At 40.9% G+C, this 72,089-nt stretch overlaps 1 protein-coding gene across 1 annotated transcript; it reads left to right on the plus strand.

Annotated features, from left to right (window-relative positions):
* Nucleotides 1-1,392: 1,392 nt before the first annotated feature.
* Nucleotides 1,393-35,443, plus strand: LOC113887580 (cytochrome b-245 heavy chain). The gene is made up of 13 exons (XM_027534764.1): nucleotides 1,393-1,605; nucleotides 3,765-3,860; nucleotides 5,233-5,343; nucleotides 12,295-12,379; nucleotides 13,169-13,314; nucleotides 15,739-15,929; nucleotides 19,833-19,962; nucleotides 22,345-22,437; nucleotides 25,106-25,359; nucleotides 26,637-26,799; nucleotides 28,735-28,881; nucleotides 31,371-31,495; nucleotides 32,935-35,443. The coding sequence occupies exons 1-13, from the start codon at nucleotides 1,561-1,563 to the stop codon at nucleotides 33,059-33,061; spliced, it is 1,713 nt and encodes a 570-aa protein (XP_027390565.1). The 5' UTR covers nucleotides 1,393-1,560; the 3' UTR covers nucleotides 33,062-35,443.
* The last annotated feature ends 36,646 nt before the right edge of the window (nucleotides 35,444-72,089 follow it).

Genomic DNA, 72,089 nt, shown 5'->3' on the forward strand with positions numbered 1-72,089 from the left:
TCATCCTCCAGTTTAATTGAACATCCCAGAAGCCAGTGGGCCAAGGAGCCTGGCAAATACAACTCTCTCTAAAACAGAACAGAACAAGGAAAGGGTGAGGAATAGATCCCAGAGCAGAGAGGCAAATTACTGACACATAACTTGATTGTCTGTGTTTCTTTGAATTCATCTCTGTGTGTAACTGAACCATGAAGCTGATTGTCCTTGATGTGGGTTACGCATGATTCAAGAGCCATGCAGAAAGTCACGGTTGAGTACCTTTCCTTAAATATTAAAAGGTGAAAAATAATTACTTTACTCATGGTCACAATTCTGCAGGTTGTCTCAAGTGCTTCAGTAGACACCAACCCAAATAGTTCAGGCCTCTCTCTCTCTCTTTTTTCTTCTTTTTCCCTTTTGCTCCTCCAGTTTCTTCTTTTACCTCTCTACTCTAGCTGTTCTACAATTAGTGCAATTAGTCAACTTTGAACTCATAGTGGCGTTACCACCCTACCCTTGTCTCTTTCATGTCCTGAAGACTGGGTGGGAGTCAGGCGGGGGTTGGGGGGATGCTAAATCTGACTTTTGACATCCACCATGTCGAACATACCTTTCTGACCCTGTTTACCTACCCTGCCTAGAAAAATGACCTGTCAACCTGGGACTACTACAGCCATCCAAACATTTTGGCCTATTTGTTGTTTTCTTTACCCATAGTTGTATTGGAAGTGATTTGGGATGAGGTGCCACTGTCAGGCTTTCATGGTCAAAAGATGGCCAAATGACTTGGCTTTCAAGTCCCAACTCCACAGTTTCTTAATTGTATGACCTTGGCCAAGTAACTTAACTGCTCTGGGTCTCAGTTTCCTCATATGTAAATGTAATCATAATAATAGAGACTACTTTATAAGGTTGAATATTAGAATTAATTTATTTACATACTGAATTTATATATGTGTGTATATGGGTGCCTTTGTGTGTAGACACACACATAGATGTGTATCAACTTATATATATATATGTGTGTGTGTGTATGTGTATGTACATACACATACACACACATATGTATCTTAGAAAATTGGCGTAATGTAAGCATGGTATAAATATCAGCCATCACTATTGTTATTATTTTTCTCAGTAAGATTATAAATGCTGCTCCAGCCTATCAAAAAAGATCACATCTATCTAATTTTTTTTTTTAACCTAACACGAAATCATGGCTAGTTGGGTGACTTTTTAAAAATTGCCATTTGCTAACCAGTCAGTCCAAAAATTAATTCACTGTGTAATTCACTATGAATTACACTGTTATTTGTCTTTAAGTTGTAGAAATTAGTTTCATTTCTCACTATGTTTAATTGTGATTGGATCATTGTAGACTTTTTTTCTGTCTTTTTTTTGTGTGGTTTAAAAATTTAAATTTGTTATGGAAACAAGCTTTTCAGTTGACCAATGATTAGCTAATTTCTGATAATAGAAAAGGAAACAGATTGCCCCAAGGCTGCTGTTTTCATTTCCTCATGGGAAGAAGAAGCATAGCAGAGAAGAAAGGCAAACTCAAGGCATTGAACCTCTGCTACCATGGGGAACTGGGTTGTGAATGAGGGCATCTCCATCTTTGTCATTGTAAGTACCAATAAGAAAGAAATTACAAATTCTCTAACTTGTCTATGTTCTCTTGAAAATGAAAATAGAGCAAAGCTTTATTTCATTCATTTGAGAAATTGTGTTGAAACTTATTTATGTGAACATGCATCCATCTGATGGATATAGAATGAGTCCATTCTTCCAGATTTACTCATGGAAGGAATGTATCTAGGGGCTCACTTTGCCTAGTTTATTTCTGGGATTTTTTAGAAGTACTAAATTAGCCAGCATTTCACAGTGGGAGTAGAAGACATTTCATGATGACGATCCCTGAATATGAATTGGTTACAATGTTTACTTAGAAGCAAGTTTTTCTATTTTTTATGTACTTATACCACCTAAAAATGGGCAATTGAAACTTTATACAGTTTTCCAAATAACAAATACAAGATTGGCTGATGTACGGGAAATTGGCCTGTATTTTCAGTAATTACACCAAAAATAATTGAATTTTTCAATTTTCTCTTTTTAAGAAGTATCTTCTTTCTTCTGAGGTAAACTTTAGTTATTTATGAAGTTTTTTTTTTTTCTAAGTCAAGGAAAAGGAATTGAAGTAAACTATCTAGATGTATGTGTATAATGTATGTATGATATATATTACACAGTTATATATAAATTAATATAATCTATCATGAGAAACAACTTTTAAGTAAAGATATGGCGATTTTTCTAATAGACATGTTGATTTCTTTAGTTTTTAACATAACACGTATTAACTATTATTTTAAGGTGGTGGTCTCAGCAAAGCAATCACAGATGGTTGGGAAGATAGAAATATGATTTATAAGTAGCTTTTCCAGTAGCCAATGAAAGTATTATCCAGATTTTTTAAAAGGACACCTATGAATGAAATTTTTGAAAGAATTGTCATTAAGTAAATATGACTTTTTTAGCTGGAGAGGTAGAAACAAGTGGCACAAATAAAATAAAAGCCACAATATTTTTTTCATTAAAAAAATCCAAATTAACACTAACAAAATACAGAATTGTTCTGAGGACTCAAAGCTCTTAAGTTGATTTCTCATTTCTGTTTTAAGAACAGATGACTCCTATAGAAACTAAGTTCAAATTATACTTTTAGCCCTTACCACAGTTTTCCCAGGGAAATGACCTCCATCTAAATTATGCATTCATATACTTGAAAGTGAAGACACAGCTTGGAAATCAAGAGTAAACATGACAAAGTTAGGAAATGGAGAAGTGGCTTTAGCACCTTCTTCTTTGTAAAGAGAGACTATTTTCCAGCATTGAAGGACATTAAATAAACTGAAAGCTCAGTTAAGAAAAGATAGCCACTGGGGACCTGAAGGTGGAGCACCGGGCAGAGTCATTGTTGGATGCAGTCAGTGCTTGAGATGAAATCAACACTCACAGTCTAGAAGAATCTCCTTTTAATAATAATAATAATAAATCCCATGCCTCTCATCCCCTTGGGCTTCCCAAGTGGCTCTATTGGAAAAGAACCTGCCTGCCAATGAAGGAGACACAAGAGATGCAGGTTCATTCCCTGGGCTAGGAAGATCTCCTGGACGAGGACATAGCAACCCACTCCAGTACTCTTGCCTGGAGAATCACATGGACAGAAGAGCCTGGCAGGCTACGGTCCATAGGGTCACAAAAAGTCAGATACGACTGAAGCAACTTAGCATGCAGTCATCCCCTCATTGATGCTCACTTGAAGCAAAATTCATCAAGTAGAATTAAAGACTTGCCACTAACTGGGGCAAGATGCTGTGTGATGGAGGGAGATCTTCCACCTGTGAGAATTGAGAATCAAACACAGAGTCTTCCTGATGTGAGAGACAGCATAGTAACAGATTCCTTTCCCTTCAAGTCACTTGCTATCATCTATCAACCTAAGAGAAGGAGAAACAAGAAGAGATAGACAGATAATAACGGCATAGTGGCCAAGTAATAGAACAATCACAGGGGACAAGACAGAGTGGAAAGGTTACTACCAAAGTGCAGAGACACCTTTGCAGGAAAGAGCTGGTTCGAAGCTGGTTCCACCCAGCTTTGTAACCACCTTTATTGAGAGCTGTCCATGGGGAGGTCTTGACCCTGGTCTGACTCCAACCTGGTGTGAAATCTGCCTGTTGAAACTTGAAAACTTTACGCAACCATTTCTATTTGTGCAGCTGGTATGGCTGGGGATGAACGTCTTCCTTTTTGTCTGGTACTACCGGGTTTATGATATCCCAGATAAGTTCTTTTACACTCGAAAACTTCTTGGGGTAAGTATAAGTTCCATTTCCCATGGTATTGACTGGCTCCCATGTCTAATCAGAGATTCTTGTTCCTATTCCTCTTAACATTTTAAAGAAATATTCTGACCAACCCAACAGCACCATTGGCCTCAGTCCCTCCATTGCAACCCCCTGAGCAAGAGTCTTTAGGTCTTCCAGTGTGGGACAAACAAAAGGGTGGCAGAAGGTCCCAGCAGCAACCTTCCCCTCCCAAGAACTACTGTGCACCTGTTTAGCTTAAAGGAGAAATCTAATACTCACTCTGGAATAGATGGCCAGGTTGAAGAGATCCATCCAGGGTGACACAGGTAGCACAAGTGGGACTTCCTGTATTCTCTAAATCATCTGATTCCTACTACTTTTTTCATGAAAAGCCCTAGTGACATGTTATGAAATAATCTTCAGGAAATAAGCCTCTCCCTACATATGGAGCCTTTGAGGAACTTGCCCAAAGGTCACATCCGTTGACTAGACTGGCGGAGCAAAGGCCCCTGCGTTTCCTTGGGTCCACTAGCATTCTCAGTTTCCTTGAACTGCCAGAGTTCTTCTTCATAAACAAAATAATTACAATTAGGGCTGCCTCAGAGGATGTCATTTGTTACATCATGCTGAAACCACAAATTGATTACTTAATGATACTAATTATAATACGTATTATGCATCATATGCATAAATATTATAGCATATAATTATACTATGTTATTATAATTGTTGTTAATTTATTCAGGTTGATGCTTAAAAGGATGATTTCCTTTTGCATTTTCCTCCCCCCTATTTAATTGCATATATGCAGTTTCTTTAGGCATTACAAGGAACAGTTTTAATGCCAAAGCATTACACCATACCTACTTAGTTACTGTTGAGGTTAGTCTAAGTGCTAAGAAAATCTTCTTTACAAAGCCCCAGTTTCTATATTGAACTCTAATTAATGATATGCATACCAAAGTATTTAGGAGGAAGTGAACTGATGTCTGCAACTTGGAAATGCATCAAAAATAAGATGCACTGATGGATACAGAGGTAGGCAGATGAATGGATAGATTAATGGACATGTGCTAAAGCAAGCTTCATAAAATGTAAAAGGTAGAATCTGGGAAATGAATAAACAGGTATTCATTGTGAAATTATTTCAGATTTTCTTTGTGTTTGAAAATGTTCATAATAAAAATGTTGGGGTGGGGAGCGAGACCTTCAAAATAAATCCTTGGCTTTGAAGAACCTTCGTTCCCAGATAACTTGATGTCTCTGGAGTGTGGTCCTCATGTTTGCTGGGAAGCCTGGGGGTTGGGGGGCCGGAGTGAGATGGGGGGGGTGTTCTGGGCTCACAGGAGTCACCTGCTTTTCATCCTGCCCTTTCCAGTCAGCGCTGGCCCTGGCCAGAGCCCCTGCAGCCTGCCTGAATTTCAACTGCATGCTGATTCTGCTGCCTGTCTGTCGAAATCTGCTCTCCTTCCTCAGGGGTTCCAGTGCGGTAAGAACCAACGTTTACAAAGTTTGAGTTCCTCAAAATTTCGAAGGCCATCAAGCTCAACGCCCTTTTATAGGAAAAGCAAACCAAGGGTTTATGAGAATTCCAACCACTGTATAATATTCATTATACAAGCAAGCCATGCTTGATTCTCTAGTTTATTTTTATATTATCTGTCGATGGAGCTCCCTGAGACAACCTTTTAACCTGGAACAGACATTGAAAACAAAACAAACCCCCCAAAAAAACAAAACAACCAATCTACCTATACCTCCACAATAGCAAAAAAGTACATGTACACACACACACAGATATACATAATATGACATATATATATATGTATACATATAGAAATTAATGAGACTGATGTGAAATTTGGGGATTAATCTCATAGTGTCATGTTTTTAAAAATGTTTAAGTCAGAGAAAATCTCTTTGGTGGATAATATACCAAGAAGATGGGAACAATGAGCCATGAGTCACTGTGCAATGAATGTGACAGGTGTTTGGTCCATGGAATTGAGGAGTTCAGAGCTTTCTAAATGCCCCAGGCTCCTTCACCCTCGCTTCAACAGTCTACTGAACCCCTAATATACTATGCTGGAATAAAAAAAGATTATGTAGGAAGGACTTTTGTAATCTGTAAAATGGTATACAAATTTCTTATTGTTATACAAAGATGAGAAGCAAGGAACTTGGAATCTACATACATACTCAAATATTATACAAAGCAAAATGTGATGGGTCCCACAAAATGTTACAAAGAAGGAGCTACAGGGAATCAAGCAAAGGCAAAGGAAATTGTATCAGGTGGTGCAGGGGATGAAAAAAGAATTCTTAGAGAAGGTGGCATCAGATATGGGCATAAAGGATAAAAATAAGCCTGTAGAAGATATAAAGCACAGGAAATGGTGAAGAAATCATATTGAAAGTCCTGTGTGATCATGACTTATGGCTTCTCTTTGGCAGTGTTGGCCATTCCTGACCACACCACAGAGGGTAGCTCTTCCAAACTTAGGGACTGATGCCTGGGAGGACCCATTCCACTGCTCATTAGTGACTAGTTGCCTCTGTTTGGGGGCTTCCCTGCTGGCTCAGTGGTAAAGAACCCGCCTGCAATGCAGGAGACCCAGGTTCAATCCCTGAGTCAGGAAGATTCTCTGGATTAGGAAATGGCAACCCACTCCAGTATTCTTGCCTGGAAAATCCCACGGACAGAGGAGCCTGGTGAGCTACAGTTCATGGGGTTGCAAAGAGTTGGACATGACTTAGCACGCATGCAGCCTCTGTTTTTCCTTTTAATAAAATGTTCCTTTTATATTAAATAGCTTTTTAAAAAATTACCTATTAAATAGAAGTCATTTATAGTGGAGAGAAGCAAGCAATCTACTTTGATGAGAGTGAAGGATTTTAAATGGTAGATACCTGAGGTCAAGTTGGAGCTTTGCTAGTAAACTTGGATCTGAAATGTATAGCTTAGGTGTTAATCTTAATTGATAATCAGTGACTCTGTGGGGGAAGGAAAGTGATCTAAACTGTCAATAACAATTAGAACTTGCCTTGAACTCTACCTCGCTTTTCCTTAGTCTTACTAAATTCACATTGATCCTAAGGAGATTTTTTTTTTTAAGAACAATACAACACTTGATTTACAAATATAGGGTTAACAAGCCATAACTAACACATTGATCACAAGGATTTCTAAAATAATCTTCTCAACCTAAGAAACCACAGAGGTAGAACTCCATTTGATGGAAAAGTTTTCTTTTTTATTGAACTATAATTGATTTACAGTGTTGTGTTAATCTACACTGTATACCAAAGTGACCAAGTTATACATATATATACATTCTCCTTTATATTCTCTTCCATTCTAGTTTATCACAGGACACTGACTATAGTTCCCTGCTCTCTACAGTAGGACCTTGTTGTTCATCCATTCTAAATGTAATGATTTACGTCTGCTAGTACCGAACTCCATCCCTCCCCAACACTCCTCCCTTTTGGCAACTGCATGTCTGTTCTCTATTTCTGCAATTCCATTTCTGTTTGTAGATAGCTTCATTTGTGTCATATTTTAGATTCCACATATATGGGGTTTTTCTTTCTCTTTCTGACTTCTTTCACTTAGGATGATGATCTCTAGGTGCATCTAGGTGCATCTAGGTGCTGCATTTCGTTCTTTTTATGGCTGAATAATATTTCATTGTATATGTGTACCACATCTTCTTTATGCATTCATCTGCTGATGAACATTTATTTAGGTTGTTTCCATGTCTCAGCTACTGTAAACAAATGCTGCTGTGAACATAGGGGTACATATCTTTTTGAATTATAGTTTTGTCTGGATATATGCCAAGGAGTGGATTTGCTGGATCATATGGCAATTGAAAAGTTTTCTTGAAGGGCGACCTGTAAAGTACAACATCTGGACATTTTCTAAATGAAGTTCAAGGACTGTAGCTGTTTTATTCTCCCCCAATACCTCCTGTTCAAATAGTTTCTATTTAGAGGAAGTAAACCCTGAGAAACAGGCAGTGTTTTCACCAGGACAGCCTGTTAAGAAATCCTTGTTACTCCACAGGCTCAGATTGCACTCCCATTTCGTGGCTATGATCAGCACATGTTGTAATGGCCACTTTTAGGGTTCCTGTGACCTTAAGGGAGTGAAGATTCTAATGAGGGTCTCTAAAGACAAGGGTGAAATGAGGCTGTTCTTCAAGTTGCAGAGAAGTTCAGCTCTCTAACGAGAGAGACCTGTACATCAAAGAACGCATTTTTCAAAAATGAGGAAGTCACATTCTTTTATAGATGGGGTGTGTCTTCCTTCCAGATTTCCCAACCTGAAATGTGAACTTGGCAAAGAACCTTCTTTTTTGATTAGGATTAAAATGAGTGGACATACTGTGACTCATTGGAAATGGTAACAGCTGCCACTTACTGAGTCTTCATAAAATTACCTCCATGAAATCTGCATGTCAGGCCAGTGAGGTGGGGATGAAATTCAGTGAGAGTGTTGAGGTTCCAACCCAGGTGTTTGTGCCCCCAGAGCCTGCTCATTTTCCCACTTAACACCTAAACTCAAAACTCTTGTGGTGCTGTTATAGCCTTAGGAAGTCCATCAAATATATGAATGTTTGGGCAGGCTTAATAACCTAACCTAGAAGTGGCAAGGATGTCATAGATTCAAGGATTTATTAGTTGGCCTTTATGAAAACTAAACAGTCACAGAACTTCAGTGTCCAATGGTCTTACTCCTTTAGAGCTGGTTTTATAATCCTTCTGGTTAGCTGGAGAAAGAAAACCCCAGGGTTGGCCTTTCCCAGGGAAGATAGGGATAAACACTCTGAGCCTGCTCTGTTGAGGGAAATGGGGAACAGTGGGATTCAGCAGACAGACGTCCCTAAAGAAACCTTAACAACCTCAGCTTGGATGGAAGTTCTAGTCTGAAGATCAGAAAGAAATAGAAATGTGAGAGAGTGAGCTCTTTTCTATAACCTTATATAGCCTGAGAGTCAGAAGCTCTCAACGTAGCCCTCTATCCAACATGTGATCCAGGGCAAGGCTCTTAGACTTCCTGTCTCATAGTCATTGTTGTTTTTTTCCTCTTTGTTGTTTTTAGCTAAAAAGCAAATGAAATAATGTGAATGTAAGAACAGATATGAATGATATTCTAAAATTGTATTAATTGACTAAGTCTGTCAACTAGTGAGTTGTCACTGAACAAATATTTGTTGAGTGCTAACTATGTGCTAGGCACGGGGACACACAGTGAGTAGAGGATAAGACATGGATGAGCCATGAGCTCAGAGAGCTTAGAGTTTTATGGAAGGGATAGAAGATAAACATGGATTTTAAAATTATAGACAGTGCTATATGAATCCAGTGGTGATCTTCATATTTATCGCACATTCTAATGCTTCCAGGTTTCTGTCAGCTTCTTTTGCCTGAGTTCTGTAGAGTCAAGGCTGGCTTTGCAATTTCTCTCAAATTGCATATAGATATCTAATTCAGATTCATTTATGGCATCTGTGGTGAGACCAGGTGAACATAAAATAGAACTTTAAAGTTTCCGTAACACTCATGTTACAGAAGCTTATGTTACGCTCCATTAAATATGCACTTCTTTGTAGTTCTGTTTCTCAACTTTTTAAAATTTTTTTATGCTTGCAGTTTGAATCAAGTGTAGAAATCTGCTAAGGTGACTCAGTAATCTCCCTAGCACTTGAATGTTAGCTTACTGAGATTGAGCAAGGCTCTAGCTGACAGTAACAGAGGGCCTCCCCGTTATAAGTCAATGGAGTGGAAGTTCCCTGATGGTCCTGTAGCTAAGGCTCCATGCTCCCAATACAGGGGCCCAGGATTCAATCCCTAGTTAGGCAAGTAGATCCTGCATGCCTCTACTGAGGATCCCTCATGCCACAACTAAGACCCAGCACAGCCAAATAGATAAATATTTTTCTAAAAAAAAGAAGTCACTGGTCATTCAGTGAAGAAGCTATGGTGCATGATGGAAGCTTGGGTCATTAGTAGGTGGCTGGTGGTAATTCACAAGTGACTCAAAAGCATAAAAATGGTATCTGCATGGTAGCGAGGAAGAATAAAGCCCTGGGCAGTCACAGGCATCAAAGCCCTCCCTTCCCAACCAACCATCTCACCACCACCCCTCCTTGTCAGGAAACAATGAGGAAATTGTATCTGGAAGCCTGGTATAATCATGATATATGGCTTCTCTTTGGATGTGTTTGCCATTCCTGACCACATTATAGAGGGTGGCTAGGAAAAAAATGAGGGATTGGTGCCCTAGTAGGACCCCATTTTACTAACTCATTAGTGACTACAACTCTCTGGTTTTCCTTTTAATAAAATGTATATGGTGGTGGTTTAGTCACTAAGTCATGTCTGACTCTTACAACCCCATGGACTATAGCCCACCAGGCTCCTCTGTCCATGGGGATTCTCCAGGCAAGAATACTGGAGTGGGTTCCCATTCCCTTCTCCAGGGGATCTTCCCTACCCTGGGATCAAAGCCAGGTCTCCTGCTTGGCAGGAAGTTTTTTTTTTTTTTTACCACTGAGCCATCTGGGAAGCTTCAGTTTTGTTATCTGTAAAATGAAAATAGTAATATTTATCTGGTTATATTAAATGGTGTAGTGATTATGGATAAGCTGCCTGTCTCATAGAAGGCACTCAACAAAGCCTAATTGTTTTTTTTTCCCTTTTTCTGAAATAGTAATATTTATCTGGTTATATTAAATGGTGTAGTGATTATGGATAAGCTGCCTGTCTCATAGAAGGCACTCAACAAAGCCTAATTGTTTTTTTCCCTTTTTCTGGAATCATGCGTCTTCCTTACTAGTATTTCTGCAGTTTCAGGAATCTGCTTTCATGATCCAAACAGCCTGACCTCCCTAAATGTAACTAACTCCAAGATAGTGGAGTAAGCACAATTTTCCATATAATTCTATTTTTTCTGTAAAACCAGAATATTTTATTAAAAATAAGTAAGTCAAATATTTAATACCCCTGTATTGAAATTAAACATGTTTGCTGCTGCTGCTGCTGCTGCTGCTAAGTCGCATCAGTTATGTCCGACTCTGTGCGACCCCATAGACGGCAGCCCAACAGGTTCCTCTGGCCCTGGGATTCTCCAGGCAAGAATACTGGAGTGGGTTGCCATTTCCTTCTCCAATGCATGAAAGTGAAAATTGAAAGTGAAGTCGCTCAGTCGTGTCCGACTCTTAGCGACCCCATGGACTGTAGCCCACCAGGCTCCTCCATCCATGGGATTTTCCAGGCAAGAGTACTGGAGTGGGATGCCATTGCCTTCTCCGTAAACATGTTTAGAACCAGTTATTTATAATACCTAAGTTTTTTGTTTTGTTTTGGGTTTTTTTTGCTTTGGTCTCCTTAAAAGTTTTCTGAATCTATATGCCAGTACATCTACCCTTGGAAACAAAGCAGCCAGAGCGAGCACTTGACCCCTTTTCAGGAAAACAAGGTTCTGATTCAACCAAAAAGCAGAATTTTTCTCTATTTTGGGCGATGACCTGAATCCAGATTGAAGCATTGAAACCCACAGCCTCTAACATATGTTCATAAGAAAACTACACTAACCAATTGGCCATAATTCCATTGTAATGCCAAGGTAATCATAAAAGGTATGAAATATCAGATTGTTGATATCTCTAGCATCAGGGAACTGGGGTTTAGACACCAGCCAACTCTGTCACTTATTAACTATGAAACCTAGGGGAAGGTAACCTCTCTATGCCTATCATATGGTGATAATAATGGTACCTCCCACATAGAATTAATGTAAGAATGAAATGAGTCAATGCATGTAAAACACTTCCGCACAAGCTCTTTGTAAATACCCTTGGCTATTATTATTTTTGCTGTGATTGCTTTAATGATTTCCCTTGTTTTGTTGTCTCTATCAACATGTGCAGGTGGACACTTTTCTACCTCTCATAGTGTGTATTTCCTGGAAGGGTGCTATTCTAAAACTATTCACTTGTAGAACTGTTCATTTGTCTGTGTCCCCACTGGACCTTCAGATCTTTTGAGGGCATCCCTGTCCTTATAGAATTTCTATATCCTCTCTTTATTGAATAAATTAATCTGAACTAGAAGCTATGTAGTTAGATGCTTTCTGTCCAAATTCATATTTTATACAATTAAGCAATGAATTCCATGCGAGGCTTTTTATGTTAATAGTATGAGAACCTAAAACATTGCTTAAGCCAACCATGCTACTCATTGGCTATTTGACCTATCTGAGCCTCAGTTTTCTTATCTGTCAAATGGGTAGGATGATATAGGTTTGGTTTTGTTTGTTTGTTTGTTTTTTAGAGAATTGGTTGTAATAATTATATGAGAAAATATGTGTCTAATATCTGGCACAGAGAAAATTTTCTTGTTAACAATTACTGTTTTTCCCTTTAATCCAAAGTGCTGCTCAACAAGAATTCGGAGACAACTGGACAGGAACCTCACCTTTCATAAAATGGTGGCATGGATGATTGCACTTCACACTGGTAAGTTCATTCAGATATTTGAGATTGCAAAGAAAACTTGGAACCAGAGTTTTCCCTCTAAGATACTTTTAAAATAAGAGATCAGCCTTTGCAGGTAGGTTGAGGTATTTTTTTGAACGAGTTCTGTTAGAAAAATATTCAACACTCTTTCTGCCATCCCAACATTAGGATTTATTCCTTCAAGTCTTAAAACGTTATTCCCTAAGGCTCTTCTGATAAAATCCCAGTGCACTCTCCCTTTTCCACACTTTTTAATGTGAAAATTGTTTGTTAGTTCACATATAAGAGTTTTGTTCATTCATTTTTAAAAAAAATACTTGGTTGAACATATAGATTCATGGATTTCTTGCAGTAACCCTACAAGGACCATAGCCCATAAATTGAGAATCTAAGATAGAGATTATAAGCTAAATGTTTTATTTTTATTGTTTTTATGTATGTATATATCATAGTATTCATGTATTTATATGTGTTAAATATTTTGTTTTATTATTATAATTATTAAGAAAGTGGTGTTAGTGTAAGAAGGGATCCTTATCAAATCTCCACTACTTTATTATAGAGTCAGGAAATGGCAACCCACTCCAGTATTCTTCCTGGAAAATTCCTTGGACAGAGAAGCCTGGCAGGCTACAGTCCATGGGATCACAATGAGTCAGACATGACTGAGGGACTGAGCACCACACAGACACACACACACACACACAGGGACTGTAGCCAGAAACTCAGCTCCAAATAAAATTATGTACACCACTCACCCTCTTTGTTTCTCTTCTCTGCTCTCTTTAGCAATTCATACCATTGCACATCTATTTAATGTGGAGTGGTGTGTGAATGCCCGAGTCAACAATTCTGATCCTTATTCAATAGCACTCTCTGACATTGGAGATAAGCCTAATGAAACTTACCTCAATTTTGTTCGACAGAGAATCAAGGTAAGCCTCTAATTTCCTAATTCAGATGTTCTCTAGACTATTAAAACTGAGGATTCGATTTCAGTGAGTGAACAGTTTTACTTGATCAGAACAGCAACAATGACAAAAGTAGACCAACTATATCAGAGGGCCGGGTCTGTAGGTTCTAAGAATGTGGGCACAGAAAAAAATGCCTCCCATACTCCTGATGCTAAATGTGGAAGGTCACGAGATGTTTTCCAGTTTCTTAAACTCACCTGTAAGAACAAGTATACACGAAGCCTGGAGCAACTCAGGCTTATCCTTGACAAGGCCCAGCAGTCAAAGAAAGCCAGGAACATCGTCTAGTCAAACAAACTTGGGTTTATTACTTACTGCAGCAAAGAAACCTCACACTCTGAGGAAATCTGGGGTTTCTCAGGAGGATGTTGAGAAAGGCTTGTTGTGGGATTTGTGTCAGATGATTTGGGAGGGGTTTCAGAAAACAAGCATTTGCTCTGGGTCAGATTCAGTCCAGAATTGGGGATAGTTCCAGCATTAGGTATCTTAATAATTTTTTTTTTTAGGAGGCAGAAGAATGGGGCTAAGTCTGTAATAGGCTAAGAAGCAGCAGTCTTGCATGTGTTTGTCTTGACTGGTCTTGAATGACAAGGTCACAGAATGACCTTGTTTGATGTTGGTGTTCTATGAAACTGTTTATGTGAAATAGGGAAGCTTCTGGCTGAGGTGTTAATACCAGGTCAGCCACCAGCTGACACCCATCAGCAATGCTTTTCCTCTTCCTTGCTTACAACATCTGAGAGGTGGCCTCTGTCTGCTAATTGCTCCAGCAGCAGCCATATGGGCAATCCATAGGCAAGGATTTCTTCCTTTCCAGTAGTTGCTAGAGCCTTCTACACTCAGAGGGGAGAAGGTCAAAATCATCTTCATGTGCCCAGTGGTTGGGTAGGATAGCTAAATCAAATCACTCACTGTACACTGAATTCTAAACACATTTTCTTGTCTGTTAGATTACCAAAAAAGTCCTTTAATTTTGCAGAAATCATTATCCTCAGGCTGATATTAAAAAACATGATCTATTTAGGGACAGAATTAAACAGCATCAAATAAAATAGGAATTCTTTTCTCTGATGTCTTGGATGACTTTTCTTTTATGTATACAATGATACATAGAGGTGGCACTGCGAACATATCCAGCGAGCTGGCACTGCAGTGCTGGGCCCAGATCACTCTTCTGATGTCTGTGCTCCCCCGCCCTTCTGTGTGCTTTCATTTTCAATTGTCTGTATTTGTGTTTCTTCCTCAGAGGAAGGGGCTACTGGAGGCCCTTTGCCCACCAGCTCCAAGATCTGAAAGGGCCTAGATAGCTATCTTGCTGAGCTGATCTTAACCAATAACTGATGGGTTCGGGCCACAAAAACCCAGCTTCTTTGCCTCTAGTCAGGCTAAACACTGAGGTGTGTTTGACCCTCTGCAGTTTCCCTGCAGCATCAGGCTTAAGATTTGGCCCAAGATCACCCTCTCGGAAAGGACCCTGATGCAGGGAAAGATTCAACGCAAAGGAAAAGGAGGCAGCAGAGGATGAGATGGTTATATAGCATCACCGACTCAATGGACATGAATTTGAGCAAACTCCGGGAGATAGTGGAAGACAGAGGAGCCTGGTGGTCTGCAGTCCATGGGACATGACTAAGCCACTGAACACCACCACCCTCTTATTTGATTTGACATGTTCCTCTTTCCTGTCCTGTTAACCATTCTCTTACCAGTTTCTTCAGGAGCACATTCTTTCAAAATCACTTACCCATGAATCCGCATCTCAGGATCTGCTTTGGAGGAACATAGCTTAAGATGTGGCATATGCCCAGAATATTTTTACAAGCTAAGCATTATGACACTTTCCAAATCAAAGTGGGAAAAGAGCTCCTGACCCTTTTAAGACATAGAGTTGACAAATGTCCTTTTTTTCTGATACTGAGAACTACTTCTGTATATCAGTTGATATTTCCTATGACACTTCAACCATGTAAGACTTTTAATTTGGAACTATCCATTCTAAGTCTATATGGACTTCCCTGATGGCTCAGCGGTAAAGAATCCTCCTGACAGTGCAGGAGACGTGGGTTCGATCCCTGGGTCAGGAAGATCCCCTGGAGAAGGAAATGGCAACCCACTCCAGTATTCTTGTCTGGAGAATTCCATGGACAGAGGAGCCTAGTGGGCTACAATCAATGGAGTCACAAGAGAGTCAGCCACAGCTGAGAGATTAAACAACAACAATTCAAAGTCTATACCACCCTGTTGAGGGATGGTTAGGATTATCTAAAGAGGGAAAGAACATACCTATTGCCCTATTCATTGGACACTGTATAGATAGGGAGTCCTGCATCTGAGAGCATACAAATAATGTGTGTGTGTTTGTGTCTGTGTCTGTGTATTTTACAGAATCCTGAAGGAGGCCTGTATGTGGCTGTGACTCGGTTGGCAGGCATCACTGGAGTCGTCATTACACTGTGCCTGATATTAATTATCACATCCTCCACCAAAACCATCCGGAGGTCTTATTTTGAAGTGTTTTGGTACACACACCATCTCTTTGTGATCTTCTTCATTGGTCTCGCCATCCATGGAGCTCAGTGAGTATTTAAACTCCAAGGCCAAGTACTTTATGCCCCTCAGTTCCCAGATGTGGTGCTCTGTTAGAGGCACAGTGACCTTGTCTTGGTGTGATCAGCCTGTCTGTTGAGAGAATAAGAGGTGAAAACAGAAGTCACTTTGATAAAAACCACTGAGTACCACTTTAGTTTCTGGTATGCAACTCATAACTATTCATAGTGCAGTTATTTATAGCAAGCTTGAAAAATACACCAAAGTTTTGAATATCTTTGCAAGCATATATAAAGCATGCTGAGAGTGCTGGTAGAGTCTTGGATGTCCGCAATGATGTTTCCCATGGCTTAACCCCTCATAAATTAGACAAACTCCCAAACCAGGGAGGGTAATGATTCATCAGGTGAAAGGGTCTGCTGTAGTTCAATGAGTTTTGATTCAAACCAATCATTCACTGATTACCTACCGTATATGAGGACCCATCTCAGACACAGTGGGGAATACTAGAACGAGAAACACATGGTTATTGCCTTCAAGCATCCTAACATAATAAAGGGAAGACCTAGCTTCTATTGAGCATCTGTGACAGCCATGTTTCTTTTAACCTGTAAAAGGGAGACATGCTCTTACTGTCCTCATTTCCTGGGGAAATGATAGACAAGGAAACAGACTAAAAAAGGGTAAGTACAGGGTTGGCCAGAAAGTTAATTTGGCTTTTTCTGTACCATCCTATGGACAAACCCAAATGAACTTTTTGACCAACCCAGTATGTAGCCAAGCGATCACCAGTTTATCAGTGGTTTAGATGGGATTGGAGCTCAGAGGGGCTAAGGCAGGCAGCGATGAATCTGTCCTAGAGACACTCAGTGCCTGGATGTGCGGTTGAGAGAGTTTGCCTTATTGGGACCCCTGTTTCATACCAGGCTTCCTTTTTCTACTGTTTCACACTAGCCTATTCTCCCACCTGCACGCAAAAGCAGGCCCGGGAAGTTCCCCAGTGGGTACGGGGCTGCAGATAACTAAGAGTAGAGGAAGTAGGTGCTCAAGGCTCAGTGACTCTGCTCTGAGTCAAGTCAGCCTAAAAGTGGCTGAGACTTGGGTATGAAAAGGGGAAGAGTGGGGAGAAGCAGCCTGTGGCAACCCCTCATGTGCATTCTTTTTTAAAAAATGTTTTATTGAAATATAGTTGAGGTACCATGTCATGTTAGTTTCAGGTGTATGGCAAAATAATCACTTATACATTCTTTTTCATCTTCTTTTCCATTATGGTTTATTATCAAATATTGAATATATTTCCCTCTCCTCGTGTGCATTCTTGATCAACTTGCAGACCCTGACCCCTGGTCATCCCTTTCTAAGCACTGAAAAATCTGTATAGACAAAGACTCTTTCAGTTCAGTTCAATCACTCAGTCATGTCCTACTCTTTGTGACCCCATGGACTGCAGCATGCCAGGCTTCTCTATCCATCACCAACTCCCGGAGCTTACTCACACTCATGTCCATAGAGTTGATGATGCCATCCAACCATCTCATCCTCTGTTGTCCCCTTCTCCTCCCGCCTTTCTTTATAGTGCAAGTCTCACATCCATCCATGACTACTGGAAAATCCTCTTAAACCAATGAGTATCTTTAAATGGGACTCGGTCATCATCCAGTTGTTTCAGAGAATCCTAGAGAAAAAAAAAATTAATCTCTTCCCCTCTCTAGCTGAGTAATTCCGCCACTTTACATTTGTATAGATTCATAGATTTGTATCTTTTTTTTTTTTTTTTTTTGTGGCCACGGATCATGTGGTGTCTTAGTTCCCAACCAGGGATTGAAACTGTGCCCCCTACATTTGAAGTGCAGAGACTTAATCACTGGACTGCCAAGGAAGTCCCTCACAGATATGTATCTTACTGTGGAGCAGGCCGAGGACAGATATGTTCCCTGTTCTCCACCTGAGGAAAATCTGCCACTTACACTGGTTGACTGATTACTTATTTTCATAGCTAGGTAGCAGCTGAACTGGGATTAAAATGCAGGTTTTCTGACTTCCAGTCTTGGCACTGAGAAGAGAAGAAAGTCAGATTTTTTTTTTTCTATCACTCCCCATGTGATCTTGAGCATTAAGAACTCTAATAGCTATCATTTGTTGGATCAATACTTTGTGTATGGCGTCTTATATGCATCATGCCAATTGATTCCTAAAATAAACTTTTAATGAGGTACTTATGCCTAATCTTATGGGCTTCCCAGGTGGCATTAGGGGTGAAGAACCCACCTTCCAATGCAGGCGACATAAGAGATGCAGGTTCGATCCCTGGTTGGGAAGATCCCCTGGAGGTGGGCATGGAACCCACTCCAGTATTCTTGCATGGAGAATCCCATGGACAAAGGAGCCTGCTACAGTCCATAGGCTCACAAAGAGTCGGGCATGACTGAAGAGACTTAGCATGCACGCACATGCCTATCTTACAGCTGAAGAAACTGAGGCTCAAAACAAGTAAAATAACTTGCCCAATTTGCCACTAAATTAGCAAGGGTGGATGTGGGATGTGAAACCAAGGCTGTCTGGCTTGTGTCCAGAATTGCTTTCACCAAATCATTCTGCTCCTAGTTACCTGGTCTCTCTAAGCCTCAGGGTCCTCATATGTAAAATGAGGGTGCTTACATTTCAGGCCTGTTATGAGAACCAACTGAAATAATTTGTGTACAGTGCCTTTCCCATACCTGGCACATGACAGATGTTCAACACCTGGTAATTCTCTTCCCTAGGACCTAGGGATAGAAAGCGATGGTTAATGACCTTGAAGTACAACATCCTCTGAATATACCAAGTGGCCCAAACTTTACAAAGGGCCTTCTATGTGTCATCTTATATATTTTGAAGTGTTAGTGTTAGTCACTCAGTCATGCCCGACTCTTTGTGACCCCATGAACTGCAGCCCGCTGGGCTCCTCTGTCTATAGGATTTTCCAGGCAAGGATTCTGAAGACCTTGCCATTCATGTTTCTAGAGACCAGAGACCTGACTCTTTCAACTTTGTGTGTCCCTCCACCTGTTCCTACTCAACCTGCATTGTCTTATGTTATAGCAGTTGCTCAATTAATACTTATTGAAGTGAATGGGCTCTGAGCATTTCAGGGAGCATACTATCAGTGTTGATGTCTGTGAGAATGGCATAATCTCCACAAAGTCATCTCAAGTGAATTTCAGCCTTTTGATTTAATTTAGACAATTTTGAAAAAACAAATAAAGTAGCCTCAGGGCTACTGTAGATGGTTGTATAGGTTGTCAACTACACAAGCGTACCTGGCCAATGGGAATGAAATTAGTCCATGCTCTGCTGGCCAAACTCTTTGCCTCTAGGACTGTCCTCAAAAAGGTGGGACATCTTGTTCTAATTTTCAGAAAGACCCTGTACCTGTCAGCAGTTGCTCTTTTAGATTTGCACTTTTTCTGTTTTTGTTTCTAAATGAGAATAATATTTGAAACAGAAGCACAAATGTTGCACTTCAGAAAACATGTATGGATGATCCAAAACTTACCCTGTAGATGTAATGTTACATATAAATATCCTTTGTGCCACCATACATGTTTTTCCTTTTTATTCTTTTTCTCTTTTTTTGGGCTATGCTGTGGAGCATGTGGGATGTGGGATCTTAGTTCCCAGACCAGGGATCAAACCCACATCCCCTGCAGTGGAAGCTTGGAATCTCAGCCACTGGACTGGCAGGGAAGTCCCCATATAATTTTTTTTTTCTATTGCTAAAGATCATGCATTTTTCCCTTCCTCTAATCTATTTGGAGGGGACAATAAGATATTGCTTGTAAATGAAAAGTATAAGACCCATATTAGAATACTAAAAACATGTCCAGAATCTCAAAAAATTAAGAACTTAATGTCTCATTTCTAAATGGTCAGGTCTTACATTTCCTCCTCAGGCGGATTGTACGTGGGCAGACTGCAGAGAGTTTGTTGAAACACCAACCAAGAAACTGTTATCAAAACATCTCACAGTGGGGAAAAATAGAGAACTGCCCAATCCCAGAGTTCTCTGGGAACCCTCCTATGGTACGTACAACCCATTGTTGCTATTATAGTTTCATTACCAATAATCTTCAAACTGCATCTAAGAAATAATACAAATGTCATAGAGTTGTCCATTATGAATGTCATGGAACTGCTAGGATAAGTATCCAGTGTTTTTCTGCTATGCTAATTGTCTAGAATTAGTTCTTGAAAAGTAACCTTTACATTAGTCTGTTATGAGCATCCTGATATAAAACTTGGAAAAGTATTGTTTTTTTAAAGTGCATTTGGATTCAAGAACTTCTATTTCTTCTGGATATGATGGTGATGATAATATCAGTTAATGATTTTCAGAGGGATTCCATCCTGAGCTGAATTGGAAAGCTCAGATAATGATTTATAATATAAGGAGCCAGGAGCCTCCTCAGATACCAGGAAATAAGATTTTCTATCCCTCTTTCAGAGCTGGGTGGAAATTTGTTAGATGGTACATAGGGCTGCCATTAGGCATCAGGAGGTCCTGTCTGTGAATAAAGGAGACTGGAGAGCTAGGTTCATGCCAACACCCAATGGCACTTCATGGTAGAGCAGGAGTGTGGCAAGGGTGACCAAGGGAAAGGATGCTAAAATATTTCTCTTTTGTTGGGAACTCTCAAGAACTCCATTTCTCTGTTCCATAGAGTGAGAAGTGAACCCTATGATTTTCATACCTTTTCCCCCCATTGGCAAGCAATACACATAGTTGGTTATTATGTTAGCTATTGGTATAAAACTAAGCAAAAATCAACGTTTGTATAGGTCTTCTGAAAAGGATCAGTAATTGTGTCCTTAAACACAGTATAATATAAAGGCAAATTTCCCATCCCATTTCTCCTTCCTTTTTCCCTACTCTCCTAATATGAGTACTCTTCCTCTAGAAACAGCATGCTGTCTGAGGACTTAACATCTTTCAGCATCCTTACTTATTAATGAAAGTAACCAGACACATCACTGAACTACCCCCACTACATAGAGACATCAATTGTTGTTGTTGTCGTTGTTTTAGTCACTCAGTCTCATCTGACTCTTTGCGACCCCTATGGACTATAGCCCGCCAGGCTCCTCTGTCCATGGGATTCTCCAGGCAAGAATACTGGAGTGGGTTGCCATTTCCGTCTCCCGGGGATCTTCCCAACCCAGGGACTGAACCCACATCTCCTGCATGGCAGGTGGATTCTTTACCGCTGAGCCAACAGGAAAGCCCAGAGTCATCAATAGAAAGGATTAAAAGGAAACTGTATTGCAGGTCCTCTTCTGAGTTGGGGAAGGCACATTTCCTTGAAGACAGCTGGAGTCAGAATGCTACTACCTTAACAGACACGTACCTCAGAAATGCTCCTGGGGTTCTGGGAAGATTAGAGGCGATGTCCAACACCTGGCTCCATTCAATGTGGCCCCAGGTCGCCCCCAGGAAATAGATGGATAATGCTAGATGGTTTGAAAAACCTGACCCATGAAATTGAAGGCCAGTAGCAGAGAATTTATGACCTCCAGGCAGATATTTTTCAACTTTGATTGGAGATAGGGCTATTTGGGTGCTCTCAACTTCCAACAATAAGTTTCTTAAAAATTTTCATAGGAAGATCATAAGTGAGAGTATGGAAAGTCCTCTGGGATTTCTTCCCCTCTTGGAATCCCTTCTGGAATGTCATATTTTAGATGATATCACCTTCTAAAATTCTTTGCTACTTCAGATATTCAACTAGGAACCTAACTGACTGAATCCCAGGATGGATCTGTTTGGTCTAAATAATTTTGGACAGCCAACAATGCCACAGAGTAATTCCAGTGGTCTGAAACATTGCAGATTCTGACAAGAGGGGACTCTAGAAAAAGCTAAAACTCTCTGGATCTGTCCCTATTCAGCAAGTACATTGCTCTGAGAACTTGCAAGAATATTGGAGAAACAGCTAAATTCTTACATGAAATTTCTCATCTTGTGATGAGTTAAGCTTTGACTACGTGACTAAGAGAAAGTAATTGCAATGTTACATTAAAAATATGATGTTGTTGAAATGCTATCCTTTAGAGAAACGTTAATTCCGAAACCAACTTTACTCTGCTGTAGGATTATTGCAACTCCTATTGCAACAGTAGGAGGAAATCCCATTCTTGGGGCAGTTCCTCTTGGGAGAGTTTCATACTGTAGATATAGTTCCCCAATGTGACCAAAGAGAATGTTCATTTTTACTGGCTCAGAAATTTATTTTAACTTCAGGTATTTTCATGCATTCTTTTATGGAAGAAATTTACTAATATAATATCAAATATTTAAACAAGCCCACAAATGTTAGTTGCATTTCTAAAATGTTTTGTCCTCGTGAATCTTTTATTAACTACCACCCCTTAACACATGCTTTTTTTCATTGTTTGTTCTGATTACAGACTTGGAAATGGATAGTGGGTCCCATGTTCCTGTATCTCTGTGAGAGGTTGGTACGGTTTTGGAGATCTCAACAGAAGGTGGTCATCACCAAGGTAGGCACTGGCTTAGGAATGACTATCTAACTATATCATGGACAAGTCTACCCAAGTTCTCTACAACACTGTCAGAACTGTCTTTTACTTGGTTTCTTTTGATTAAACTTAGGGCAGAGCGATGACCTATGGTTTGTTTCAATGCCCCTAGCCTGATAGTCAAATGATTGGACCTTTTCATTGGGGAAACTAGAATTTAACATTTTCTGTTGAAAAATGAATGAAAATGTTTTATGTAAATGAATTTGCGTTGTGTGTGTGTGTGTGTTAAGGGGAGAGGCATGAGGGATGATGTGATTAGTTAAGAGTAAAGGAGCAAAAGAGATGAGTTCAAAAGGTCACAAAGGTCATTTATTGAGCCTTAAAATATTCAGATGCCGAAAAAATCAGGGAACCAGGGCAGGTCTTACTGAAACAGAGATCATTCCCCAGGTCCTCTTTGCCTCCTTCTCTGCTTTGTATGTAGTAACAGAATGTCAGAGTTAATGTCCTCAAAGTCTTCAGTAAGCTAACTAAACTTCATTGAAAGTTGAGTCTGGTAACTTCAAATATATATCAGTTTATTCCCCTCATGTCAATGCCACTTCTTATCACTAAATAAATAAATATCTAACTAAATAAATAGAAATAGAATCCCCTTATTATAGTTTCAGGAAACATCAGACAAGACTATTTTATCAAATAAAATTGAATTCAATTCAGTTCAAAAAGTATTTACCAAAGTTTACAATGGGTTGCTTTTGCAAAACACACAAAACCTTCCTGTCCACCTACCTCTTCTTTCTGGACCTCTATGGCAGGTCATAGGAACGTAGTCCAGCTGGCAATGGAGATCTTGAAATATAGGAAGCCACAACAGTTCTCCTTTTATGATATTTATATTGTATGAGGAAAAGCCCACAGATCAGCAAAAAGATCAACCACAAAATTTCCCTTACTAGACTAAAACGAACTAACCAGACAAGTATTTCTGCTAGGCCTATTTCTAAGGCAAACTTGTTTTCCTGTGAATAAAATGAATATCCATTTTCTTCTCATGTCAACACATGTAAGAAACGAAGTACTCTCCAAAAGTATTTTGTGACTGTGTTGTCCACTAGGACATTTTACTCCCTCCTATCCCAGCGTCGCCTGTGGTGGCAACATTGCGTTATGGTAAAAATCATGTTCACCACACAAAATTGCAGTGTGAGCAGCATAATTTTCGAAGTCATTTTCATCAATCTTTATTTTCTGTTTTCAAAATGAAGCTTTACACCTCCTTAATTCAGTGATGAAGGGACATGGGTTGCAGCCTTGTCATTTAAGTTATATTTGAATCACAAATTTTGGAAACATTTGACAATTTTTCTTAAAAGAATTTCGTATTCTCCTACTCCTCACTCATGAAAAGAAAAGCTCAGCAGTATCAGTCAACATTGTGCTCAGTCCCTTCAGTCGTGTCCGACTCTTTGCAGCCCCATGGACTGTAGCCTGTCAGGCTCCTCTGTCCATGGGATTTTCCAGGCAAGAATACTGGAGTAGGTTGCCATGCCTTCTTCCAGGGGATCTTTCCAACCCAGGGATTGAACCAGTGTCTCCTGTGTCTCTTGCGTCACAGGTGGATTCCTTACCACCGAGCTACCAGAGAAGCCCCTCAGTCAACATTAGGAGACTGCTATTTTGTTTCTATTGATTTTCCTTTCCTTTGATGTCCCTTGGTTTGTTTTCTGTTGTACATATAAAGTCCTCCTGAGATCTCAGGAATCATCACGGGAACAGCATATTACAATGAAAGCATTTTGTTGTGTTCTATTTTTATTTTTATTTACCAACTCACCAGTTGATGGGCATTTAGACTGTTTCCAAATTATTTTGCTATTGTAAACAAAGCTATTATGAACATTCAGGTACATGGAGAACGAACAATGGGTGGATGGGGCCTGGCTTTGGGAGAGATGGACAGTGCACTCCCCAAGTAGGAAGAAACAGAAACAATGCATGAAATCAGGCAGGCTCAAGGTGGGACGTGGGACAAAGACAGACCAGCACCTTAGGCTTGGTTTGGGGGACGTTGCTATAGAACTGTGAATGGGGTCACCTTCTGCCTCTGTCTGGCTGCTAAGGCTCTTGATCAATCCCCCTGGGGAAACAGGAAAGCTGAATAGGAAACCATCTCTTCTTCCTGTTTCTAGCTACTGCCTTGATTTCTTAAAGGAAAAAAAATCACAGTAAGTCGGAGTCTTAGGTTGAATTCCCTAGCCAAGACTCAGAGACAGAGAACTGCATGCAGAAGGCTTATCCGGGGCGTGTTCTCAGGAGATGAACTTGTAAAAGGAAAAAAAGGCAGGGCTGGGGGAAGAAAATGGGTGGCTGTCAAAGTGGTTGCAACTGCAGCCTCAGCTGATCCTACAGGAAGTGCTAGAGCTGGGATGGCCCCTGGGAGTTGTCCCAAAGTGAGGAGAAGGGCCAGGCCTTTGGGTCCCTGCATCAGAGCTCATTGTGGGCCACTGGCTACAGTCAAGGGCTATTCCCAGTTAGAGATTCATTTGCTGAAAGAACTACTCTGTTGGCCCTGAAGAAGGAACCTGGGTGGGGCCTCTTAGCTCAGCCTCTTATCCATACAGACACTGACAAGACAAGTACTGGGAGAAAGGGGCATTTCCAGAGACATGTTTTATTTCCATAGGTGGTCACTCACCCTTTCAAAACCATCGAGCTCCAGATGAAGAAGAAAGGATTCAAGATGGAGGTGGGCCAATACATTTTCGTCAAGTGTCCCGTGGTGTCCAAGCTGGAGTGGCACCCTTTCACCCTGACCTCTGCCCCTGAGGAAGACTTCTTTAGCATCCATATCCGCATCGTGGGGGACTGGACAGAGGGACTCTTCAAAGCTTGTGGCTGTGATAAGCAGGAGTTTCAAGATGCCTGGAAACTACCAAAGTGAGTACAGAGTGCCTGTTACAAAGGTGCATGAGTTCAGGAAAATATGTCACTAAATAGTTTTGCTTCTCCCATCTCTTACTCCAGTAGCCCCTGAGTCTTAACAAAACACACAGATTCTGCAAACAGAGGTAACGATCTCTGTGTTCCCCATCTTACATGTGGTGAAGCGTTAGTCTCTCAGTCATGTCCGAGTCTTTGAGACCCCAGGCACTGTAGCCCACCAGGCTCCTCTGTCCATGGAATTCTCCAGGCAAGAATACTGGAGTGGGTTGGCATTCAGTTCTCTAGGGGATCTTCCCGACCCAGGGATTGAACCCTGGTCTCCTGTGTCTTCTGCATTGCAGGTGGATTCTTTACCATCTGAGCCACCAGGGAAGCTGTTTATGCATATCTGTATAAATCTTATGTAAAATATAAAATATTTGAATCATATGTTAATCATGAATATTCCCTAATGCCTTTACATTTGTAAGGGTCAAGGTCAAGGTATATTAACTTTCAATCAAAGCTATACTTAAAATTTAATTGCTATACATTATTTGAAGGGAGATATGTCTCCAATACAGGAGACATAAGACACTCTGGTTCCATCCCTGGGTCGGGAAGATTCCCTGGAGGAGGGCATACCAACCCTCTCCAGTATTCTTGCCTGGAGAATCCCATGGACAGATGAGCCTGGCGGGCCACAGTCCATAGAGCTGCAAAGAGTCAGACGTGACTGAAGTGACTAAGCATGCATGCATGCCAGATATTACTCAGTTGGCCTCCTTCTTCGCACATGCCTAACATGGCGTCAGGCGTTAGTAGATGCTGAAGAAAAGTTGGTCAAATAACTCAATGACTAGACAAATGAAAAGTGGAGATAATAAATTCATAAGATATTATAGCATGGAAAACTTCTCACTTTAATGTGCAAGAATTTCAAGTGTGGGCTGCCCTGGCAAAACACAGACATGTGTGTGTGAGTGTGTATGTGAGTGTGTGTGTGTGTGTTTGATGTGTGAAGGGAGGTACAGGAAAAAATACCCCCGAGAGTTACCGCATATTTTAGCTAAATATTTAGTTAGCTAAAAATTCCTCTTCTTACTTCCAACCCCAATGTTCACACCGAGTTGGTTACTTGAAAGCCGTCTCACAGAAGAAAGTGCCACATCATCAATACATCTTCCCGGTTTGCAGTGACGTATTGCACACCCCCAGTGATAATGTGTGCCCCCTCTGCCTGTGAAGAGCAAGACATCTGTGTAACCATCTCCCCCCATACTTCCCTCCAGGATAGCTGTTGACGGGCCCTTTGGCACTGCCAGTGAGGACGTGTTCAGTTACGAGGTGGTGATGTTAGTGGGAGCAGGGATCGGGGTTACGCCCTTTGCATCCATCCTCAAGTCGGTCTGGTACAAATATTGCAATAAAGCCCCAAATCTGAGGCTCAAAAAGGTAGGTTCTTTCTTTTTTTCAGAGAGCTTGGACTAGTCATCACACTCTGCCAAGTGAAGCCTCAAAGAGCCGTCAGGGCAGTGGCTGGCAGAGATCAGACGAAGTGAAGACAAGTTCTGGGTGGTTTCAGAGAGGCAGGCTTCTCACAAAAGGGCTATTTGATAAATTAAAGGTGTCTCTGGGACTTACCTGGTGTTCCAGTGGTTAGGACTCAGTACTTTCACTGCCAAGGGCTTCAAGTTCGATGCCTGGTCAGGGAACTAAGATCCCGCAAGCCTCGCAGCACCACCAAACAAACAAACAAATAAGTGTGTTTCTATAGAAGCAGGCCTATTATTGAAAGTAATATACCATAGAAGCAGGCCTATTATGGAAAGTAATATACCATATTTGCATGGTATTACTAGAAATTCAGAAGAGAGAGAGCTAAAGTGTTCACAATCCCAATCCAGTAATTCTCCTTTTGGTAAATTCTCTTCCAACACTTTTCCACTTGTTTATATATTTTTAGAAAGCTGCATATATTGAGTATGTACAATTTCATGTCCCACCCTTTTGGAAACATATAGTGTTTTTCAGTGTTGTCACAAGCTTGCTAATAATCATTTTTGATGAGTCCTTCATGTTCCGTTGAGAGGATATAGAATAATTTTTCTATCATCTTATGTTAGATATTGAGGTAGATTCCATTTCCAGTCACCCCTCCCCCACATTTATTTGCAGGAGGAGGGCAGGAGACATGTCCTTTCATGACACTTTTACTTTATATGACTGTCTCCTCAGAGTAAAGTCCCAGGGGAATTTTTGGTCCCATGTAAGTTGGGTTTCATTGCCTGAGAAACAACATCTTTAATAAAGCTTGAGTCACTCTAATGACTGTTGTTGTTTAGTCACTAAGTTGTGTCCAAGTCTTTGTGACCCCATAGACTGTAGCCCAGCAGGCTCCTCTGTCCATGGGATTTCCCAGGCAAGAATACTGGAGTGGGTTGCCATTTCTTTATCCAGGGGATCTTCCTGAGAGATAACCTCTAATAGGCACATGGAGCTGACTTTGACTTTCATTCTCCCTTCCCCTCTTTTCAATATTGAGGAGGTGTGGGTAGAACTACTTTTTCCCCTAGAACTCAGAGGTGTCTGGTGTAGCAGGCAGGGAAGTTGCATGGTGGCAACCATGGCTCATCTACATCCTACTGATCTTTCTGAAAGGAGAGTCCAAGGAAGTGAGGAATTCTGAGAGGGCAAGAGCAGCCCCAGGGGGCAAGTGGTGGGTTCATGTTTTCTTCTTAAGCTACAGATTTCTAAGAACAAGCTGTTTATTTACTATCCTGCTGTGTAAAGGCCAGAACAGGTTCATGCAAGCTAGTTTGTCAAATATCTAGAGTTTTCTAAAAACCTATGTTTCTAGGCATTCTGAGCAACAGGGAAAAGTGGAAGGTGGGAGGGTAGAAATCCATATGTCAATGCTGATAGGTGTCTATTTAAATATAATCTACTTAAGTCACAGATATAGAGAACTAACTGGTGGTTACCAGTGGGGAGAAGGGACAGGGAAGGGCAACATAGGGGGAGAGGATCAAAAGATACAAACTATTAGAAATAAAATAAGCTACAAGGATATACAGCATGGGGAATATAGCCAATGATTTATAATAATTATAAATGGGGTATAACATTTGGAATTGTTGATCACTCTCCTATACACTTGTGATTTGTATAATACTATACATCAACTATACTTCAATTTAAAAATAAAATATATATATATAATGGTTGGATGGCATCATCAACTCAATACACATGAGTTTGAGCAAAATCCAGAAGATGGTAAAGGACTGTGAAGCCTGGCATGCTACAGTCCATGGGGTTGCAAAGAGTTGGACATGACTGAATGACTGAACAGCAAATAATCTGCTTCACGGTCTGTTCCCCTCTCAGATCTACTTCTACTGGCTGTGCCGGGACACACATGCCTTTGAGTGGTTTGCGGACCTGCTGCAGCTGCTGGAAACACAGATGCAGGAGAAGAACAACACGGACTTCCTCAGCTACAACATCTGCCTCACTGGCTGGGATGAGTCTCAGGTAAGGACAAGATCCCCAATCTCAGGTCTGTCCCATAGCACCCAGGGCTTACCGACTTCCCTTTGGCTACTGGAGTGTCTTGTGTACTGGTTTTAAGAATAGTCAGTGGGTTCAGGTGATCCACCGCATTCACTCTGACTCAGTATGCCCATATGTTCAGACTGTTGAGACTAAATTCAAAGCTGGTATCTGTGGGACAGGTCAAAGCTAGGGAGCCTACAAAGAAGTCAGAGCCATGACTGTGACCTTGTTAGAGCAATGCCCCACCCAGGGGTATTGAACCAGTTGGATAAGATGATCCACTGGGTTATGGGAGAAAAGAAAATATTAGCTTTCTCTCACTCTCTTTCTGTGTGTGTGTGTTAGTGTGTATGTATGTGTGTGTGTGTATATATATATATATATATATACATATATATATACACATGCATATGTATGTTGCTGTTGTTTAGTCACGAAGTCATGTCCGACTCTTTTGTGACCCCGTGGACTGTAACCCTCCAGGTTCCTCTGTCCCTTGGATTTCCCAGGCAAGAATACTGGAGTGGGGTTGCTATTTCCTACTCCAGGGGATCTTCCAGACCCAGGGGTCTCCTGCATTGGCAGGCAGATTCTTTACCGCCAAGCCCCCTGGGAAGCCCATAAATACACATGCATATATATGGGTATGTATATGGGTATATATTCCTTTAATTTGTATTATGTATGTTTTATAATATACATAATATATTTAATAAGGAGTCATAATAACTGGTAATAATTCTTAAGCATATGCTTGTGCCAAGTATTCTTCTTAGTGTTTACATAGATTGTCTAATTAAATCCTCACAACCACCTTATAAGTAGCTATTAGCCTTATCCATATTTTACAGATAGGGAAGCCAAGGCCCAGAACAGCTTAGGTCATTTGTCCAAGAGCATCCAAGTAATAAATGCTCCAGGACCTGCACTCTTAGCCACTTCCAGTAGTTCATGATAATCATTTGCAAATAAATCAGTATATATCTAGTGAAGGTGATATATGTATGTATATATGTATACATGGGTGTAGTACACATATGTATATATACTCCCTCCTGAGACATTTAGCAATGAAATTGTGAATTTTCAATGGATAAAACAATTACAGCTACAAGTATTGATAAGATAACAATTCACGAGACAACCCCCCACAACAAAGAACTATCTGGCCTCAAATGTCTAAAGTGGTGAGACTGAGAAACTTAGAAACAAGTTAGTGATTCCTAGCAGGTAACGTGTTTCTAAATAAGCAAACATTAATGACTTGGCCCAGAAGCAGCCTAACTGTCGTCCTGAGTGAGGAGCTAAGGCAAGAGTTTCTGGTCACTGGCTCAACTGGCCACACCCATACACTGGCTCCTCATCAGAGACATTTTTCACATGTGCCTTGTACCTGTGAAAACTGACTTCTTCTCATTCAGGTTTTGGCATATTGCCTATCATAAATTCTCCAAGTCTTCAGAAAGTTTTGTAGGTCCCGTAGGTCCCACAAACATAGGTCCCGGGCCACATGACCATGAAAATTGCTGCTCTAGAAAAAGTGGTTTTAGGATGTCACTTCTCCAATTTAAAGACAAAGCGACAAACAGACTTTGATAAAAATGAAACCCAGGGGGAAAAATGTATAATATATAAATTGCTCTGCAGTTCTGTTTTTTTCAAAAGCCAGTTTTTTGTTTTTTTTTCCCCCCAGTGGGAAATTTTTTGCATTGAAAAATAGTTATCTTGCTTTGCAAAACTTTGTGTGTACAGGATTATTAAACCAGGGAAACCACCCTTCTTAACCTCTTCCATCCCCATTATCCATCCCCTGTCCAGTAAATTTAAAATCTGATTTAATTGTTAAATTTAATTAACCATTTTTACCAAAAAATACCTGTGGTTCAAACTGAGGCTCCCTAGAATGGTAACAGAAAGCAACCCCCCACCCCCCCCAACACACACAATTAATAGCTTTAGGCTTGGTTTGATGTCTCATTACATTAGCAAAATATGAGTGTATTTGAATCTATGATTGTCTTAATTCTTAGTGATTCTCTCAAAACAGTGGGAGTATATTCAGGACAGACTGCTAGATGTACTGCAGAGAGAAAAACAGTGAAACAGAATTTAAATCGTACCCACACTTTAAAGTCTGGCTCAAATGCTGCCACCCTGAGACATATCCTCCACTTGTCCTCCCTTCTTTGTTCTCATGGAGATGTTTGTGCCTCCTCTATGGCATTCATGGTACCTTAGTCTACAAACAGGATTGCCCACCTTTTTACTTCAAGGTCTCCCTTTCTAGACTATAAATGGCTTGAAATCAGTGTGTTCAGTGTTGTTGACCGTCTAGCTTCTGGCATAATGCCTTGCTTCATATATGTACATTTAGAATGGGTAGAGCTTGGTTTGTGGGATATGTTAGTCTATCTGTGTGTGTTTATAGAGCATGACTCTTTTTTCTGAATTCATGTCCTTTCTTGCAGGCCAGTCACTTTGCTATGCATCATGACGAGGAGAAAGATGTAATCACAGGCCTGAAACAAAAGACCTTGTATGGACGACCCAACTGGGATAACGAGTTCAAGACCATTGGAAGTCAACATCCCAAGTAAGGAGTTCCCCCAACAGAGTATTCTTGAGGCTTACGGTCTGTGTAAAGCAGCAGGTCCCAAACACAGCTAAATTTATATATTCTGGAAACTAAAATATCTAGATAACTATATTCACACTCATAAAAGGTTCTAAATATCTCTCACTTTAAGAAGTCTTTAAATCACACCCAACATTGACTGGTGAGTTCCAAACAGATTCCTAGGCCCCACCTCAGGCTTTCTGAACCCTGCTGCCCCCAAGTAGGCCCATAACTCAATTCTTTGCTTTTATCTCCTAAATTTCACTCATGTATCTGCTTCTATTAATTCAACAAGATTTATATTGTTTACTAAGGAGACACTGGCCCCATTTTCATGTATAGCTTTTGGGTCCTAGATCATAAGTTGACAGATACCCCAGGTCCTTCCTGCCCTCACTAAAGCTTTAGTCATTATGAAGCTTTGAGGAGATCTTTTCTCTTGTTAGAACACATGATAAACTCAAGAAATCACCATAAATACACTCTTTATGTCATTGCTTCTTACACTTTAATGAACATGTAAATCACTTGGAGGAGCTTTTTAAAATGCTGATTTAGTATATGTGGGGTGGGGCCCAAGAATCTCCATTCTTGGCTTTGAATGGCTTTTTGAGTTTTCTTGAAATCTTAACATGAACAAGGAATTGGAAATACAGTCACATCAAAAAACAAATTATCACAGCTTTGACATTTAAGCCAAACAGATATTTTAGGGCAGATTTGAAAAAATTGTGAAGTCATAACAATTTAAAAACACAGCTGACCTACTTCAATAATATGAATTCTTGAAAAGCTGACACCAGGGCTCTGGTCTGAAACCACGGCTAGAGGAACAAGGCTTTAGAGTCTAAAAAGTTGAAGGACAAAGCCACACCAAGTTGTTAGCAGAGTTGCCGTTCCTAAGGCGGGTTTGTTCCTGATTTTAAGGCACTGGAGGGACTTCCCTGATGGTCCAATGGTTAAAAGTCTGTGTTTCAAATACAGGAGGGTGTGGTTCGATCCTGGGTCAGGGAACTAAGCTCTTACATGTCCCATGGTGTGGTCAAAAATAATTTTTTTTTTAAAAAGATGCTGGAGTGTCTGAGAACACAGAGCCCTGAAAGGAAGTAGACCACAGGCTCACAAATTCACCACCATTTTCTCTGTGGTAGAAGTTTCCATAAACCTTGCTTGAATGTCATTTTTTTTTTTCAATAAAGTCAGCTGCCTTTTGAAGTAGCCAGCTGCCCCCATAAATAGGACCAAGCCACCCTTCCAAGGGTCACCTGAACTCTGTCATTTGTGGAAAGACAAAGGAGCTGAGGAGACTCTGCTCTGAGGCCTAAAATCAGTAGGAAATCTCCTCATGTGCTTTGTAATTGATCCCATCCCAAAGCCTAAAACTGTCTTTTTCTTTCTCTTTTTCTCCCCAAAAGTACCAGAATAGGAGTCTTCCTCTGCGGACCGGAAGCCTTGGCTGACACCCTTAATAAGCAGTGCATCTCCAACTCCGACTCTGGCCCCAGGGGAGTGCATTTCATTTTCAACAAGGAAAACTTCTAACTGGTCTCTTCCTTGAGGAAATAAATGTGGGTTGTACCACTGAATAACCAAGTAATGCTAGTGGATAATATAAGTTCCTCCCTTTAAAAAAAAAAGAAAAAGGAACTATGATGTGATGATTTTCCCTGAGAGGAATGTCAAAGATTTTTAATGGTGATAAATTTGCATTTGTATGGAGCTTTATGGTTTTCAGAGCAATTATATAAACTTTTTTTTTCCTTTTTTTTCCCCTTCACAGTAATGCCAGAGAAAGGTAGGGCAAAGATTCTCAGACTCACTTTTCAGGATGAAAAAAAAAAAAAGGTTCAAAATGGTGAAGTAACCTCCCTAAGATGAGACTGGCTCTAGGCCATCTGACTCTAGGTTTGGTGATCTTTCAGCAATAGCAGGTTGCCTGGAAATTGGTTTGCATGCTCCCCCAAAGAAGAAGCAAACCAGGGAATAATTATTCATATTCCCTTTTGTGTCATCTTTGTTATCATTATTGTTCTATTGAAGGAAACTTTCCAAGTAGGAGATAATTTATGTTGAGAATGATTCATCACTTAATAGTGATGACATCCTCCAGTTTACCAATATAGCAGCCTAACTGGGTCAGAGATTTCTCCTAAAAAAGAATATTAGACTGACTGGATGTATGTATGACCCACCATTTACACTGGTGCTTGGCAGAGAGTGGATACTCATTGAAAGTTAGCTGAATGAATGAGTGAAAAGACATTTAGAACCATACAGTGCCAAGGTAGAATCAACGGAAAGCCTTAAACAGTATTATCTGAGGAAATCACTTCTGATACTCTAGTTGACCAAACGAGCCTCATTCTCTTAAGGGTACAGAACAGGCTAAGGTTAGTAACCAATGGGTTGTCCTGTCCAAACACTCTTATTTGAAGCATTGCACCAAAGGGAGATGGAGGCAGAGAAATGAACTCCTCTCATAACTCTGGCTGGCTCCTTTAGTCCTGCTCCTGATGCTATGAAAGAAATGCAAACTAATTTATTGCCCAAAACGGTCCTCTCCAGCCAGCACTTGTGAATTTGAAATTAAGAATTGTGACAAGTATGTATCTGACAGCTGCTTTAAATAGCATCCACCCTTTATTTTACTTAAATACACATGGAAAATTGATCTTACTAGTGTAACTAATGATTTATCCTTCTATCGTCATGATCATAATAAAATTTACATCCCAGAAACTAAATCCCTAGCTCCAATAGAATATTCTGGATATTCATGAGTTCAAGAATCTCTAAATCACTGTTAATGTAACTGCCCCTACTTCTGGGAATGAAAAACAGCTTTATTTGTTATATTCTCTGCAGCCACAGATATTTAGAAGTAATCAACTTTAATAATGAGAAAGAAGGAGAAAGGAGCAGAGGGGAAGGGCAGAAGGCCAGGTTAGGAGGAAAGGGGAGGGAAGGAGGAAGACAATAGAAGGAAAGTGAGAGAAAGCCAAAAAAAAAAAAAAAGGCAAAAGGGAAGGGTAGGGGAAGGGGGTCATTTTCTACCCCAGATTTCTTAAAGTCTTGTATGTATTGAATGTAATTGCAGGAGCCATACACATATTCATTTTAGTTTGGTCACATAAGGTATTGAATCTGAAATTCTAGCCACAAATTTGATGCTGAGTGGACCTATTCAGGGACCAAGCTGAACTAGAAAGAACTCAGTTGTTCCATTGGGTCCCCAGGATGCCCAGGGCACTGAGGGCATCAAGTCAGGCTTGCTTTGGGAAGGTCATTTCCCCACGATGTCCAGGACTGTTTCTTCAAAGAGAAACTTAGGTCCACCCCATTCACACTGCACCTGAGGTATCAGTTCATTCATTCAACAAATTTGTATTGTGCTATTGCTATGACTCAGGCTCCATGTTTGTGGTTTCATTTCTTTATGCCAAAGTGCGAGCCAGAAGGGGGACCAGGGTTACAGGGAGTCTGAGAATCTGGGCCCTTGCTCCCTATGTGGCATAAGTAAAACCAGCTTCATTTGTTGCTCTGAAAATATTTCTCCAGGGTTTTCTATTTTTGACACACAGAGAGTTACGCCCTGTGTTATCCTGGTTATAAGATGAAAAATGAGTATAAATGCGCTTGTCATTATAAGAGCTTCCTTCCTGTTCCCCAGCCACCAGCTGCCCCTGCAGCCTTTTTAGATTTAGTATTTAGCAACAGTTACTGAGAGAACAATTAAGCATTATTTTTAATCTCAAGGCTATGAAGGCGTTTCTTATTTCTTTTGCTTTTGCAACATTGTGTTTATTAATTTGAATACTTGTAGATGTTGTGTGTGAATAGTTTGGGAGAGGGGGGGGGCCTGGGAGATAATTCTTGGGAAGAACTATCAAAATTGCACTCAATTATTAAAATGAATGAGCTCTCTCTGTGTCTGTGTTATTGATCTTCGTATTCAAGGATGGACTCAGAGGGCATAGATTTTCTCTGCCCCAGTGGGATTGAAATTCTCTGTATTTTCGTAGATGACATGTCAAACATGGCACAATTTCTGGATTGAGTAGGGAAAACTAAGTACTGAGTTCCGTACTGATATCCGGGTGACACTCACAACACTGATACAAGGAAATGGACAAGAGAGTATCACCTGATATTGTAGATAGAATTTCAAATGCAAAGAAGCCCTAGTATAGCAACTTCTTTTTTTTTTTCATTTCCACTCATCTTTTAGGTTCTAACTTTGCAGTTAGATGCCATCAAATCAGGTTATGAATAGATATACAGTTATGGTTCTGTGTTGGTAATTGTTCTAAATGAGTCATCCAATTATGATCCCCACATCTAGGAAAGGTATAGAGATGTGGGCATATGTTCCTGTGGGGATCAGCAAATGCTGCCATGGAGGGAAAGGTCATTAACTCAAACAAACATCAGCAACATAAACAGCTAATCTTTAATAAACACCTTCTACTATGTCAAATGTTTTAATCCCTCAGGATTTTGCAAGTTAGTTGTGTGCGTGCGTGCTAAGTCACTTCAGTCCTGTCCGACTCTTTGCAACCCTATGGACTGTAGCCTGCCAGGCTTCTCTGTCCATGGGATTCTCCAGGCAAAAATGCTGGAGTGGGTTGCCATGCCCTCCTCCAGTGGATCTTCCCAACCCAGGAGTTGAACCCCCATCTCTTAGCAAGGTAGCTATTTTAGCTCAGTTTTGTTGATTAAAAAAACTGAAGCTGAGAGAGAATAACTGATAGGCTCAAACTATCCCACAACTACTGGGCAACTGTATCAAAATTAAGTCTGTATCAGATCAGATCAGATCAGATCAGTCGCTCAGTCGTGTCCGACTCTTTGCGACCCCATGAATCGCAGCATGCCAGGCCTCCCTGTCCATCACCAACTCCCGGAGTTCACTCAGACTCATGTCCATCGAGTCAGTGATGCCATCCAGCCATCTCATCCTCAGTCGTCCCCTTCTCCTCCTGCCCCCAATCCCTCCCAGCATCAGAGTCTTTTCCAATGAGTCAACTCTTCTCATGAGGTGGCCAAAGTACTGGAGTTTCAGCTTTAGCATCATTCCTTCCAAAGAAATCCCAGGGCTGATCTCCTTCAGAGTGGACTGGTTGGATCTCCTTGCAGTCCAAGGGACCCTCAAGAGTCTTCTCCAACACCACAGTTCAAAAGCATCAATTCTTCGGCGCTCAGCCTTCTTCACAGTCCAACTCTCACATCCATACATGACCACAGGAAAAACCATAGCCTTGACTAGATGAACCTTTGTTGGCAAAGTAATGTCTCTGCTTTTGAAATTGCTATCTAGGTTGGTCATAACTTTCCTTCCAAGGAGTAAGCGTCTTTTAATTTCATGGCTGCAGTCACCATCTGTAGTGATTTTGGAGCCCAGAAAAATAAAGTCTGACACTGTTTCCACTGTTTCCCCATCTATTTGCCATGAAGTGATGGGACCGGATGCCATGATCTTCGTTTTCTGAATGTTGAGCTTTAAGCCAACTTTTCCACTCCCACTTTCACCTTCATCAATACGTATAAGTCCGTATATTTCTAGCTAAAAATTTCATGTTCTTTATGCCACGCTAGCAGATTAGACAAGGTATAGGTAACCAAGGATTTTTTTTAAAGCTATTGTGCTGCTGCTGCTGCTGCTGAGTCACTTCAGTCATGTCCAACTCTGTGCAACCGCATAGACGGCAGCTCACCAGGCTCCCCCATCTCTGTGCTATTGTGCTAGGTACAGATAATGCACTAAGAAGAGCTGAGTAACAGTGGTGTATAAACCCTTGGTTTATACTATCTAAGCATCTTGGTAACTTAATTTAGAAATATTGGTTAACCAGATTCATGCTAATTTTTATTTTAATGTTCTCGGCTTTGTTTAGGTATAGTTGACAAATAAAATTGTAAGATATTTAAAGCGAACAACATGATGATTCACTGAACGTTTTTCCAAAGAACAACTTTCAGTTATATAACCACAGTGCAATGAATCAATCCAAGAAATTTAACACCAATACAAAACTATCATTTACTATATAGTCTATGTATAGGTGACGTTGTATCCTTAGTGCATTGCATTGGGAGGTAGGTATTATCAGTTTGTCCTGTTATTAGTGGTATTAAGTTTGACCACCAGATTTTTCTGTTATAAATCTAAAGGTATTATTTTACTTTTGTAATCAGTAATTAACATTTAGGGAATACTTCCAATGATACCAATATCATTTTCTCTGATAGTCTTTCACCCAGGCATTTTAAGATACATTGATGAAATCACATTGAATTGATTTTTATAATGATGGTTACTGAATATCTAGATTCTTAATAAAACTAGATATTTTATAAATATCTTAAACCTCAATAACCTACCAATTTCTTTCCCCTCCTCAGATTTATTGAGATATAATTGACATGGAACATTGTGTAAGTTTAAGATGTACAACGTGTTGATTCTATACATTTATATATCGCAAAATGATTACCTTATTAATTAAAGTGTTAGCCTTAGCTAACACTTCCATCCTGTCACATAATTACAATTGCTTTATTGTGGTAAGAATAATTAAGATATATTCTTTGCAGTATCCCAGACATTTTGACATATCGCACTTCCATTTTCATTTGTTTTGAGATATTTCTTGATTTACTTTGATTTCTTCTTTGACCCATTGGTTGTTCAGGAACATGTTTAATTTCCACATATTTGTGAATTTTCCAGTTTCCTCCTGTTACTGGTTTCTGGCTTCATACCACTGTGGTCAGAAAAGATACTCATGATTTCAATCTTCTTAAATTTACTAAAACTTGTGTGAGACCTATCATTTACTGTATCCTAGAGTATGTTTTGTGTGTGCTTGAGAAGAATGTGTATTCTTTGTTGTTTGATGAAATGTTCTATATATGTCTGTTAGTTCTATTGGTCTGAAGTATGTTTCAGATTCATTTCCTTGTTGATTTCCTGTCTGAATAACCTATCCATTGTTGAAAGTGGAGTATTGAAGTCCTCTACGATTATTGGATAGTTGTCTATTTCTCCCTTCAGATCTGTTAGTATTTGCTTAATGCATTTAGGTGCTCTGATGTTGGGTGTATATATATTTATGATTATTATAGCTTCTTGACTAATTGCCCCCCCCTTATCAATATATAATGACTGTCTTTGTCTCCTTACCATTTTTGCCTTAGAGTCTATTTTGTCTGATCTAAGTATAGCTACTCTTGCTCTCTTTTGGTTTCCACTTGCATGGAATATCTTTTGCCATCCCTTCACTTTGAGTCTATGTGTGTCCTTAAAGCTGAAGTGAGTCTCTTGTGGGCAACATAGACTTTTTGCGACCCTATGGACTGTAGCCCACCAGGCTCCTCTCTCTGTCCATAGGATTTTCCAGGCAAGAATACTGAAGTGGGTTGTCATTTCCTTCTCCAGGGGATCTTCCCAACCCAGGGATCAAACCCAGGTCTCCCACATTTCACGCAGACTCTACCATCTGAGCCACCAGGGAATCCCATATAACATTATAAAACAGTCTACCTTACAGTGATAATTTCAGTTTAATTACATACAAAACCTCTTTTTACTACCCCCTTTTATATTCTTTATGTCACCATTTACATCTTTTTATATTGTATAACTAAACAAATTGTAATACTTTTGTCCTTTAACCTTTATACTAGAGTTAAGTAGTCAACACATCACCATATTACAGTGTTAAGGTATTCTGAATCTAACCTTATGCTTACTTTACCAATCAATGTGTTGTCTTATTTTCACATCTAATTAGCATCCATTCATTTCAAGCTTGAGGAGCTCTTTTCAGCATTTCTCTTAGGGCAGATTTACTGGTGAGAAATTCCGTTTTTGTTTGCTAGGGAAAGTTTTTATTTTGCCTTCAATTTTTTTTTAAGATTTACTTATTTTATTTATGGCTGTGCTGGGTCTTCGTTGCTGGGCATGGGCTTTCTCTGGTTACAGTGAGCAGAGGCTACTCTTCGCTCCAGTGTGCAGGCTTCTTCTCATTGCAGTGGCTTCTTTTGTTGCAGACTACAGGCTCTAGACCCAAGGGCTTCAGGAGTTGTGGTTCGTAAGCTCAGTAGTTGTGGCTCCAGGCTCTAGAGTGCAAGCTCAATAGTTGTGGCACACGGGCTTAGTTGCTCTGCCGCATGTGGGATCTTCCTGGACCAGGGATCAAACCCGTGTCCCCTACATTAGCATACAGATTCTTAACCAATGGACCACCAGGGAAGCCCTTGCTTTCAATTCTGAAATACAACTTTGCTGGCTAAAGTTTTCTTGGCTGGTAGTTTCTTTCAGCATCTTGAGTTTTCAGCATCCTTTAGCATCCCATTCTCTCCTGGCCTGCAAGGTCTCTGCTGAGAAATCCACTGATAGCCTTATGGAAGTTCCCTTGCATGAGAGATTTTTTTTTTTTCTTTTGCTGGTTTTAAAATCTTTGTCCTCGGTTTTGGACAGTTTTGTTATTACATGTCTTGGAGAAGATTGTTTTGGATTGAAATTTTTAGGTGACATTAGCTTCATGAACTTGGATGTCTAAATCTCTTCCCATGTTTGGGAAGTTCTCAGTCATTATTCTTTAAATAAGCTTTCTACTCCTTTCCGACTCTCTTCTTCTAAAACTCTAATGGAGTATACATTATTTTTTATCGTGTCCCATAATCCCCCAGGCTTTCTTCATCCTTTGCCATTCTTTTTTTTCTTCTTACTCCTTGATTGGATAATTTTACTTGGTCTCTCTTCTTGTTCAAAGATTCTCTCTTCTGTTTGCTAAATTCTGCTGTTCTATACTGACTTCTTCAATTATTGTATTCTTCAGCCCCCCAAATTCTGTTTGTTTGTTTTTTTCATTTTTTTCTATCTTTTTGTTGAACTTCTCATGTTGTTCTTGTATTTTTTCCTGATATCATTAAGTTGTTTATCTGTGTTCTCTTGTAGCCCTCTGAGCATCTGTAATTATTTTGAACTCTTTATCGGGCAATTCCTAGATCTCCATTTCTTTGAGGCCAACTACAGAAATTTTACTATATCCCTTTGGTGGAAGCATGTTTCCTGATTCATCATTCCTGCAGCCTCAAATATGTGTCAGCATATTTGAAAAAGCAGTCGCTTCTTCCAGACTTCATGAACTGAGTTTAGGGAAGGAAGCCTTTTACCTGAAAGAGGGACATACTGGATCATATGGTGACTCTGTGTCACCTGGTCCAGGGTCCCGAGCATGGGGGTATGTTGCAGCGCCCAGTCTGGGGAAACACGATGTCTCTTCAGCTCAGGCCACTGGACTCCACAGTACAGAAAACTGTGGTCCTTGGTGAGTACTGCATGGGGGAGAGGGGTTCCGTAGTGGCTGCTAAACAGTACCTCCAGTTCTGCTAGCTAGTGTAGGCAGTGGGGATGACCAGAGCTGGTGGCATACACACACTTGGTTGTGGCAGCCAGCTGCAGTTCCCATGCAGTGGCAGAGGCTCCTTGCAGACACACTCGTAAGTGATAGGAACCAGGGCTGGTAGCGAGGGCCAGGCTAATCATGTGCCCTTAGTAGCTGCTGGGGATCTGGCTGTTGACACGTTCTCTTGCAGCTGCAGACATTTCCCTGCAGGGTATACACTGCAGTGTAGACTGGTGATGGGTTCAGGCTAGGGGCATGGAGCAAAGCTGGAGGTGCTAGGTACAGGTGGGCAGGGTTGTGCTGGCCAGTGACAGAACATGGCCGGGCCCCAGTTCACAAACTGCTGTGGGAGCCTTGGTTGTTGGTGCACTCACCCATGGCTGAGCACACTCCAGCTTGCAGGCTGCAGTCAGAGGCCAATGACTGGCGTCAGGCCAGTGGTATGCAGGTGCACAGCTGCAGGGGCTCACTTCCAGGGCAGGCCCGGCAGTGGGGTCACTGAGGGGTGGGCGCTAGCCTGGCTGTGAGCCTGACTCCAGGGCACTGGTGAGGGTGGGGAGGGACTCGGGCGGCTGGTATCTTACACTTGCCCAGCCACTGAGACCTCAGTGCCTGCAGGTGTGACCAGCTTCTGGTGGGGGTGGGGTGGCAGTGCTAGGGTAGGGGGCGGGGCAAGACTCAGGTGTTAAGCATCACTGAACAGACTACCTATGGGGCAAAGACTGGAGACATTAGCAGGGCGTCCACGCAGGTATGCTGGCATTGCCTTCATCAGTGGAGAAACGTGCAGAGTTTTTCTGCAGAGTGGGTCTCCATGAACCACACTCTCTCCCACTGCATGTCTGCTAATAGTTAGCAGCTAGCCTCTGCCTTTCTTCCTGGTTCATAGCCGACTGTATTAACCTCTCAATTTGGCCAGTGGGGTGGGGATGAAACTGAAGCAGAAGCTTCCTGCAGTATCGCAAGAACCCAAGGAAGCTGTCATTCACCCCACTCTTAGGGAAGGGGTGAGTTCCTGGTGAGGGCAACTCTTTCTAACTGGGAGGTTCTTTCTTGGCCCTGAACAATGCCTGCTTGGGAAGGGGGCGGTGGCAGGGAATGATGTGGGCAAAATGAATTTGTTTTTTCTTCTCTTTTTGTGTGATGACTCCCAGGTGTTTTTGTTGTTGTTGTTCCACAGTGTTGCTAACAGTTCCTAAGTGGACTCCAGATGTCTCCCAGAGCTGTTTTTGTTCAGGAAGAGTGTCCAGTCATTAATCTTTGCAGGGAGATTAGAAAGCTGGGTTCTCCTATGTCACTATACACTAATTTTTGGTTGGGTTCTCCTTGCATTGTGTGGACCTTCTCTAGTTGCAGCAAGCAGGGGTTGCTTTTCTTTCCAGTTCGAGGGCTTCTTATTGTGGTGGCTTCTCTCGTTGTGGAACAGGGCCCTAGGGTGCTAGGGCTTCGGTAGTTGTAGCAAATGGGCTTAGTTGCTCTGCAGTATGTGGGATCTTCCCTGATCAGGGATCAAACCCACATCTCCTGCATGGATAAGCAGATTCTTTACCACCAAGGAGACACAAGAGAGGCGGGTTTGATCCTTGGATCGGGAAGATCTCGAGGAGAAGGAAATGGCAACTTACTCCAGTATTCTGGCCTGGGAAATCCCATGGACAAAGGAGCCCAGTGGACTACAATCCACAGGATCGCAAAGATTGGTACGTGATTTAGCGACTGAAACAACAAGCAAACAATACCAGGGAAGCCTCCTACGTCACTATTTATCCCATAACCTAATTTTCACTTTAGAATGGACCTATTAAGAAATGGAATTATTTTGCTTGGAGAAAAGGCTTCAAAGTGATTCAATAATATTTATGAAATCCATGTTTTTAATATTTATTTTATTCATAAAGGATTTCTGACAGAAAAGGCCAGTTATTGTCAATATTGTTGTGTGTGTGTTATGAAATAAAATTGCATGAGGAAGAAGCCAGTTTTGAGTTTTAATCCAGCTTTTCCACTTTCCTCTTTCACCATCAAGAGGCTCTTTAGTTCCTCTTTGCTTTCTGCCATAAGGGTGATATCTGGGGTTATTGATATTTCTCCCGGCAATCTTGATTCCAGCTTGTGCTTCATCCAGCCTGGCCTTTTGCATTAAATATTCTGAATATAAGTTAAATAAGCAGGGTGAGAGCCTTGACATTCTCCTTTCCCAATTTGGAAACAGTCCGTTGTTACATGCCAGGTTCTAACTGTTGCTTCTTGACCTGCATACAGGTTTCTCAGGAGGCAGGTCGGGTGGTCTGGTATTCCCATCTATTTAAGAATTTTCCAGTTTGTTGTGATCTACACAGTCAAAGGGTTTAGCATAGTCAATGAAGCAGAAGTAGATGTTTCTCTGGAATGCTCTTGCTTTTTCTATAATCCAACAGATGTTGGCAGTTTGATCTCTGGCTCCTCAGCCTTTTCTAAATCCAGCTTGTACGTCTGGAAGTTCTCGGTTCACATACTATTGAAGCCTAGCTTGAAGAATTTTGAGTATGACCTTGCTAGCATGTGAAATGAGTGCAATTGTGAAGTAGTTTGAACATCCTTTGGCATTGCCTGTCTTTGGAATTGGAATGAAAACTGACCTTTTCCAGTCCCGTGGCCACTGCTGAGTTTTCCAAATTTGCTGGCATATTGAGTGCAGCACTTTCACAGCATCATCTTTCAGGATTTGAAATAGCTCAGCTGAAATTCCATCACATCCACTAGCTTTGTTCGTAGTGATTCTTCCTAAGGCCCACTTGACTTCACACTCCAGGATGTCTGGCTCTAGGTGAGTGATCACACCATCGTGTTTATCCAGGTCATTAAGCTCTTTTTTGTATGGTTCTTCTGTATATTCTTGCCACCTCTTCTTTATATATATATATATATATATATTTTTTTTAGTATCAGTGCAATATTTTTTTAAAATAATAATCATGCAAAAGAATCCTGAATATCAAAACTCTAAAGGACAAGATCAGTATGTTACAGTTTCTCCTGGTCTGTTTATCTTAATAACAGGTCTATTGAGCTATAACTCACAGACCATACAATTAACCCATTTAAAGTGTAGACTGTAGTGGTTTTTAGTCTATTCACTGAGTTGTGGAACTGTCACCATAATCAATTTTAAAACACTTCATCACCCTTTAAAGAAGCCATGTACCATTAACAGTCACTCCCCATTTCCCCCTAATCTCCCCAGTCTTAGACAACCATCAATTTACTTTCTGTCTCTATGGATTGAATTTGCTTATTCTGGGCTTTTCTTATAAATGGAATAATTCAATATGTAGTCATTGGTGATTAACTTCTTTCACTTGGCATAATGTTTCCACCTCTTCCTAATATCTTCTCCTTCTGTTAGGTCCATACTATTTCTGTCCTTTATTGTGCTCATCTGCATGAAATGTTCCCTTGGTATCTCTAATTTTCTTGAAGAGATCTCTAGTCTTTCCCATTCTATTGTTTTCCTCTATTTCTTTGCATTGGTCACTGAGGAAGGCTTCCTTATCTCTCCTTGCTATTCTTTAGAACTCTGCATTCAAATAGGTATATCTTTCCTTTTCTACTTTGCTTTTCACTTCTCTTCTTTTCACAGCTCTTTGTAAAGGCCTCCTCAGACAACCATTTTGCCTTTTTGCATTTCTTTTTCTTGAGAAATGTTTTGATCACTGCCTCCTGTACAGTGTTATGAACCTCCATCCATAGTTCTTCAGGCACTTTATCACTAATCCCTTGAATCTATTTGTCAATTCTACTGTATAATCATAAAGGATTTGATTTAGGTCATACCTGAATGGTCTAGTGGTTTTCCCTACTTTTTTCAATTTAAGTCTGAATTTGGCAATAAGGAGTTCATGAGCTGAGCCACAGTCAGCTCCCGGTCTGTTTTTGCTGACTTCTCCATCTTCGGCTGCAAAGAATATAATCAATCTGATTTCAGTATTGACCATCTGGTGATGTCCATGTGTAGAGTCTTCTCTTGTGTTGTTGGAAGAGGCTGTTTGCTATGACCAGTGCATTCTCTTGGCAAAAATATGACCTGTAGAGTTTTCTAAATACTAGGCAAAAGATCAACCAGGTAGCCTGAGATTCTTTAAAAACTGTAGTCTTTATTATCCTGTGGTGATTGTTGGGAAATAAAATAGCCTCAGGAATTGGATATTCCAGTTAATAATAATTAATACCAACAGATTTGCAATCTTCAAGGAATTGGGATACTTTATAAAGTAGAAGAGGAAATTCAGTCCTGATATATACTAGTTTGTGGACAAAAGGAGGTACCAATAAAGATTATAATACATGAATAGTGGCCTCTCTGAGTTTATTTTCTTGATCTTACTCTGAGAACTATTAACTGTCTGACTTTGGGAAACGGTCCAAAATATTACATTCTGAAACTTCATCTTTCAGAGAATACTACTAAAATCTGATTTATATTTTAAAAAATGAGGCTCAAAAATCTTAAGTTTTAGAATTACATGAGAATATTAAGTAATCACCAAGTTTACCATTATATTAGATCACTTGCTTGCTAAACACTGCTTCCTCTTTCCAGTCATGCAATTCCCAATTAAGTAACAATAAAAATCACTGGCTCTCCCACTCACATAGAAAAAGTGAAACATCCCTCTTTCACATCAGATGGAGGGAAATTCAGGGCAGAAGGAATGAACCACCTTTATCTTTCCTGAGATTCCAGAGGAAATTTCAGATCTCCTTGCATTTATTGATAAGAAAAAAGAATCATGCTTCTAAACATCTCCCAGGAATAGTTAATGTGCCTGTATTGGCTGAAAATCACCGGAGCATACAATTCACATAGTAATTCTTCCATATGTAGCTAATGAAGTTTAGCTGACCTCTCTGATGATCCTGTTTTTCGGCTGGGGGCTCAGCAGCACCCACCCATGGTTAAAATAGTAAAGCCAAGTATCTCTGTTGTCAGCTTCCTGGTGCACTTATTACTTGGTGTTCCGTTCTTCTAGGGCCACTGTGCCTGTTAACTTGACAAACCAAAGGCAACAGCGGGTTTGACCACATCCAACTCACAATGTAATTATACTGTCAACCTCCTTTTAAGAATATGAGTTTTTGCACCTTTTTCCTTTGTAGAAACCATTCAGCAAATTTTACTTTCCATGTGCTCAGTAGAAAAATGCATTTTAAGAAGTCTTCCTCTTTAAGATATCGTATATCAAAGAATGTGGAGATGGAAAGAGGGGAAAAAAACAAAACATCACTAGATGATACCAGCATTAATTAGAAGGAGTGAAATAAAATAGGGAATATTACAATAAAATGGAGTGATTTTTTTCCTTGCTTTTAAAAAAAAAAAAAAGTAAATGTTTTCAATGATCGCCATTTGGCCCTGAGTTTCCACTACTCTCTGTATCCATGTCCTCTGCAATGTGGCTTCACGGTATTTTCCAGCAAGAGCAGGAATCTATTCACTCACCCCTTAAACCTCGGCTATCCTTATGACTTGGCACTGACCAGTGGAATGCAGTGAAATTGATGTGTGAGTTCCAGCGTCTAGGCCTCAAGAAACCTGGCCTGCTTATCTGTTCTCTTTTGCCCTCTGCCTTTTCCATGGCAGTATGCCCAGGCTAGCTTGCTCAAAGGTCAAGTGTGGAGAACAGAGCAGATCCAGCCTAGTAATGCCAGCCAAGATACCAGACATACAAGAGCCCAAGACTAACAAAACTTCTTAGGCAACCCACTACTGACTGTGAATGTATAAATGAGCCCAGCTTAAATCAACAGAATCACCCAAATGACCTCTAGATGCATAGAAAATAGTAAAAAGTTCTTGTTTTAAGCCTCTAACTTTAGAATAATTTGTTACATGACAAAGCTGCTGACTAGACAGGTCTAGGATGAGAGTTGAAGGTGATAATATACTTGTTGACACTGCATGAGAAATTTTTTCTGGGGATTACCATAAAGAACATGTTGACTTTACTGAGTAAAAACACAATATCCTCTGAATTATCATGACTGATGTGGAGTTATACTTGCTTGGAAAATCCCTGGGATTATGGATCCTGAAGGTGTTGCCATGTAGAAAATACAAGTAGTTTATTTTAGACATTTCTAACCCAATAGATAGCATCTTGTCCTGTCTATGCAGCAATAAGCTATCAGACAGTCTATCTGAAACAGAAGTAAAAACTGGGGATGAGGGCAGGAGGAAGTGTATGAGCCGCCAAAATAGAACTAAAATCCACAAACAGTACGTTTAACTCTGCCCAAGCCAATCTGAAATTCACTCAGAGCGTTTTCATACTTGCCATAACAAGCTTAGTGATCTTGGTCCCAAATCCATAGTTGATGAGAAGTGGCAAGTTAGAAGAAGAAGTGGGCGGCAGAGGATGAGATGGTTAGATATCATCACTGACTGAGTGGACAAGAATTTGAGTAAACTCTGGGAGATAGTGAAGGATAGAGGAGCCTGGCGTGCTGCAGTTCATGGGGTTGCAAATAGTCGAACACGACTTAATGACAAAAAAACTACAGGAGAGAATGGTATCAAGTGACATCGGAGAACCTAAAGAAAGGGCAAAGAAAGACATGCTACAGCAGAGTCAAAAACTCAGAAGCATAGCAATCTGGAGTCATGTAACGTAGGGGAAAAGAGGTCCATATACTGCAACAAAACATAAAGACATCATTGTATTGTATTTCCTTTTTTTGTACTGTATTTCTTCATTCATTCATTCATATTCAACACATGATATATACACCGAGCGTTTTCCTCTGGTCATTGTACTGGCCAGAACCTAAAGGGTGGAGAATATTAATTAGAACCTACAATTTGACACAATATCCTGTGTGATGGCAGTGATGTTTTTACTGAAAAGTGTTAGTTGCTCAGTCATGTCTGACTCTTTGCGACCCCATGGACTGTAGCCCACCAGGCTCCTCTATCCATGGGATTCTGCAGGCAAGAATACTGGAGTGGGCTGCCATTCCCTTTGTTAGGGGATCTTCCTAAACCAAGGACTGAACCCAGGTCTCCTGTGTTGCAGGCAGATTCTTTACTATCTGAGCCACCAAGGAAGCTCTACTCCATTCAAAACAAGAAAAAAAAAAAAAAAAAAAGAGTTAAGTCATGCTAGCCAGCACATGCACAATGGTTAAGATTTTTGTCTCTGATTAAAGGGTAGATTTTCACTTATCTGGAAAGTTCAGACGTTGAAAATGACTCATTGAGGGTGTTCCTAGATGGCTTAAGTTTTGCATTATTGCTATGTCCAAGTTATGTCTAATGTGGGTTTTGTATAGTTAGTGTATCCCTGTCCATTATAGGAATGTCCACATTTCTTGGAGAAAGACAAGGAAAACTTGTGTAGATTTTCCTTTAAAAAGTAAACTTTGTTTATAATTAAAGATAAAAATACAGAATCAGATTGCTTTCAAAGTGGGGAGGGGAAAACAAAGTTACGTGATATGTAAGACATTAAAAGAAGAAAAATAGTTTTATTCTTCTGAAAATAATGCCTTAAATCTTCTGCTGAAAATGAAAAAATACAGAATACACTAACAATTTTTTTTTTTACTTTTCATTTTCTTTTACTGGTATTTAAAAACAAAATTAGTTATTTTCAGAAATGAGGAAGTTTTGACCTGCTGGATAAAGTTCTGCTGCAGGTGGTGTTGATTGCTTTCAGATGGCAGAGAATGGTAAGCTCTTCTCTGCTGCTGCTGCTGCTGCTGCTGCTGCTGCTGCTGCTGCTAAGTCACTTCAGTCGTGTCCGACTCTGTGGGACCCTAGAGATGGCAGCCCACCAGGCTCCCCCATCCCTGGGATTCTCCAGGCAAGAACACTGGAGTGGGTAAGCTCTTCTCTAAGTGAAGATTAAACTGGGAAAATGAACCCAAAGCATGCCTAGCACTTAGGGAAAAAAAAACATGAAACTCACAAGTCACATGGAAAAGACAGATTCAACTACATAATAAAAATTTAGACACTTCCAGTTCGAGATGAACTGACCCTAAGCAATTTTCTTCCTCTTTCTCCCAAGACTTATAAAGCACATTTAAAAATAATAATAGTATAACCGGTGCAAAAAGAATAAAAGAGGGCCATCAAGGGATAAAAGATTTCAGTATATTCCTAGAAGCTGGGTAATTGGCAAGGAAGTGGTAATTCATGAACTGGGATGAAGAAAACCAAAACCAGAATTCTGTGAATAGGAGGCTAAAGCTCAGGAAGATGCCTACCTGTCCTGAAGGATGCCAGAGGGTTTCAATTCTGTTCAGTCACTCAGTTGTGTCCAACTCTTTGCAACCCCGTGTACTGCAGCATGCCAGGCCTCCCTGTCCATCACCAATTCCCAGAGCTTGCTCAAACTCATGTCCATTGAGTCGGTGATGCCATCCAACCACCTCATCCTCTGTCATCCCCTTCTCCTCCTGCCTTCAATCTTTCCCAGCGTCAGGGTCTTTTCCAGTGAGTCAGTTCTTCACATCAGGTGGCCAAAGTATTGCAGCTTCAGCATCAGTCCTTCCAATGAATATTCAGGACTGCCAGAGGGTTTAGGGACATGGAAATACCAGGTATAAAGGAAGAGAATAGTGACAACTGTGACTAAAAAGAGTAGAACATCATCCAACTAATGAAAATTCCAGAAAGAGTGGTGGGAGAAAAGCATCAAAGAGAGAAGATAATTTTTCTGAGCTAAATAACACAAGTTATCATGCTGATAGGATCCCACTGAATAACCAGTACATTGAAAGCCAATCCCCACATCTAGACACAGTGTTACAAAATTTCAAAATATCAGGTTAAAGCAAGATGGAAACAGCCTACACAAAGCACAATCAAACAAGTCAAAACACAGCTAACCCATAATGTAGAAAGAATCAGTTTCTACCAACACTACAGACTTGAAGATCCTGAACTTCCATACCTCCTCATAGTTTTGCTACAAGTTATATTCAACTTTGACTTCTATTTGGTCTCAGACTAGGTTCCCTTGAAAGCAGAGTTTAAAGCAAAGATTAAAGTGCAAGAGGTGTGCTCTGCCATCTGAGCCACCAGGGAAGCTGGGTCAAGTTAAACAAAGTATGCTTTTCATTTATTTCAGATGGGACTGAACCTTTAATTTGTGAAATCTGTTGGGAAGCTGGGTCAAGTTAAACAAAGTATGCTTTTCATTTATTTCAGATGGGACTGAACCTTTAATTTGTGAAATCTGTTGATAACTCCAGATATTAATAGAGGGTACCAAAACTGAATTGAGTTGTAGGACACCCAGTTGGTGTTAGAGAATTGGTCAGTGTGGGGCAAAATCCATCCATACATTTGGCAACCAGAAGTGAAATAGTGAGAGGAGAAAGACTTTCCTTTTCATCACCCTCCTCCCATCCCCCCAGCCTCTAACCCATGCTTTTGTACTGTATGGTCCAGCCTCAGTGACACGAGAGAAACAAGATGTCATGCTTTGTGTTGGGACATTTCATTGAAGTCTGGGGAGAAAGGAGCCACCCCACACAGATGGGGCTCTGACATGAGGGAAAGAAAGGAGACATTTGAGAGAATCAAGGAGGAAGCACACAGTTCATGTTCTATAAGCCAGTTGGTGTTCAGGCGCCCAGTCATGTCCAACTCTTTGCATCCCCATGGACTGCAGGATGCCAGGCCTCCCTGTCCCTCACCGTCTCCCAGAGTTTGCCCAGGTTCCTATCCATTGCATTGGTGATGCTGTCCAGCCATCTCATCCTCTGATGTCCTCTTCTCCTTCTGCCCTCAATCTTTCCCAGCATCAGGGACTTTTCCAATGAGTCGACTGTTTGCATCAGACGACCAAAATACTGGAGCTTCAGCTTCAGCATCAGTCCTTCCAGTGAGTATTCAAGGTTGATTTCCTTTAAGATTGACTGGTTTAAAGAATTGAAATAGACACGTGTACCCCAATGTTCATCACAGCACTGTTTATAATAGCCAGGACATGGAAGCAACCTAGATGTCCATCAGCAGATGAATGGATAAGAAAGCTGTGGTACATATACACAATGGAATATTACTCAGCCATTAAAAAGAATGCATCTGAATCATTTCTAATGAGGTGGATGAAACTGGAGCCTCTTATACAGAGTGAAGTAAGCCAGAAAGAAAAAAGCCAATACAGTATACTAACACATATATATGGAATTTAGAAAGATGGTAATGATAACCCTGTATGCAAGACAGCAAAAGAGACACAGATGTATAGAACAGTCTTCTGGACTCTGTGGGAGAAGGAGAGGGTGGGAAGATCTGAGAGAATAGCACTGAAACTTATATATTATCATATGTGAAACAGATTGCCAGTCCAGGTTCGATGCATGAGACAGGGTGCTCAGGGCTGGTGCACTGGGATGACCCAGAGGGATGGGATGGGGAGGGAGGTGGGAGGGGGGTTCAGGATGGGGAACACATGTAAATCCATGGTGGATTCATGTCAATGTATGACAAAAACCACTACAATATTGTAATCAGCCTCTAAAATAGATAAATTAAAAAAAAAATTGACTGGTTTGATCTCTCTATAACCCAGCTAAACAGTCAATTGTAAGGCAGAATAAAGACATTTTATGACTTCCATTTTTTTTCTTTTTCAAATCACTTTTTGATTATATAATGTATGTAAAGCTAAGTGTATAATGGACACTAATCTTAAGTGTACAACTCGAGCCATTTTTTTACATAAGTAGGCACCATGTAACACCACGCAGATTGAGATCCAGAACATTTCTAGAAACCTGATTTCCCTCTTGCCCCTCGACAGTCAATACCCTGACCCTTAGAGATAATCACTGTTCTGACTGCTAATATATACTTGTTTTTTGCAAGCTCTGAATTTCATATTCATAGAATCCTGTAGTATATGCAGTTTTGTGCCTTCTGTTCAAAGTCTTCCTGTGAATCATTCATGTTGTGTGCAGCAGAAGTTTGTCCTTTTTTATGGTGGTGTTACCTTCAGTTGTGTGATGCCACTAAAATTCATTTACCCATTCTTCCATTAATATCTGGTTTGTTTCAGGTTTATTTCCAATTTTCAGTTATCGTGAGTAAAGCTGCTCTAAATATTTTTGTATATCTTTTGGTAGACATATGCATATATGTAGGAGTCAGATTCCTAGATCATAGAGTAGTGTATGGTGTTTTGTTTTGTTTTTACAGATTTTTATTTATTTATTCATTTTTTTGGCCCTGGCTCGTGGCATGTGGGATCTTGTTCTTCGACCAGGGAACCAACCTTAGTCCCCTGCATTGGAAATGAGCACTCTTAACCACTGGACTGCCAGGGAAGTCCCTGAGTAGTGTATGTTTAGACTAATAGACACTTCCAGACTTCTCCAAAGTGGTTGTCCCAATTTATAATTTATAGTCCTGGACTTTCCTAGCAATCCAGTTGGCTAAGACTCCATGCTTCCATGGCAGTGGACACAGATTCAATCCCTGGTCAAGGAACTAAGAGCTCACATGCCATGAGGTGTGGCTAAAAACAAGAAATAGAAAATATATAGTCCTACTAGCATACTATGAATGTATAATAATTAAGACAGTGTGGTATATTTTATAAAATAGGCTATATATTTTTCAAGTTTATATAGTCAAGTTAACATAAATGTATATAAATCATAAATATATATAAATCAAGTTAATATATATTCATGTAAACCAAATGTACTATTTCACTTAAGGGAGAGGTTGGTCTTTTCTATAAATGATGCTAAGTGAAGTGAAGTGAAGTCGCTCAGTCACGTCCGACTCTTTGCAACCCCACGGACTGTAGCCTACCAGGTTCCTCCATCCATGGGATTTTCCAGGCAAGAATACTGGACTGGGTTGCCATTTCCTTCTCCAGGATAAATGATGCTAAAGCAATTACATATCCATATGAAATAATATAAACTTTGACTTCTATCTTACCAGAAAATTAGAGATTAGTATAGACTTAAGTGACCTAAATGCAAAATGTTACTAACAAAACATGTAGAATAAAATGTAGATTATCTTTATGATATAGGGGTAGGCAAAGGTTTTATAAACAGCATATAATTAGCATTAACCATAAAAGAAAAAAATTAAAAATCAGACTTTATAAAATTAGGAAATTTTGTTCATTGAAAAATATTAAAGTGAAAAGTCACAGATGGGGAGAAGATAATTGAAATACATATATCCATAAAGGACTCATTTTTTAAGTATATAAAGAACTTGTACAGATCTATAATAGAGACAAAGATATTCAAAATGGACAAAACACTTCAACAGTCACTTCTCAACAAAATATATCTACATAGCCAATAGCCATGAAAAATTCTCAACTTCGTTAGTTATCAGGAAGACACAAATTAACATCACAAGGCAATACTACCTCATATGGACCAACGCAGCTAAAATTTTGAACTTTTGGTGTTAAGGGGGACATGGGGCAATTAGGACTTTAAGACATTTTCATTTTTTTAGGTACACTAAAATTAGCCTCCCATTACTCTTTCTTGAGAAGTCACTTGAGGCTGTATTTTTTGAAAAATGAGGAAGTAGTATAAAACAAACGAGGAAATAGGATCTAGAAAGCAGTGGTTCTAACCCAAGAGAGCAGAGAAAGAATATTGCAGGATTATGACTGTGGACTATTTCAGGCTGAGCAGGTATTTCGATCAAAGCTACAGGAAATAAATGAATGGGATGGAATACATAAAGTGATGGGCAGTTGGGTTTCTTGAGCATATGGGAAAAACATTTAATGGGAGCTTGGATAAAAAAAGAATCAATTCAGACATCACTCTAGGAATATCTTCTTTTTAGTAGCAAGGACATGACATTAGAGCCATAGAAAAGGAAAAATATACTAGCACAACTCAGCTCAAAATTAATAATAATAAATAATGAACCTGGAATGTTAGGTCCATTAATTAAGACAAATTGGAAGTGGTCAAACAGGAGATGGCAAGAGTGAACATTGACATTTTAGGAATCAGCGAACTAAAATGGACTGGAATGGGTGAATTTAACTCACATGACCATTATATCTACTACTGTGGGAAAGAATCCCTTAGAAGAAATGGAGTAGCCATCATAGTCAACAAAAGAGTCCAAAATGCAGTACCTGGATGCAATCTCAAAAACAACAGAATGATCTCTGTTTGTTTCCAAGGCAAACCATTCAATATCACGGTAATACAAGTCTATGCCCCTATCAGTAATACTGAAGAAGATGAAGTTGAATGGTTCTATGAAGACTTAACACCCCAAAAAGACATCCTTTTCATTATAGGGGACTGGAATGCAAAAGTAGAAAGTCAAGAAATACCTGGAGTAACAGGCAAATTTGGCCTTGGAGTACCGACTGAAGCAGGCCAAAGGCTAATAGAGTTTTGCCAAGAGAACGCACTGGTCATAACAAACACCCTCTTCCAACAACACAAGAGAAGACTCTACACATGGACATCACCAGATGGTCAACACCGAAATCAAATTGATTATATTCTTTGCAGCCAAAGATGGAGAAGCTCTATACAGTCAGCAAAAACAAGACTGGGTGCCGACTGTGGCTCAGACCATGAACTCCTTATTGCCAAATTCAGACTTAAATTGAAGAAAGTAGGGAAAACCACCAGACCATTTAGGTATGACCTAAATTAAATTCCTTATGATTATACAATAGAAGTGAAAAATAGATTCAAGGAATTAGATCTGATAGAGTGCCTGAAGAACTATGGATGGAGGTTCATGACATTGTACAGGAGACAGGGATCAAGACCATCCTTAAGAAAAAGAAATGCAAAAAGGCAAAATGGTTGTCTGAGGAGACCTTACAAATAGCTGTGAGAAGAAGAGAAGCAAAAGGCAAGGGAGAAAAGGAAAGATATACCCATTTGAATGCAGGGTTCCAAAGAATATCAAGGAGAGATAAGAAAGCCTTCTTCAGCAATCAATGCAAAGAAATAGAGGAAAACAACAGAATGGGAAAGACTAGAGATCTCTTCAAGAAAATTAGAGATACCAAGGGAACATTTCATTCAAAGATGGGCACAATAAAGGACAGAAATGGTATGGACCTAACAGAAGAGGTGGCAAGAATACATAGAGCTGTACAAAAAAGATCTTCATGACCCAGATAACCACGATGGTGTGATCACTCACCTAGAGCCAGACATCATGGAATGCGAAGTCAAGTGGGCCTTAGGAAGCATCACTATGAACAAAGCTAGTGGAAGTGATGGAATTCCAGTTGAGCCATTTCAAATCCTAAAAGATGATGCTATAAAAGTGCTGCACTCAATATGTCAGCAAATTTGGAAAACTCAGCAGTGGCCACAGGACTGGGAAAGGTCAGTTTTCATTCCAATCCCAAAGAAAGGCAATGCCAAAGAATGCTCAAACTACTGCACAATTGCACTCATCTTTCACGCTAGCAAAGTACTGCTCAAAATTCTCCAAGCCAGGCTTCAATAGTATATGAACCGTGAATTTCCAGATGTTCATGCTGGATTTAGAAAAGGCTGAGGAACCAGAGATCAAATTGCCAACATCTGTTGGATCATCGAAAAAGCAAGAGAGATCCTGAAAAACATCTATTTCTGCTTTATTGACTACGCCAAAGCCTTTGACTGTGTGGATCACAACAAACTATGGAAAATTCTTAAAGAGATGGGAATACCAGTCTACCTGACCTGACTCTTTAGAAATCTGTATGCAGATCAAGAAGCAACTCTTAGAACTGGACATGGAACAAGAGACTGGTTCCAAATTTGGAAAGGAGTACGTCAAGGCTGTATATTGTCACTCTGCTTATTTAACTTATATGCAGAGTACATCATGAGAAATGCTGGACTGGATGAAGCACAAGCTGAAATCAAGATTGCTGGGAGAAATATCAATAACCTCAGAGATGCAAATGACACCACACTTATGGCAGAATGCAAAGAAGAACTAAACAGCCTCTTGATGAAAGTGAAAGAGGAGAGTGAAAAAGTTGGCTTAAAACTCAACATTCAGAAGACTAAGATCATGACATCTGGTCACATTACTTCATGGTAAATAGATGGGGAAACAATGGAAACAGTGAGAGAGTTTATTTTCTTGGGCTCCAAAATCACTGCAGATGGTGACTGCAGCCATGAAATTAAAAGATGCTTGCTCCTTGGAAGAAAGGCTATGACCAACCTAGACAGCATGGGCTGGTACACTGGGATGACCCAGAGGGATGGTATGGGGAGGGAGGTGGGAGGGGGGTTCAGGATGGGGAACACGTGTACACCCGTGGCAGATTCATGTTGATGTATGGCAAAACCAATACAATATTGTAAAGTAATTAGCCTCCAATTAAAATAAATAAAATTTTTAAAAAAGCAGAGACATTACTTTGCCAACAAAGGTCCATCTAGTCAAAGGTTTGGTTTTTCCAGTAGTCATGTACGGATGTGAGAGTTAGACTATAAAGAAAGCTGAGTGCAGAACTCGTGTGTTTGAACTGTGGTGTTGGAGGAGACTCTTGAGAGTCCCTTAGACTGCAAGGAGATCCAACCAGTCCATCCTAAAGGAAATTCAGTTCAGTTCAGTTCAGTCACTCAGTCGTGTCTGACTCTTTGTGACCCCATGAATCACAGCACGCCAGGCCTCCCTGTCCATCACCAACTCCCGGAGTTCACTCAGACTCACATCCATCGAGTCAGTGATGCCATCCAGCCATCTCATCCTCTGTCGTCCCCTTCTCCTCCTGCCCCCAATCCTTCCCAGCATCAGGGTCTTTTCCAATGAGTCAACTCTTCTCATGAGGTGGCCAAAGTACTGGAGTTTCAGCTTTAGCATCATTCCCTCCAAAGAAATCCCAGGGCTGATCTCCTTCAGAATGGACTGGTTGGATCTCCTTGCAGTCCAAGGGACTCTCAAGAGTCTTCTCCAACACCACAGTTCAAAAGCATCAATTCTTTGGTGCTCAGCTTTCTTCACAGTCCAACTCTCACATCCATACATGACCACTGGAAAAACCATAGCCTTGACTAGATGGACCTTTGTTGGCAAAGTAATGTGTGTGCTTTTGAATATGCTGTCTAGGTTGGTCATACCTTTTCTTCCAAGGAGTGAGTGTCTTTTAATTTCATGGCTGTAGTCATCATCTGCAGTGATTTTGGAGCCCCAAAAAATAAAGTCTGACACTGTTTCCACTGTTTCCCCATTTTTTTCCCATGAAGTGATGGGACCAGATGCCCTGATCTTCATTTTCTGAATGTTGAGCTTTAAGCCAACTTTTTCACTCTCCTCTTTCACTTTCATCAAGAGGCTTTTGAGTTCCTCTTCACTTTCTGCCATAAGGGTGGTGTCATCTGCATATCTGAGGTTATTGATATTTCTCCCGGCAATCTTGATTCCAGCTTGTGCTTCTTCCAGCCCAGCGTTTCTCATGATGTACTCTGCATATAAGTTAAATAAGCAGGATGACAACATACAGCCTTGACGTACTCCTTTTCCTATTGGAACCAGTCTGCTGTTCCATGTCCAGTTCTAACTGTTGCTTCCTGAGCCGCATAGAGGTTTCTCAAGAGGCAGGTCAGATGGTCTGGTATTCCCATCTCTTTCAGAATTTTCCACAGTTTGCTGTGATCCACACAGTCAAAGGCTTTGGCATAGTCAATAAAGCAGAAATAGATGTTTTTCTGGAACTCTCTTGCTTTTTCCATGATCCAGCGGATGTTGGCAATTTGATCTCTGGTTCCTCTGCCTTTTCTAAAACCAGCTTGAACATCTGGAAGTTCACGGTTCACGTATTGCTCAAGCCTGGCTTGGAGAATTTTGAGCATTACTTTACTAGCGTGTGAGATGAGGGCAATTGTGCGGTAGTTTGAGCATTCTTTGGCCTTGCCTTTCTTTGGGATTGGAATGAAAACTGACCTTTCCCAGTCCTGTGGCCACTGCTGAGTTTTCCAAATTTGCTGGCATGTTGAGTGCAGCTCTTTCACAACATCATATTTCAGGATTTGAAATAGCTCAACTCGAATTCCATCACCTCCACTAGCTTTGTTCGTAGTTATACTTTCTAAGGCCCACTTGACTTCACATTCCAGGATGTCTGGCTCTAGGTGAGTGATCACACCATCATGATTATCTTGGTCATGAAGATCTTTTTTGTACAGTTCTTCTGTGTATTCTTGCCGCCTCTTCTTAATATCTTGTGCTCTGTTATACAGTGGAAGTGAGAAATAGATTTAAGGGACTAGATCTGATAGATAGAGTCCCTGATGAGCTATGGAAGGAGTTTCGTGACATTGTACAGGAGGCAGTGATCAAGACCATTCCCATGGAAAAGAAATGCAAAAAAGCAAAATGGCTGTCTGAGGAGGCCTTACAAATAGCTTTGAAAAGAAGAGAAGTGAAAAGCAAAGAAGAAAAGGAAAGATATAAGCATATGAATGCAGAGTTCCAAAGACTAGCAAGAAGAAAAAGCCTTCCTCAGCAATCAATGCAAAGAAATAGAGAAAAACAACAGAATGGTAAAGACTAGAGATCTCTTCAAGAATATTAGAGATAAAGGAAATTAGTCCTGAATATTCATTGGAAGGACTGATGTTGAAGTTGAAACTCCAATACTTTGGCCACTTGCTATGAAGAATTGACTCATTTGAAAAGACCCTGTTGCTGGGAAAGATTGAAGGCGGGAGGATAAGGGGACGACAGAGGATAAGATGGTTAGATGGTGTCACCAACTCAATGGACATGAGTTTGAGTAAGCTCTGGGAGTTGATGATGGACAGGGAAGCCTGGCGTGCTGCAGTCCATGGGGTCGCAAAAAGTCGGACATGACTGAATGACTGAACTTAACTGAATGATCTCTATTATCACAATATCATAATGTCATAATAATGTAAATGTTTATTGGTTTTCTGATTTCAGAATTATTATAAGCATACATCATTTTATTGTATTTTCTTCTATTGTGCTTTACAGATACTGTATTTTTTTACATATTGAAGGTTTGTGGCAACCCTGTGTGGAGCAAGTCTATCGGCACCATTTTTCCAACAGCATTATTTTTAATGAAGGTATGTACGTTGTTTTCTTAGAGATAATGCTATTTGCACATGTATTAGACTATCATATAATGTAAAGAAAACTCCTATATGCACTGCTGCTGCCGCTAAGTCAGTTCAGTCGTGTCCGACTCTGTGCAACCCCATAGACAGCAGCCTACCAGCCTCCGCTGTCCCTGGGATTCTCCAGGCAAGAACACTGGAGTGGGTTGCCATTTCCTTCTCCAGTGCATGAAAGTGAAAAGTGAAAGTGAAGTCGCTCAGTCGTGTCTGACTCTTAGCGACACCAGGGACTGCAGCCCACCAGGCTCCTCCATCCATGGGATTTTCCAGGCAAGAGTACTGCAGTGGGGTGCCATTGCCTTCTCTGCCTATATGCACTGGGAAACCCAAAATGTGTGTGACTACCTTTATTGAGATATTCACTTTATTGAGGTGGTCTAGAACTGAAAGGTCTCTGAGGTATGCTTGTAGACAAATCACAAAAGAGTTAGGCATGTATAAACAGGTTTGAAATTATGTGCACCAAAATCTTGCTATGTTAATCTGAGGAAGTAAGAGGGGCTTGGGGTTGGTGAAAGGCTGTTCTCACTTTTATTCCATGTTGTGTTATGCTGTGTTGTGTTATTTTTTGGATATTTTGATCAGATTTCACATGATCAGATTCATGCTTAGATTTTGTTTATAAAACAGCCTATTCTAAGTTTTGGTGGGAAATGTTCAGCCCATCTTACATCTTTCCTCTTTTGAAAACTTTTCAAGGCTTTAGAGCCCTGACTTTGTAACATGACTTAAAAGGGACTGTGTTTACTTCTTTGGCTTCACTTCTTTACTTCTTGATTTTGTACCTAATAATATTGATATTATGAGGGCTTCCCTTGTGGCTAAGATGGTAAAGAATCCACTGCCAGTGCAGGAGACCCAAGTTTGATCCCCGGGCCAGGAAGACCCCCTGGAGAAGGGAATGGCAACCCACTCCAGTATTCTTACCTGGAGAATCCCATGGACAGAGGAGACTGGGGGGCTATAGTACACAGTGTCACAAAGAGCCAGACACCACTGAGTGACTAAACAATACAACAAACAACATTATACCTAATATTGGGTGGGCTGGAAAGTGCCATCCTGCCATATGCCTACAAGTCATACTGGGTACTTGTGAAGAACACAACTATTTCATGGTCCTTTTTGTGTACAAAATACACTCAACCTTTGCCTAAGGCTGACAACCCCAGGGTTCTTCCTTCCTGTCACAGTATTAAGCTCAAAGTCCAGGTATGTTGGTTGATACCCAGGAGTTACTGTCATTTCTACCTGCAAGCCAGTCAATTCTCAGGTAGCAGCCAGGATCTCATTGCCAGCATTGTTTTCCAACTTTCCCTCCTAGATGTACAGGTTTAATACATACAGGATTTTCTTCCCAAGGGACTGCGAACAACATGTTAACACTTTGTCTGTTGCCTCACAGAGATCTTCACTTTTTTCAGTCTTCAGTATCTGCTGCTTCGCTACCCACCAACAGATTGCTATGTCAAACTCATTTATTTTAGGCTTGCTTATGCTATGCCCTACTTTCTATCTCAATTTCTATGTCAGTAGTTAGTATTAGACTCTGCTGCAGTAACAAACAACACCCATATCTCAACAGCTTAAAGCAATGAAAGTTTACCTCTTGCTATACTACATGACCATTGCATGTTGGCTGGGGGTGACTGGCGACTCTGTTAACATTATCCTATGTGGACCCAGGCTGGGGGAGGCTCCATCTTCTTGCTTCTATGTGCTACAGGTGCTATATGCTTCATTTCATTGAATCCTCACAATTATTCCTGCTTTTCAGAGGAGGAAATTGAGACATAAAGATGTCAAGCAATTTTCCCAGGAAAATTGCTTTCCTAAGAAACAAGGCAGTTAGGATTTCAATCTGATTGGTTTGTCTCCCACCAAACTTAACTACTACTCTTCATGCTGTTTCTTCATAGAATAGTGATGAAGGATCAAGGTAAATGGATGAAGAGACTGAAGTTCACTGGGATGAAGGGGGGCAGTTTAAATTCAAAAGATGATCTTGGAAGAATTATTTTTAAAATGTATTTATTTATATATTTTGGCTATGCTTGGTCTTCATTGCTACACACAGGCTTCCTCTAGTTGCAGCGAGCAGGGGCTACTCTTGGTTGCTGTGTGCAGGCTTCTCTTGTTATGGAGCACACAAGCTTCAGTAGTTGTGGCATGCAGGCTTAGCTGCTCTACAGCATCGAACTTATGTCTCTGCATTGGCCAGCGGGTTCTTAACCACTGGACCCCCAGAGGAGTCCTTGGAAGAGAATTCTGCTTTCAAACCCAGAAGTTTAATTAGTGACAATATATAAGAGCAAAATTGGGTTATGATGTTAAAAAAAAACAGTTAACAATTGAGTGAGAATAAAGTGCATCTATTTTAGTAATTTCATTTACTTTGACAAGATACTTAAGATATAATCCTAGAATACAGTGTGGTTTTGTACCAGATCTAGGGCCACTGTGAATCCTGGAGTACCTGTGATTATCTGGGGAGATTGGATGTGAGAGGTGAATGGCCGTGGAAAGGGTTGGTGTTGCTTGAAGCCCTAGGAGTCCTGTGGATGGTCAACCTAACTGAAGCAGCATTCTGGGTGGAAAAGAACCACCCTGAATTGAGAAATCTGTGTTCCTCTTACAGACTTGTGATGTGTTTGCTCATCTCCCACTGTGGGATTGAGAATTCAGCTGTTTACTGTCTAGTAGAACTCGTAGAAGTGCAAAACTGAGAACAGACATAGAGAACAGCCATGTATTGAGGCTGGATATGAAAATTGTCTCTGGACTTCTGTGGCAATCCAGCAGTTAAGACTCCGCACTTCCACTGCAGGGGCGCGGGTTCAATCCCTCTTTGGGGAACTAAGATCCCACAAGCTACGTGGCATGAAGTGAAGTGAAAGTCAGTTGGATCCGACTCTTTACGACCCCATGAACTATACAGTCCATGGAATTCTCAGCCAGAATACTGGAATGGGTAGCCTTTCCCTTCTCCAGGGGCTCTTCCCAATCCAGGGATTAAACCAGGGTCTCCTGCATTGCAGGCAGATTCTTTACCAGCTGAGCCACAAGTGAAGCCCAAGAACACTGGAGTAGGAGCCTCCCTTCTTCAGGAGATCTTCCCGACCCAGGAATCAAACCAGGGTCTCCTGCATTGCAGGCAGTTTCTTTACCAACTGAGCTTTCAGGGAAGCCAACCCGAAAATAAATGAATAAATATTTTTTTAAAAAAGAAGGAAAATTGTCTCTAACAGTCCACTGATATCAGTGGCACTGTGAGGTAAGCAGTGACTGTCACCATAGCTGCAGCCAAAAGGGTTGCCATCCACCGCCTCAGTGCATGACTGAGTTGATCACAGCCTTCTCCTTGCGAAACTCTCCTCACTGGACTTTCCAGGACCTCACCCTCTTCTGACTCTGCTGTCGGTCCCCCAAGCCTTCCATCTCCAGTGCATAACGACTCCATTTGCTTACCCAGAACCTCCACTTACCCAGTCATCTGCCACTGACTTTTCTCTCTCACACACAACAAGCAGCTCATTTTCAAGTCCTGTCCACCCTACCTTCAGAACGTGTCCAGCATCCACCCTACCTTCAGAACGTGTCCAGCATCTGACCTCCATGGCTGTTCGTCACCTCTGCCTTGACTATCCTAGTCTGGGCTGCCGTCATCTGTCACCTGCACTATCACAGTGGCCCTGCTTTCGGGGCTCTTGGCTTCTGTCCCTGCCCGCCTACCATTCACTCTCAACACAGGAGCCACGGGGATCACTCCCTCCTCTGCTCAGAAACATCAGAGCAGCAGCATCTCATGCAGATATGGTCCCATATGATCAGGTCCCCTGGCACCTATTTGGTTTTATTTCCCACTACCTCCCTCCTTTTCTCACTCAGCTCCAGCCACACTGGCCCTTTTCTTGTTTTAATATTTATTTATTTATTTGCCATGCAGGATCTTTAGTTGTGGCGTGTGGCATCTATTCCCTGGCCTGGGATCGAACCCAGGCTCCCTACGTTGGGAGGGTGGAGTCTTAGCCACTGGACCACCACAGAAGTCCCTCACACTGGCCACTTTGTCCCTCAAACATAACAAGCCTGGTTTCACCTCAGGATCGTCACGCTTATGATTCCTTCTGCCTGGAAGATACCTTCTGTCACAATTCTGTGTGACTCACTCCCTCATCTCCTTCCGACCTCAGATGGAATGTCACCTTTACGAGAGAGGTCTGCTCAGACTGTTGTGTCTAAAACAGCAGCCTTGACACTGTCCCCTCCCTCCCTGAGCCACCCCCTCCCAGTGTTACTGCTTACTTCTTATGACTTCTCTATAGTACTTTCTACCCTCTGAACATACCTGCTTATTGTCTGCCTCTCTACTAGAATGTAAGCTCCAGGAGGGGAGAGTTTTGTTCATTTCTTTCCCAAAAGCCCAGAACGAGGTGTCTGGCACATGATGAAAACTTAAGTAACTGCTAACTGCATAAATTACTGACCTTACACTGTTCTGTGTAGGGAAGAGTCTAGAGAAGGAAAGTAGGTCTTGGGAGTTTGGCAAGAGGTGGCCTGGAAGGGCCACTGAGGAGTACAAATGAGACCCAGCTGAGAGGTAGTGAACAAAGCAGATCAGTCACTGCCCCCTGTCTCTACTACTTATACTCAGAGGCCTGGGAAATGCGAATTCCAGTGTGATAGGTTTAGAGGTTGACTTATTTTAACCATATGAACAAATTACATATGTTTTATGGGAAAAGCTGGAAATCTCTGACTATCCATCTTGGATAAGTGATCAAAGGCAGCAGGGAGCCATGGTTTTTCACCTCAGGGAGAACAGGCTTTGGAACTTAGACTTCAGGACACAATCAGTGGCGTCCTTCTGTCCCCTGGTGGCAGCACAGCTAAACTGCACAGGGAGACAGATGCCTTCAAGAAAAAGAAAAGGCAAAACAAAGATGTCAAGCAAAGGTTGCAGCTCTCAAAACCTGTACCCACCAGAAGTATGTGCACACGGGTGTGTTTGCCTGGGAGTAAGATCTCTAAGTGACTTTCCTTTCCGAAATCTGATCATGCTTCCTTACTCATGTGACTCCAGCATCCCAGGGGACCAGTTTTCATGAAATACATTACCCCAACAGCTAGGTTTGGATATAAAACACACCCCTCAATCCAGGCCCTGGACAACCTCCTCTCATAACCATCTGCCAAACGTGTTTGTAGAAAGGATTTCTCTTGTGGCTGGGAGGTTGACAAAGGCAACCTCAAAGTCCCCTCCAGCTCTAGGCTTCAATGACTTCACAGTGAGCCCTTGTCACTCCATTCCCTTGACTGGAGTGGGAGTCTGGCCAGCCCTAAGTCTCCTGCTTCAGACTCTCACTTGCTGGAGGCATCTCCATTCCCCTTGAAATCGTCACTGCTTGCATCTTACTTCTGCCTAGCAACATGCTCCTTTTTACAGTTTTTTTTTTTTTAATTTTTTGGCCACACAATGTGGCATTTGGGATCCTAGTTCCCCAACCAGGAATGGAACCTGCACCCCCTGCAGTGGAAGCAGAGTCTTAACCACTGGACTGTCAGGGAAGTCCCTAAGCAACAAATTTCTTATTCTTGATTTTGTGTAACTAGAGATCTTATCTTTAAACTGTGTCGTGAATGTAGTGGAGTCCCAAAGTTAGTGCTTCTCTCTAACATGCATATGGATCGCCAGAGGAGAATGTTAGAAATGGAGAATTTCAATTCTTCCCCATGTCACTCTCCACCTCTGATTCAGCATATCAAGCAGGGAGCCTGGGTATTTTCCTTTTAGCTGGCACTTCCAGTCTTCCCTGGTGGCTCAGAGGTTAAAGCATCTGCCTGGAATGCAGGAGACCTGGGTTCGATACCTGGGTTGGGAAGATCCCCTGGAGAAGATAATGGCAACCCACTCCAGTACTCTTGCCTGGAGAATCCCATGGAGGGAGGAGCCTGGTGGGCTACAGTCCATGGGGTTGCAAGAGTCAGTCATGACTGAGCGACCACTTTTACTTTCTTTCACTTTCCAGTCTTCCCACTGTAGGTGGTCTATGGACTACCTTTGGGAGATACTGGAAAAAATGGTAACAAGAGAACAGAGTTCTAAGGCCCCTCCTCTGACACTGCCCTGAACCATTAAAAGGAAAGTGTCAAGCAGTTTGTAAATATCATACGTAGAATTGGATTTTCTCAGAAGATATGTCCTGTAGGCTGACATGGAGAAGAATATGATCCAGTGTTGCCAAGGCTACTGGCCTCAGCCGCTGATCACTCTCCTGTCTTTCTGGCTTCTGGGTCATGGCCAGCTTTAAGCCAAACTTCTTGCTTGAACCTGCTCCCTTGTTTGGTGCCAGTCTTGGCTGGATTTTCTATTTATCCCATCTTAATTCTGTAAAGTCCTATGACATATTATGAAGGGGCAAAGTACCAGAGAAGCTTCTGGACAGATGCAAATGGTTGATTTAGCGTCAAATATATATTAGATGAATAGACTGTTGCTTTGGGTTTTTTATTCTGTGATACTAAAGGCCCTAACCTGCCCTCTTCATTTTATAGATGAATAAAGTACAGTTTAGAATGGTGAAATGATTACTTCAAGACCATGTAGGCAACTGGAGTTAGAGCCAAAACTAAAATGGAGGCTTGTTACTCCCAGTCAGGTGCCATTGTTGACTCTAGAGAGGCAAACCTACAGGCCTTAATGAAGCTGATCCCAGTGAGTGGTGCTCTGTGTGATTTTTTAAAAAAATGTTAATTGTAACTCATTTTATTTTTGGCTGTGCTCAGTCTTCGTGGCTGCACAGTCTTTTTTCTAGTTGCAGCAAGTGGGGGCTGCTCTTTGTTGGGGTGCATGGGCTCTCGCTGCCATTGATTCTCTTGTGAAGCACAGTCTCTAGCCATGTGGGCTTCAGTAGTTGCGGCTCACAGACTCCAGAGCACAGCCTCAGTAGTTATGGTGCATGAGCTTAGCTGCTCTGCAGCATCTGGGATCTTCCTGGATCGAGGATCAAACCCGTGTCCCTTGCATTGGCAGGCAGATTCTTAACCACTGAAATACCAGGGAAATCCACTCTATATGATTTTAGATACTTTAACAAACCTTATTCAGCTCAACCAGTGAGAAACCAAATCCCATGGCATCCTTGGATTTTCTCTCTTCTTGGCTTCCTAGACCTACCAGTCATGAGTTCCAAATAATTCAAGCTCCACTGTATTTCTTACATTTACACATTACCTTCCTACTCCACAGCACTTGCTGTCCTGAACACTTGCTGTTCAGGACAGTCATCCAGAAGAAAACCTACTGCAAGTTATCAGAACACATGCACACACACACACAAATACACATAATTATAAATAAAGAGCTGGGCAGGTATGATACCCTGAGAATGACAAAAAGAGCAGGCCCAGTGTGTACGATTTTTGTGCTTTGTTGGGGGAGCTATACTGCAATTCACAATGAATTCCATTTTAGAATGGATCTTTTTAAGGGCTGGCACAGCATCTCTTTAGCTATATGTGTATATGTTGTATATTTATATATGGCAGAGGAAATTCTCTCCCATGTACAGATATATGTGCTTGCTGTTTTCCAGAGTCTTAACTCTGTTCTCTCTTCTGAAGACAAATGACAAAAGAAATACAATCTACTAAGAATTAAAAGGTACTCATCTTATAACCAGTACTCTTGCCTGGAAAATCCCATGGACGGAGGAGCCTGGTAGGCTGCAGTCCATGAGGTCGCTAGGAGTCAGACACAACTGAGTGACTTCACTTTCACTTTTCACTTTCATACATTGGAGAAGGAAATGGCAACCCACTCCAGTGTTCTTGCCTGGAGAATCCCAGGGACGGCGGAGCCTGGTGGGCTGCCATCTCTGGGGTCGCACATAGTCGGACATGACTGAATCGACTTAGCAGCAGCAGCAGCATCTTACAACCCAATAATTCCACTTTTAAAGTGTTTGAGAAGCATTCACACATGGACACAAGGAGGTTTGAGCAAAGGTATTCATACCAGCATTGTCTGTAAGAGTGGAACACTGGAAACCACCTAATGTGCACCAATAGGAAATGGAATAAACTATGGCCTGTCCATACTATATGATACAATATAGCAGCTAAACTCAACAAGGTGACTCTATATATGTTGACATCAAAAAAAAAAAAAAAAGAAAGAAATCCCAAAGGCATACTGTTGCCTAAAAGGAGCAATCTACAGAAGAATATGCATTATATACAATAATACATGCATATATGTATATAAATGTGAAAAGAAACAGAATCATATACATCAAAATAGCAATAATTATTAGCTCCTATTACACTTGGGAGTGGATGGCAGGATAGGAGATCAAAAGAGGACAAGATGGAGAGCAAGGGGCTTTTAAGCTTTTGTTATGTGGAAAAGCTTGGTGTAAAACAGTGCATTCACGTACTGTGTAATTTAAAATAAGTTTTTCAAAGTAATGTATGATTGTTTCTAACTACATAATACATAAAGTGACATGTGATACTTCCCTTTTCTTCCCCATAATTTCTCTCTTCCCCTATTGGTCGGCATTTCAGTTGTTTTCTTCTTCTTCTTCTTTTTTTTTTTTTAATTAGCTTTTACAAACAGTATTGCAAGGAAACTTTTTGTTTTTATCCATTTATGTTATTATTTCTGTGATATAGATCTTAAGAATTGTGATCATGGAACATAACACTTAAAAAATTGATAGATGCTGCTGAAGTACCCTCCCAAAAGAGCATACCGATAATTCATAGAACAGTAGTTCTGTGGTAACTCTGTAGATCATATTATCATGATTGCAACAGTAATAGCTGCTTCCAGACATACTGCATTGGCCTTAAGGCCAGACAATAGCTGACTTAATTTCCTTCCCTTTGCCTGTTGACCACTGGTGGAACAATCACCGAGCCTGCCACATCAGCCTAATGGTGGAGGAGACTGGGATAGTATGGGAGGGGAAGGTAGAGGCTGGTAGACCATGAAACTGACACAAATTAATGACCCATGGGCCACATTAACCCATAGACATGTTTTTTTTTGGCCTGTACAATGTTAGGCTACACAGTGCTTTAAAATATATTTATATATATATCGAAATCAGTGCCAAGTGTTAAGGGAGCAGTGCTTAATCCCCACTCATGTTCTCTTTCATATGGTTCTCCATGTGGAGAATCATCAATTTCCTTAACATTCTTGATCTTTCTTTACTCTCTCACTCATTCCTGACCTGGAAAGTAGAGTGCTTCTTCTTCCTTTCCTCTCTGTTGATTCATCAGACAGCGAGTGTTTAAGGGTCAGTATATTTTATTTATTTATTAATTTTTGGCTGTGCTGGGTCATCATTGCCGCACACCAGCTTCTCTCTGGTTACAGTGAGCAGGGGCTACTCTTCACTGTGCTGCACAGGCTTCTCATTGCACTGGCTCTCTTGCTGCAGAGCATGGGCTCTGGGCATGCAGGCTTCAGTAGTTGTGGCTCATGGGTTCATTAGTTGCGGTTCCCAGGCTCTAGAGCACAGGCTCAAAAGTTGTGGTGCATGGGCTTAGTTGCTCTGCATCATGTGGGATCTTCCCAGACCAGAGATGGAACCTGAGTCCCCTGCATTGACCTGCAGATTCTTATCCACCACGCCACGAGGGAAGCCCCTAGAAAGTATGAAAGTGTTAATCACTCAGTTGTGTCTGGCTTTTTGCGATCCCAAGGACTCTAACCTTCCATGCTCCTCTGTTCATGGGATTCTCCAGGCAAGAATACTAGAGTCGGTAGCCATTCCCTTCTCCAGGGAATCTTTCCCACCCAGGGATTGAAGCTGGGTCTCCTGGATTGCAGACATGGCTACCATCTGAGCCACGAGGGAAGCCAAAATATTAAAATATTAATAAGACCAGTTCCCCTCAGTCCCATTCTCCAACAAAAAGGTCATTTTTAAAATTTTTATAATTTAACTGAAGTATAGTTGTTTCACAATATTGTGATAATTTCTGGTATATTATAGAACAAAGTGATTCAGTTATACGAATCCATGTATTATGTATTATTTATATTGTTTTCCATTATGGTTTGTTACAAGACATTTAGTAGAGTTCCCTGTGCTGTATAGTAGGACAAGTTGTTGTTTATCTATTTTATATATAGTAGTTTATATCTGCTACTCCCAAACTCTTGATTTATCCCTCCTTCACCCTCTTTCCCCTTTGGTAAACATAAGTTTGTTTTCTGTAAGTTCCTTTCTGTCTTGTAAACAAATTTATTTGTATATTTTAGATTCCACATGTAACTGATATCATATTTGTCTTTCTCAGAAAGGTGATACTTTGGTTTAATTTTTCTGTCTCTTAATTTGTTCAGAACTCAGGAATGGAAGAGGTATACTAGTTATGAGACCCACCCACACCACCCCCCCATCCCCTGCCACCACTAGGTCCAAATATCAATGTTGAAAAATACTGAGTCTTTGAAATTGAGAGACTTCACACGTATTTCTGAATTTCTTGCAAAGCTGGAAGATTAGGGAACCCCAAAACCTTGTTTCTAAATGTTAATAATGACTGGAGCTGAGGTGTAGCCTCCATCTGAAGGGGCATGTGCTGTCAAACACCTCACAGTCCTCAGTATTCCCTATTTCTTTTCTGATACTGAGTCATTTTCTGATATGAGTCATTTTCTGATATTTTTTAAATCACTGAGATGCAGCATCATGTGATAATGGAGTTGTACTAAATAAAATGATGCCCAAAGGTATCCACTTCTCAATCCTCAGAACATGTAAATATTTTACATTTCAAAAGGACTTTGCAGATATGATTAAAGCTCTTGGGATGGGGAGGTTGTCCTGGGTGGACCCAGTGTAATCACAACGGTCCTAATAAGGGAAAGATAGAGGCAGGAGCCTCAGAGTCAAAGGAGGAGATGACAGAAGCAGAGGTCAGAAAAGAGAAGAGATTTGAAATTGCTACACTTCTGGTTTTGAAGATGGAACCATTAACCAAGAAATGTACATAGCCTCTAGAAGCTAGACAAGGGAAAAAAAAAAAAAAAGTGGATGCTCACCTGCGGAAGGAATGCAGGCCTGTTTAAACTTTGACATTAACTCAGTAAGGGGCTTCCCTGGTGGCTCAGTGGTAAAGCATCTGCCTGAAATGCAGGAGACGCAGGTTTGATCCTTGGGTCAGGAAGATCCTCTGGAGGAAGAAATGGCAACCCACTCAATATTCTTGCCAGGAAATCCCATGGACAGAGGAGACTGGTGGGCTACAATCCATGGGGTCACAAAGAGTCGGGCACGACTGAGCAACTACGCATGCATGCACAGCCCAGTAAGACCACTGTGGACTTCTGACCTCTAAAACTTACTGTAAGAGAGTCAATTCAGGTTGTTTTCAGACCACCAAGTTTAAGCAGCAATAGAAAACTAATAGAAACATTAACAAGAAAGTATTTCTTTCTTTAATTGAAGTGCAGTTGATTTACAATGTTGTGTTAATTTCTGGTGTACACCAAAGGGACCCAGTTATGTATTTATATACATTCTCTTTTATCTTCTTTTCCATTGTGGTTTATCACAGGATATTGAATATAGTTCCCTGTGCTGTACGGTAGGACCTTGTTGTTGATCCATTCTACATATAAAAGTTTGTATCCCCAAACTCCCAATCCAGCCCTCCCCCGTCTCCTTCCCCCTTGGCCAACAGAAGTCTGTTCTCTACGTCCGTGAGTCTGTTTCTGTTTTGCAGACAAGTTCATTTGTGTTGTATTTGAGATTCCACATGTGATAGTGTATGGTATTTGTCTTTCTCTTTCTGACTTGAAAGTATTTCTTTTCACTCACTTTATTCAGATTTCCCCAATTTTACTCATACTCATTTGTATTTAGTCCTACACAATTTTATAATGTGTACATTTGTGTATCCACCACCACAGCCAAGATACTGAACAGTCCCAATATAAGAATTCCTCATGTTGGACTTTTATAACCACACCCACCTCCCTCCTGCCCATTTCCTCTTCCCTCTCCACTATGTCTAACCTCTGGCACCCACTAATCTGTATGACATTTTTATTTTTATTATTTTTTAGAATTTTGGCTACATTGGGTCTTCATTGTGGCACAGGCTTTTTGTAGTTGTAGAGAATGGGCTCTGGAGTGAGTGTAATCAGTAGCTGGGGTTTTTGGGCTTAGTTGCCCCAACCAGGGATTGAACCCGAGTCCCCTGCAATGGGGGGCTTTCCTGGTGGCTCAGATGGTAAAGAATCTGCCTGCAATGCAGGAGACCAGGGTTTGATCCCTGGGTTAGGAAGATGCCCTGGAGAGAGGGAATGGCGACCTACTGCAGTATTCTTGCTTGGAGAATTCCATGGACAGAGGAGCCTGGTGGGCTACAGTCCATGTGGTTACAGAGTCGGACACGACTGATGTGACTAACACTTTCACTTTTAACCACTGCATTGGAGGGTGGGTTCTTAACCACTGGACCACCAGGGTAGTCACTGTTTGCCATTTTTTAAACGTTTGTTTCAAAATGTTATATAAATGGAATCAAAACAGTATTCTTTTTGGATTGGCTTTTTCACTCAGCATAGTTCTCAGGAGATTCATACAAGTTCTTGTGTGTGTTTTCTGAGTAACAGCCCATGTATGTACCAGTTTGATAAACTATTCACTGGTTGACAAAGTGGTTTCTAGGTTTTTGCTGTTACTAAAAATGCTGCTATGTACATTATGTACAGGTTTTGTTCTGTTTTTAATCACCCTATGCTGGTGATTCTAAACTGACCACCAGACCATTGCCGTCAACCTGCTCCCTGCCTAATACACCCCCTCTGCCACATCTGCTGCTGACACCATTCTCAACACTCTGCTGGTGTTGCTGGTATTCGAAGTGTGGTATGTCTTCCCTGGGTTGGAGGGTGGTAGAGAGGAGCGGGCAGCTGTGATATTTCTGCTAATAAAACTTGGATGAGTCCTTGACAAGATTTCCGCTTTCCATCTTCCCTTTTTCTCCTGTTGAATAATATTCTCCTTATTTTACAA

The sequence above is a fragment of the Bos indicus x Bos taurus genome, chromosome X (genome assembly GCF_003369695.1).
Source record: "Bos indicus x Bos taurus breed Angus x Brahman F1 hybrid chromosome X, Bos_hybrid_MaternalHap_v2.0, whole genome shotgun sequence".
In the NCBI taxonomy this organism is placed as follows: domain Eukaryota; kingdom Metazoa; phylum Chordata; class Mammalia; order Artiodactyla; family Bovidae; genus Bos; species Bos indicus x Bos taurus.

Excerpts from the sequence above, each read along its gene's own strand:
- LOC113887580 (XM_027534764.1), top strand. The coding sequence starts at position 1,561 with ATGGGGAACTGGGTTGTGAATGAGGGCATCTCCATCTTTGTCATT. Across the intron at positions 25,360-26,636 it reads GATGCCTGGAAACTACCAAA|GATAGCTGTTGACGGGCCCT; the intron begins GTGAGTACAGAG and ends ACTTCCCTCCAG. Across the intron at positions 31,496-32,934 it reads ATTGGAAGTCAACATCCCAA|TACCAGAATAGGAGTCTTCC; the intron begins GTAAGGAGTTCC and ends TCTCCCCAAAAG.